General features: G+C 42.4%; 1 pseudogene; it reads left to right on the top strand.

Moving 5' to 3' along the window:
* Positions 1-9,396: 9,396 nt before the first annotated feature.
* Positions 9,397-26,020, top strand: LOC131827876 (rRNA-processing protein FCF1 homolog; annotated as a pseudogene).
* Positions 26,021-72,089: the final 46,069 nt, after the last annotated feature.

Raw genomic sequence — 72,089 nt, forward strand, 5'->3', positions numbered from 1 at the left:
ATGGACAACCCTGTATCTGAGTAAAAGGGGAGACTGATCACCTCCCATTAGCCAGAGATGCCCAGAAGGGGAGGGTATCCAACCTGTTTGAATCTGAAGAGTGCCTGACTGTGTGAATGTGTCTGTATGGCTCCACCACTTCTGCTACGGAGTCTGAGTGGGCTGCACCTTGAGTCTCGCAGGGCGTCATATGGCATAACGGTCATCTACTCCACGGAGTAGCCTGGTCCGGGGTTTATACGGACAGGCCTTAGCTAAGACGCTCCTAAATTCCCATGAGGGATGGGAACAGGACAGCAGGGGAAAGATCCCCCTCCTTTGTCTGCGACATCATTCATGACGGGAGGGAAACCCAGGAAACTCCTATCTTAAGACTGCACACTTAGAAATAAAATAAAAAAGGGAAAGACACTGGTATAAAAAGCTGGTTTTCTTTCTGTTTAAAAGGGGCAAAGTTTTCTTAGCTAATTGATCTGTTAAAGAGTGTAAATGGTTTTCTCTTTGCCTGCCTGGAAAATTCAGTTCCTATGTTTTGTTTTATCAGGTGTTAAACATCCCGAATTATATTTAGGCATGTGTTTTTAAACTTTCTAAGGTTTTAGCAATTGTTGACAAGATTTAAACCAATGATAAACCTTGGGTTACATTTGGGAAAATACTATAACTATTCTAGAGATTCTATGCACTTCCTAAAGTTTTAATGTTTTGAGAGATCATCGCTTGATATTGTAATTATGGGAATGTTATATGTCACAGAAACTGTAACCTGATTTTCTTGCAGCTAAATTGTAAACTCCCATGTCTCTTTAGCTCTAACCATATCCATTCTGAGTTTTTGTCATTTATAATTGTTTTAATTCTCTTGTAAAATGAGTTTTATCTTCAAGGAGATTCCTATAAAGGACTTTCAGGACAAATACAGATATTTAATATACTTGAAAATCCTAAAACTGAAATGGGTAAGAATTTCCAGAACTAACTAAAGCTGCATTCACCAGATTTAGTAATATGGAACTAAATGAACTAAAAGATTATAATGTTGTGTCTCTTAATGTTTTGTCTTACTTTAAACATTGCTGGTTCTCTCTAATGTTTGCTCTTCCAGACCAGGGATACTTCCTCCTAGTTATCTGTAACTTAGAGAGATGTGAAAGTGCTCAAGGCATTCAAATTTTCTCTCTATATGAACCCTCTGAAACCAAAAGGTCTCAGTAAGTATTCTTTCTTCCATGGCAATCAGTCATTTGCATAAGTTCAATAAGAATCTGTTCTCCTTTAACAGGACACCATTAAGAACTGGTTATTTTACCAAGGCTTTGACTGGAATGTCATATTTGAGAAAGACATGCATAGACTCAGATATGACCAGACAGCTTTAAGGAACAAACGTTGACTTTATGAAACCTGGAGCCATAAAGCCCCTTGGGACTTTTGGCCTGATACCTTGCTTACAGAGTTCCCAGCAGCCTCACCAGGTGAGTAAAGAATGTCACTCTTTGGTAGGTGCGAAAACTCAGAAGAGGAACTCGCCCAAATCAACAGGTATTGCAGGCATGCCTGATGGCAAGTACAGGGCTTGGCTTCTGGCCCGGAGAGGCTACTAAAAGTTCAACCCAGAGATTCCTTATAAGAAGTTCCAGCAAAGCAGATTCTAAAAGATCTATATGATCACACTCAACTGTTCTTGCTGAGCTTATGTAAATAATGGGCCAAGTTTGTTAAAACTGCACTTGTTTCACAAGTGAATTAGTCCTGATTTGGCTATCTTTGTAAATGAGGGTTATTTTAGAGAGAAAAATTATATTTTAGTAACACATCTTTATGGATGTTAAATTCTAGATTTGATTGTCTTTAAATGATTACCTAAGCTAAACAATTTGAGGTAAACTTCAGAGAAGTTACACATTAGCTCATTTAGATGATCTTCTTGCTTTTTTTTTTATTTTGTGGGGATATTAGTAGAACCCCCTCACACATGATTAAACAACTGGAAAATGGGATTAATTCTCGTACAATTGTATAACTTAACTAACACCTTATGTGTGGCTGGGATAATGAAATTGCCTAAAAGCCAGCCTATTGCACTCCATAGGATTAACTATGGACTTGTGGAGACAATGGATGACCCCACTTTGTTTATGAGTGGATTGTATGATGCATGGGGGACTCCCCTTATCTCTTGACAAGTTTTCTCCCACTTGACAATGATCCTCTGTAATCAGGATATTGTTAAGGCTGGACCACTCAAAGGTCTTCTTATGGGTTTCATCCCTTAGTAATATTTATCCTAGAGGCCACCTCTGTTGCGGTGCAATTGCAAACAAATACTTTAGCTAAGCATAGAACAGCCCTCATAAAAGGAGCCTCAAAGTTCACTATGGAACAGTCCCTGATTGTAATGACTTCACATCAGGTCCAGATTTGTCTTAGAAGCCAAAGGCCACCAATGGATGATAGAGGCCAACTAATTAAATATTGGACTATACCTATAGATATGCCAGAAATAATACTTACAATTTGTCAAACTTTAAACGTAGTTACCTGTATGCCTGAACCTGACCACTGTACTTCTTTCTCTGTGGAGCGGAGGTGTTCAAAGGTTGTTGATCTTGCTTATTCTTTAATCAATAACCTCTGAACATTTTTGCTCTATAGACAGTCCTACAAAATAGGATGGCCTTAGATGTCCTGACAGCAGCCCAGGATGGCACATGTACAATTATCAAGACAGAATGTTGTGTGTACATCCCAGACTATCACAAAAATGTCACAGGACTAATAAAATATATGAATACGGAGCGCCTGGGTGGCTCAGTGTGTTAAGCCTCCGCCTTCGGCTCAGGTCATGATGCCAGGGGCCTGGGATCGAGTCCCGCATAGGGCTCTCTGCTCACCAGGGAGCCTGCTTCTCCTCATCTCTCTCTCTGTCTGTCTCTCTGCCTATTTGTGATCTCTCTCTCTGTCAAATAAATAAATAAAACAAAAAAAGTATACCATAAAATATATGAATACCCAAATTAAGGCCCTACAAGATCCTTCTCTCTCTCTCAGTGAATGGTTAAGTTCCTGCTTTGAAGGAGGACTATGGCCAAATCTCCTTCTCGGGCTTTTCATTCTTATCACCTTATTAACCTTAACATGTTGCTTTGTTCAGTGTTTCTCTACTTGGTGCCGAGACTCCATTGCTGCAATGACTTCACCACAACAGACGATCCTTGTCGCGTGAGAGGACGCCTCTTCACTGTCAGCGCTGGATTCAGCTGCCTCCACCTTTCGTAACTCCCTTACACATTCCTACCCTGATCAATATTGACCCCAGTAGGTAGTGACAGCTCTACGCCCCTATTCAGCAGGAAGAGGTTACAGAAGATGAGACCTTCCACCTTCAACCACCTTAAAGCTATAAGGGTCAAAATTGTTCAGGGGGAAATAATGAGGGAGCAGGAGGCTGGCTGAAGATGGAAAAGGGGCTGATGCCTTGCAGCCCCTCTCCACCCACATCCCTTGGTAATATGTGTGACATTCCACAGGCACCCCTGACTGCCTTAAAAGAAGAATGTTGCTTTTATGCAGATCAAACTGGAGTAGTCAGAAAAACTATGGATAAACTCAGAGAAAGACTTGCTCAAAGAAAAAGGGATTTTCAGTCCCAGCAGGGATGGTTCGAAAACTGGTTCAACAGATCACCTTGGCTTACTACTTTGTTGTCATCTATAACGGGCCCTCTCATCATTCTGTTATTAATTCTAACTTTTGGTCCTTTGTCTTAAACAGGTTAATACAATTCAATAAAGATCGCCTGTCTGTTGTTCAGACTATGGTCTTGACTCAGCAATACCAACTACTTAAACAAGTAGAGTCCCAAAAGGACTCAATTGAAGAACAAAACAGATGGATATAAGATTATATCCATGATAAAGAAAAAGGGGGGAATGAAGGACCCCAGGTCAGAACTATAGTATAGCCTATAAGTTTTAACATTCTTTTTATAACCAGCTTATGCTAAGAAACTGTGGCCAGCTGACCATAGATAAGGCAGTCAGCAAGCAGCATAATAGGATAACAATTAGCAAAAATCTGTGTTTACCCCAGCTGTTTCTGGCTTCTGTATAATAATGCTTCTAATGCTTTGCTAAGAAATGAAAAATTGCTTAAACCCTCGCTCGCTGTGTAATCAAATAAAGTTATACCCTTCCCCTGTTAAGAATTTCCCCTACTACTAAATAAAATTGATAAGGGTTGTCTCCCGTACCAAGGCCGAGACGAGCGGTTCAGCACGTACGCTAGCTGGAGACGTGCGGTTCAGCACGTATACAGATAAAGGTTAGAAACGTGCAATTCAACATGTACCCTCTACTGTACACTACCTGAACGGTGACAGGCCAGAATGTATGGTTGATTTTAAAGGATTGGCTACCTGTGTGTAGGCCTTACTGTAATGCTTTGAAATTACTGGCTAGAAAAGTGAGAGCTCTGATGTAATGGACTGTAAACAGATCAGGGCTCTCAGACACTGACCCATCCTTCACGGATTTCATGGTCAAGTGTCCCTGGGAGTCCAAGCATGCCCGAATAAAATCCTCTTGCTTATTGCATCCAGAGGTCTCTGAGTGCGTCCTTGGGTGCGGGTCCTCTACGGTCTTTCAGGTAAGGTTGGTCCAGCAACAGGGGTAGAGGGGAAGTACCCATCTCCTGCTAGAAGAGCTAGAGAAGACCCCTTTCGGAGATTACCACCAGGAGAGGAGAGCAGTAGATGCTGATGATGAAGAATATTTTAATCAGCAGAGAAGGTCAAAATGACAAAGTTCCAGGATCAGAGTAAACATATGGGATTAAAAAATAAAAAAATTTAAAAAAAGATTTTTTTGAAAGAACTTTTTTTTAAAGGACTTTAAACAAAAGTCCTTTTAAAGAGACAGTTGGCTATTTAAGCCAAAAGTATAACTCACTGAGAGAATCACCGCATTATTTATTGGGGTAGAAAGGACCTGGAATGTAGAAAGGCCCATTCTGCGAGGAAAAAATAGAATCACTAACAGGACTCATGCCTTGCACAGCCAGTGGCTAGAATCCCTGGCTCATGAGACCCTGTGCTAGAAGGCCGCAAGAACCATCTCAACAATGTTAGTCTTTCTTGGAAGCCAACAAGTGTTTGCCCAGTTAAGAGCAGGGTAATAATCAGTCACGTTATGTTATAATGATTGTCGATATCTTTTTTTTTTTCATTGTATGTTGCTTTTATTATTTTTTTTATTTTTAATTTTTTTAATTTTTTTTAATTTTTTATTTTTTATAAACATATATTTTTATCCCCAGGGGTACAGGTCTGTGAATCACCAGGTTTACACACTTCACAGCACTCACCAAAGCACATACCCTCCCCAATGTCCATAATCCCACCCCCTTCTCCCTAACCCCCTCCCCCCAGCAACCCTCAGTTTGTTTTGTGAGATTAAGAGTCACTTATGGTTTGTCTCCCTCCCAATTCCATCTTCTTTCATTTATTCTTCTCGTACCCACTTAAGCCCCCATTTTGCATCACCACTTCCTCATATCAGGGAGATCATATGATAGTTGTCTTTCTCTGCTTGACTTATTTCGCTAAGCATGATACGCTCTAGTTCCATCCATGTTGTCGCAAATGGCAAGATTTCATTTCTTTTGATGGCTGCATAGTATTCCATTGTGTATATATACCACATCTTCTTGATCCATTCATCTGTTGACGGACATCTAGGTTCTTTCCATAGTTTGGCTATTGTAGACATTGCTGCTATAAACATTCGGGTGCATGTGCCCCTGTGGATCACTACATTTGTATGTTTAGGGTAAATACCCAATAGTGCAATTGCTGGGTCATAGGGCAGTTCTATTTTCAACATTTTGAGGAACCTCCATGCTGTTTTCCAGAGTGGTTGCACCAGCTTGCATTCCCACCAACAGTGTCGGAGGGTTCCCCTTTCTCCGCATCCTCGCCAGCATCTGTCATTTCCTGACTTGTTGATTTTAGCCATTCTGACTGGTGTGAGGTGATATCGCATTGTGGTTTTGATTTGTATTTCCCTGATGCCGAGTGATATGGAGCACTTTTTCATGTGTCTGTTGGCCATCTGGATGTCTTCTTTGCAGAAATGTCTGTTCATGTCCTCTGCCCATTTCTTGATTGGATTATTTGTTCTTTGGGTGTTGAGTTTGCTAAGTTCTTTATAGATTCTGGACACTAGTCCTTTATCTGATATGTCGTTTGCAAATATCTTCTCCCATTCTGTCAGTTGTCTTTTGATTTTGTTAACTGTTTCCTTTGCTGTGCAAAAGATTTTGATCTTGATGAAATCCCAATAGTTCATTTTTTCCTTTGCTTCCCTTGCCTTTTGCGTTGTTCCTAGGAAGATGTTGCTGATTGTCGATATCTTTAAAAGCCTTGTCAAGTTCCTTTTGAGTAACCCTCATCCCACCCTTAGAGAAATTTATCTGTGGTTCACCTCTTTGAAATACCTCATTGTTGTTCCACTTTACCATAGCCAAAAAAAAAAAAAAAAGAAAAAAAAGAAAAAAGAAAAAAAAGTTTTTTATTAACAAAGTGTTCAGAAGGGGACGCCACTGTAAACAATGAGAGCTTTCGCTGCCGGGATAAATTTGTGGCAGAAACAGCTGAAAGCAATCAGGTCAGACAGAGCCAAGGGCTGGAAGGATTTTTAAAATTACAAAAACCGAACCAAATCAAACCAAAACAAAAATCAAAACCAATGGCCAAGATTTCAAGTTTGCTACTAAAGGTATGACATTCTCCTAAGACATGCGTGTGATTTGATCAATATATTTATATATTTATATTTAAAGAAGGAGGAACTATTTGATGCAGCAAATCCACGTTGATTAAAAATTACCAGATATGGGGCTCCTGGGTGGCTCAGTGGTTTAGGCTTCTGCCTTCGGCTCAGTTCATGATTTCAGCGTCCTGCGATGGATCCCCACATTGGGCTCTCTGCTCAGTGGCGAGCCTGCTTACCCCCTCTCTGTCTGTCTGCCTCTCTACCTACTTGTGATCTGTCTGTCAAATGGGTAAATAAGATCTTTAAAAAAAGAATTACTAGGTGTGAAATGCATCGAGGGTATGGGAAGGAAAATGATTTCACCTGATCTGACTAGGAAGTGGTTGAAACCTGAATTAAAGTGCTATAAAAAGAGTAAAGACCTGGGAAATATATGGGGAAAAAATCCCTAGAAAAACAGCAATAATAACTGGCTGCTCTTTATTGATCCAGATCCTGCGGTAGGCAAAGAAGAGCTGGTTTTAGCCAGAGGATGATCTCCGTTTGCCTTCATGATTTGGCATTTCCTGCAAGCCAGGCATGGGGCTCTGCACTAGAGCTGCAAATGCTGGGGGAACCTCACTGTCCCCTTTCTCTTCTCAGGGGGACAACCGGCATGTCCATGGTGCAGTGTTGCAGGCTTTACCACAGAGAGAGAAAAGACTGCCAAGGGTAGGTTGGAGCTGGGAAAAGCCACTTAGGAACAGATTTTCAGGGGAGCTGATAGACAAGGGCAAAGCGAAGAATGAGGATGAGTGTGTCAAGTTTCAAAGTGCCAGGAGGCAGCACAGTGCATTCAGGAAACTACAGCAAGTTCCTGACAACCGACAGCTGATCTGGCAGCATCACCTGAGGATGGAGGCTGAGCCCCGGGGTTAACACTGGGGGTGAGATGGTTTGTACACTATGCCTAGGAGGTGAGGTACTACACTGTGGGGGCACAGGGAGCTATCAGAGGATTTCAAATATCAGAATCGTAACCATAATAGAGTATTTAATTGCATCCTAGCTTTCATCAAGGGTAACATGCACTATAGTTTATGCTCGACTAAGAAAGAGAAATGCTGTCAGTTAAACTAGGATATGTCATCAAGTGCAAGGTGAGTGCCACCTTAAGAGATATTAAAATTGCTGGGGGAGGACAACTCTTAGAACAAGTAAACTGTGGTACTAGAATAATTAAGAAAGGTCGAACACTTGGATCAACAAAAAAAGTGATTATTGCTTACCATGTGCCCCAAACTATATTAAGTCTTAGAACAAGAGACGTTCTCATCTTGATGCCCCGCAGCTGTTAGACCCAAGGTACAGAGGGCAGTAGCCAACGACCAGCAGGCCCCAAGTGCCATGTGCAGACTCTAAGAGCAACTGCCTTTGAGAGAGGAAACGGTTGAGAGTGGGCTTTCTGAGGTAGAGAATTACTAGCTGGGAAAGTAGGAAAACTGACACAGAATCGGAATTGATGCCCCTACATGACAGAGTTGGTGAAACTTCCCTTCTCAGAGATCCTGAGGCTCCTCAGAAATGTATTTTTCATTTTGGATGGAACATTCAGGATAAATATGATCTGTTCGAGTTCCTGGTTCTCTCATCAGGGTGTTTCTTAGGCTTCACTGGCACAAGAAAAGGGTTTTGATAGTCCAGGGTAAATCCTGACAAAAGCAAAGCATGGTATCTATGAAAAACTAACCATTCAGAAGAGAACAACAGATAAAAGAAGGCCAGTCCGACCTGACCCTGCAGGATAGTTAAGGTTGGTCCGGCAACAGGGGTAGAGGGGAAGTGCCCATCTCCTGCTAGAAGACCTAGAGAAGACCCCTTCCCGAGAGACCACCAGGAGAGGAGAGCAGTAGGTGCTGATGTGAAGTGAAGGAGCAGGAGACTGGCTGAGTACAAAGCAAAAGCTGGCGCCTTGCACCGCCCCCTTCACCTGCTCCCCTCCATATTTGTAGCATTCCTCAGGCACCCCTGACTGCCATAAAATGATAAATAGTTAACTTGCAAAAATCACAGTCCTGCAGGGTAGGAATCTTCCTTGGTTTGCAAATGTCCTTGAGATTTACAACAAAGAAGTCACCTTACCTTTGATAGCTGGAATGTAACATTTCACCAGGAGACTCCCAATTGTCTTTATGTTAGTGCCTCATTAGAGGGAAAGTGGCCTTGGCTTGATAGTAACCAGGCCTTCAATATCCTGATAGTGCTTTTTTTTCGCATGCGTGGGCTAACCGGCCAGTTCTGCTTCTGTAAGATTGCTTTGTCTGCTTTCGCACGCGTGTCCCCTGACCCAATCCACGGACGCCAAGTATGCCTGTTCAAACTATCAATCAATCAGCTCAGCCCCACCCGAAACTTGTTTGTATCTGTCTATAAAAATCCTGCAGTGACCCAGCTCCGGACCTCTCGGCGTTATCGGCAACGAGCGGCGCAGAAGTCCAGGTTCGAACCTGCAATAAACGACCCTTGCTGCTTGGCTTTGACTCATGTCTCTGGTGGTCTTTTAAGGTGGGGGTAATATTCAGTTGGCAATACATTTGGAGGTCCCACCGAGATCTCCCCTTCAAGCCCACCAGACAACTGGTCAATGGGTCACTGCAACCGATCGGTAAGAAAGCGGGCTTTGTCTTTTGTCTCTATGTTTTTCGTATGCTTTGTTCTTATGTATGTCTTGTGTGTCTTGTCCTTTCTGTGATTTTTCCTGGGTTAGAGTCCCAGGACCTGGGTTAGAGTCCCAGGACGGTGGCTGGCAAATACACCCTGGCGGATGCGCTATAGGGTTGCCAGTGGGCCAATGGGGAGGCATCCCTCGTGCCCGGCGGGAATGGCTTCTCAGAGATCGTGGGTTCAAGTCCCACCTCAGGGGCCGAGACGGCTTCTCAGAGATCGTGGGTTCGAGTCCCACCTCGGGGGCCAGGAGGGCCTCGCAGAGATCGTGGGTTCGAGCCCCACCTCGGAGGCCAACAATGTATGTCTTCATGTATGTCTCCATGTTATGTCTTTAAATGTGGATATATGTTCCTTGTACTGGTCATGAAGGTTACATTCTGTTTAACGGGAGGGTGTCTAACCCATTTGAATCTGAGGAATGCCTGACTGTATGAATGTGTTTGTGTGGCTCCACCGCCTTCGGCTTCGGAGTCTGAGTGGACAGCACCCTGAGTCTCGTGGAGCGTCATACAGCATAACGGTCATCTACTCCATGGAGTAGCCTGGTCCGGGGTTTATACAGATAGACCTTAGCTAAGACGCTCCTAAGTTCCCGCGAGGGACGCGAGCAGGACAGCACCTGAAAGATCCCTCTCCCCTTGTCTGCAACATCGTACATATCGGGAGGGAATATAAGAGATAGGTATTAAGAGCTAAAACCAGATTCAATGAGTCAGCTAGTAAGTTTCCTCCTGACATATTGGATGATAATTATGTAAATAAGACTTCTTCTAGTAAACCCAGGTTGCTGGGCCATCCCTAGCAAAGGGGACTCTGGATTTATTTCTCTCTGTTACTCCTAATAGATGTGGGGGCTTCTCCCTCACTCACTTCCCATGTTAATGGCTATAACTGGAGCCAACTGGGGTTGGTCTAACTCGAGACAGAGACTATAAGGAATATTCCCAAGCAGCTGCCGAAACTCTCTTTGTTTCGGGGAAGTTTCCCTGTGTTCTCTGGCCTGACTTGGACTGCCTAACCCCTCCCCCCTGGCTGATGGGAAAGCATGGTGTCTTCTCCTCTGTTGGGCCTTATGAGCTCTAAAACCGGGAATCTTTTCTCTGCCTCCTGGCAGCGCTTTGTTTCTTCTGTTTCCCCCTTACGTGTTTCTGTACCAACGTGTGTGCAGCCTGCATGACTGGCCTCTAGATCATGCACCACAGCTCCTTCTCTCTTCACTGTCAAGGAGCAAGAAGAGCACCCCCTGGACCTAACACGCCCCACTCCAGATCTTCCCACGCATGTCTCAGGTAAACATTCAAAGTGGAGTGGGCCCAGGTGGAAAGTAAATCAGTGTTGGAACTAAGTTAAGTTTGTTGGTTTAATTAAGATAAGACCTGTCTTTTAAGTTATCAGCAGTAAATGTGAAACTTCGAGGTTTACTGAAGGTCAAATAAGCTCATGTTATTTATTAAAATTTGTTAGCAAAGAAATAACTAAACTGAAGGTTAATTGTCTGTCTCAAAGTTCTAATGGGTAATTGCTGAAGTAGCTTTCAAAGTCTTTGGTAATCTGAAAGTTTTAAAGTTTTGCTTGGATGACAAATGGAATTAAATTGTGGACATCTAGGTCTTTACCAAACAGGATAAAATGCTAAGTCGTTAATTATTGGAAGTAGGTTTGTGCTTTTGACTTCTTTCTGCAAAGAAACTAAGAGTATTTAAATCTGTTGGTAAACTTGTTTGCCACTTAACTGATTCATAAATTTGCCACCTGAAGAATTCTGTTGTGTAACAGTTCACAATTGGTTAATAACTAAAGGTGTTTCTAAGAATACAAAGTTCTGCTTAGTGTAACTAAGACTGATGGAAATAAGGGAAACTCTGTATGTAAGAAAGTTGCAGATATGTAAGAAAGATTTAAGGAATGGGAATACATTTTGTTGAAGGTAAGGGAAGGTAATTTTGTCCTAAATGAATGGGTTTTAAAGGTACATTACATTAGTACAAGACTGAAATTCTCTGTTCAAAGGATAAAGTTTTATTAGATTAATTGATCTCCTGTTACGAGAATGTAAGTGATTTTCTCTTTGCCTGCCCAGAAAAACCAGTTTCTATGTTTTGTTTTATCAGGTGTTTAACATCCCTAATTATATTTAGGCATTTGCTTCAAAACTTTCTAAGATTTTAGCAAATGTTGACAAGATTTAAATTGTAAATCTCTTTAACTCGGGCTTTTCCTTGGTATGTGAAGTTTATCGTGAAATACTACTGAACCAATGATAAACCTTGGATTACATTTGGGAAAATACTATAACTATTCTAGAGATTCTATGCACTTCCTAAAGTTTTAATGTTTAGAGAGATCATCGCTTGATATTGTAATTATGGAAATGTTATGTATCACAGAAATAACCTGATTTACTTGCAGCTAAATTGTAAACTCCCGTGTCTCTTTAGATCTAACCATATCCATTCTGAGTTTTTGTCATTTATAATTGTTTTAATTCTCTTGTAAAATGAGTTTTATCTTCAAGGAGATTCCTATAAAGGACTTTCAGGACAAATACAGATATTTGATATACTTGAAAATCCTAAAACTGAAATGGGTAAGAATTTCCAAAACTAACTAAAGCCGCATTCACCAGATTTAGTAACATGGGACTAAATGAACTAAAAGATTATAATGTTGTGTCTCTTAATGTTTTGTCTTACTTTAAACATTCCTGGTTCTCTCTAATGTTTGCTCTTCCAGACTAGGGATACTTTTTCTTAAGTTATCTGTAACTTATAGAGTTGTAAAAGTGCTCAAGGCATTCAAATTTTCTCTCTATATGAACCCTCTGAAACCAAAAGGTCTCAGTAAGTATTCTTTCTTCCATGGCAATCAGTCATTTGCATAAGTTCAATAAGAATCTGCTCTCCTTTAACAGGACACCATTGAGAACTGGTTATTTTACCAAGGCTTTGACTGGAATGTCATATTTGAGAAAGACATGCATAGACTCAGATATGACCAGACAGCTTTTAGGAACTAACGTTGACTTTATGAAACCTGGAGCCATAAAGCCCCTTGGGACTGTTGGCCTGATACCTTGCTTACAGAGTTCCCAGCAGCCTCACCAGGTGAGTAAAGAATGTCACTCTTTGGTAGGTGCGGAAACTCAGAAGAGGAACTCGCCCAAATCAACAGGTATTGCAGGCATGCCTGATGGCAAGTACAGGGCTTGGCTTCTGGCCCGGAGAGGCTACTAAAAGTTCAACCCAGAGATTCCTTATAAGAAGTTCCAGCAAAGCAGATTCTAAAAGATCTATATGATCACACTCAACTGTTCTTGCTGAGCTTATGTAAATAATGGGCCAAGTTTGTTAAAACTGGACATGTTTCACAAGTGTATTAGTCCTGATTTGGCTATCTCTGTAAATGAGGGTTATTTTAGAGAGAAAAATTGTTTTAGTAACACATCTTTATGGATGTTAAATTCTAGATTTGATTGTCTTTAAATGTTTGTTTACCTAAGCTAAACAATTTGCGGTAAATTTCAGAGAAGTTACACAATAGCTCATTTAGATGATCTTCTTGCTTTTTTATTTTGTGGGGATATTAGTAGAACCCCCTCACACATGATTAAACAACTGGAAAATGGGATTGATTCCCTTACAATTGTATAACTTAACTAACACCTTATGTGTGGCTGGGATAATGAAATTGCCTAAAAGCCAGCCTATTGCACTCCATAGGATTAATTATGGACTTGTGGAGACAATGGATGACCCCACTTTGTTTATGAGTGGATTGTATGATGCATGGGGGACTCCCCTTATCTCTTGACAAGTATTCTCACTTGCCAGTGATCCTCTGTAATCAGGATATTGTTAAGGCTGGACCACTCAAAGGTCTTCTTATTGGTTTCATCCCTTAGTCATATTTATCCTAGAGGCCACCTCTGTTGAGGTGCGATTGCAAACAGATGCTTTAGCTAAGCATAGAACAGACCTCATAAAAGGCACCTCAAAGCTCACTATGGAACAGTACCTGACTGTAATAACTTCACATCAGGTCCAGATTTGTCTTAGAAGCCAAAGGCCACCAATGGATTATAGAGGCCATCTAATTAAATATTGGACTATGCTTATAGATATGCCAGAAATAATACTTAAAATTTGTCAAACTTTAAACCTAGTTACCTGTATGCCTGAACTTGACCATTGTACTTCTTTCTCTATAGAGCAAAAATGTTCAGAGGTTATTGATCTTACTTACTCTATTTGTCCAGATTTAAGATGCCCCTGTTAAAAATACGAATGACAGTTGGTTTTCTGATGACAGTAGTTTTCATAGAAAGAATAAGAAAAGCTAGGTGTGCCATAGTGCTCACTTGCACTTTGCAATTGCCAAAGCCTAAGAATTAACATTTATACTGATTCCAAATATGCTACATGCCCATGGAGCTCTTTGGAAGAAAGGGGATTGCTATCAAGCCATAAATCCCCAATCAAATATGGGCCTAAGTTTCAAAACCCTCCTTATCGCTATACTAAGGATGGCATATACTAAGGATGGCATATACTAAGGATGGCATCTGAGATACATATCTGTGGCTTACACCCACGATTGGACAGCTCAGTCAGAAGGCAGTTTTATGCTGGGAACAAAGGAATCATACGAGTGGTATTGGGCAAATAACACACGATGTCTAGGATGGCTCACTAGAAATGTGTCCCCAAATAATAGTACTTCAGGCTACTGACTGGTTTGCTACTGACTGGGCAAGGCGACCTGGCATCAGATGGCCAGCTCCAAACGGAACCCACTGGATATGTGGAACCAACTTGTGGCCCTGGCTTCCTCCAGGGTAGATAGGTCGCTGTACTTTAGGATTTCCCTGAATTCATGGGTGCATTACTAAAACCATTACAACCCCAGCTAATCTCCCCAACTTGAAATAAAGATGGACGCGATCTGTTTTTAAATGGTATGATCACTTAGCATCCATTTTTGTTCCATCTGCGGGACTAGAGGATGTCATGTGTCATGTAGAAGCCTTTAATAAATATACTACAAAGGCACTCAATGATTCACTAAATGGCATCTCCCTACTTAATACCGAATTGTCACAGATACGCAAGGCAGTCCTACAAAATAGGATGGCCTTAGATGTCCTGAAAGCAGCCCAGGGTGGCACATGTGCAATTATCAAGACAGAATGTTGTTTGTACATCCCAGACTATCACAAAAGTATCACAGGACTAATTAAGGATATGAATGCCCAGATTAAGGCTCTACAAGGTCCCTCTCTCTCTTTTAGTGATTGGTTAAGTTCCTGGCTTGGAGGAGGGCTATGGCCAAATCTCCTTTTCGGGCTTCTTATTCTTATCGCCTTATTAACCTTAATATGTTGCTTTGTTCCATCTTTCTCTACTTGGTGCCGAGACTCCATTGCTGCAATGACTACACCACGACAGACGATCCTTATTGCACGCGAGGACGCCTCTTCACTGTCAGCGCTGGATTCAGCTGCCTCCACCTTTCGTAACTCCCTTATACATTCCTACCCTGATCAATATTGACCCCAGTAGGTAGGGACAGCTCTACGCCCCCATTCAGCACGAAGAAGTTACAGAAGATGAGACCTTCCACCTTCAACCCCCTTAAAGATGTAAGGGTCAAAATTGTTCAGGGGGGAATGAAGGAGCAGGAGGCTGGCTGAGGACAAAGCAAAAGCTGGCGCCTTGCACCCCCCCCTCACCCGCTCCCCTCCATATGTGTAGCATTCCTCAGGCACCCCTGACTGCCATAAAATGATAAATAGATAACTTGCAGAAATCACAGTCCTGCAGGGTAGGAGTCTCCCTAGGTTTGCAAATGTCCTTGAAATTTACAACAAAGAAGTTACCTTACCTTTGATAGCCGGAATGTAACATTTCACCAGGAGACTCCCAATTGTCATTATGTTAGTGCCTCATTAGAGAGAAAGTGGCCTTGGCTTGATAGTAACCAGGCCTTCAATATCCTGATAGTGCTTTTTTTTCCGCATGCGTGGGCTAACCGGCCGGTTCTGCTTCTGTAAGATTGCTTTGTCTGCTTTCGCGTGCGGGTCCCCTGACCCAATCCACTGACGCCAAGTATGCCTGTTCAAACTATCAATCAATCAGCTCAGCCCCACCCGAAACTTGTTTGTATCTGTCTATAAAAATTCTGCACCGACCCAGCTCCGGACCTCTCGGCGTTATTGGCAACGAGCAGCGCAGAGGTCAGGTTCGAACCTGCAATAAACGACACTTGTTGCTTGGCTTTGACTCACGTCTCTGGTGGTCTTTTAAATGGGGGTAATATTCAGTTGGCATTACACCCCCTCTCAAACATTGTTTATTTCTGTGAATGCTTTTCCTAGTTGGTTTCAGGGCAAGAGCACTCTTCATGGGGAAGGGGGGAAGGGCAGGACCCGAAGAGAGACCTAGTGGACTCTGACCTGAACCGAGAGCTAGCCTCAGGGCTCAATCTCAAGAGCCTGAGATCAACCCCTGAGCCAGAACCCAGAGTTGGGCACTTCACTGAAGGTGCCGCCCAGGTGCTCCTCAGCTGTTGTTGACCCATTTCTGGAGACGGGCACCTGCGTGGCTCGGTTAGTTCATCGACTGCCTTGGGATCAGGTCATGACCCCGGGCAGGCAGGATCTCCTACCACCTCCGGCTCCCAGATCCTTGGGGAGTCGGCTTCTCCCACTGACCATCTCCTCTCTCGTGCTCTCTCTCACTCATTCTCTCTCCATGAAAGAAAGACAAGCTTTCCAAAGTGTCTGGAGCCTTGTTGGATGGGCTTGAATGTGGTGGATCTCAGGGAGTTTTCTCATCGCATGCAGACACCTTGAGGATAGCCATGTCTTTCTAAAAGGATCCCTTGTTGTTCTGCAATGGTTTCTTTCTCTGTTCACGGATCGGGTGTCTTTCCATTGTCTCTTCTCAAGACCTCGGAAAAGCAGCCTTTGAGGATTCCTTTGGGTACATACGGACTAGCCCTTTTCATCCTTTCTCTTTCCACAAAATCTATACTAGCCTCTGCATCCCCCTATGTAGAGTTTATTTTTCACTGACCTATCCAGGTCTTTTCTTTCAATAGAATTTCAGTCGTTCATTCTGAAGGTCATTGTTGAAAAGTTAAAGATGAAGTCTACTAACTCGCTAGGCGTATTTTCTTTTTCCCATCTATTCCTTCCTCCCTTTCTATCTATACACATAGATATATATAGGAATACATATACACACACACACGTGTGTGTGTGTGTGTGTGTGTGTGTGTGTGTTTATGCATATGAAGTATCCCAGTCCTAAACCCCAGCACCTGGGAGCATGACCTTATTTGGAAATAGGGTCCCTGGAGATGTCACTAGCTAGGATGAGGTCATATTTTTGTAGACTGGGCCTCCAATTCGGGAGGACTTGTGCACTTCTAAGAAGGGAGAGTGCGGATACACAGATATGCACTGAGGGAGAAGGCCCGGTGAAGAAGTCCAAAGCCAGAGCAACGCTTCAAGCTGGAAAAGGGGCCTGGAGTAGATCCATCCACAATACCTACAAAAGGAGCATGTTCTACCAACACTGTAGCCTCTAGAAATGTGACACTGTCCACTTCTGTGGTTTCAGCCTCCAGGCTTCTGGTATCTTGAAATAGCAAACCTAGAAAACTTATATATATATGTATATATATACATATATATATACATTTATTTATTCATTCTTTTACCTAATAAAATATTTTTTCAGAATCTCAGTCTTCCTTCCTTTCAATAGAATGTTATTCACATTCTTTTGGTGCCTCCTGAACAATTCGACCACGTCTACCTCTTCAATTTGCATGAAAGTTATTCATACCTAACGTCGTGTGCCATTTCTTTAAAAACAGTTGGCACCTTTTTTCAGTTTCCAGTGTTTTTGGTTTGAGTATCTGTTTATAGGCTGATAAAGGTAACTTTCATCCTACTCTTTCCTTCTGTGTTTATTTCTTTCTACGAAAGTATATTTTCCACTCTTTAAAAAGAAGGACCTAGAAAAGCAAAATGGTTCTTCTTTGTATGTCTACATTCCCTTTCCCCATTTTTTGTTACCTCTCTTTAATGTCTCCCCCTGCTCTGAGGTACTGCATGTTCTAAGCAGCCTCAGGCAGGCATATCTCTTTCTGAACGTCAGACCTACGCTGAGTACACATACGGAATAAGGCATATTTTGAGTCTTTGTATAGAATCGTTCCTCTATTGCTTTGCAATGAATTACCCCCAAACTTAGCAGCCCAACCTATATATTTAAGTACTTATGATCTCACACCGTTTCTGAAGGTCAGGCACCTGGAAGCTGTCGAGCTATGTGTTTCTGCCTTGAGGTATCTCATGAGATTGCCATCAAATAGCCGGCTGCAGCTGTTTGAAGGACATGTGATGATGGACAGACCTCAATTCTGTGCAGGTGGCAGGTGTGGAGGGCTTCAGTTCCTTGCCACCCGGGTATCTACAGGGATACCTGCGTTTCCACAAGAGCTAATGATAAATGAGAAAGAGAGAGAAAGGGTGGGAGTGAGAGGGAAGGAAAGGGGGAATAGAAGAAGAAAGGAGAGAGAGAGAGAGAGAAAAGAAAGAGAGGAAAAGAGAGAGAGAACAAAACAGAAGCCTCAGTGTCTTTCATAACCTAATTCTGTAACTGATTTACCCCCAATTCTGCTATATCCTGTTAGTCACACCAGATGTGGGAGGGTACAACACACATGCAGATACTGGGATGTGGAAATCTTCGTGGTCCTCCCCGAGGCTGGCTAGCACACTGACTTGTGCTTTTCCCCCCACACAATCTAACATCTTTGAAATTGGGATACATCTTACAATCAAAGGTATAGCATGGTTTGAAAGGCAAAATTCCCATTTAACAGCATTTAAATCGTCGTAAGCCTTATCATCATGATTTGAGAATATGCTATCCTGGGATATTCGGGCTTTCAGGAGGCTTCCTGGCTCCTGGCAGCTTGCCTTGACCCCAGTTTCTCACGGCCCCACCGTGACAGTCCACTTGCCACCTGCCAGATGTGCTCGGCTCCTGTCCTGTGCCCTTGCTCACCACACCACCCCTTCTGATGTGCCCTTTTCACGACTAAATGATCACACCAGGTACTGAAGCCTCCAGAAGATTTCCTGGACCATCCGGAAGCATCACAGTCTTCTCTTGCTATAGGATTGTCTATAGTCCTAGCTACTGCTTCCATCCATTCATCAGTACTTATGCTTCTGGTCTTGTAGACTTGCTGCACTTTCTGTGTAATAAATGTGGCTGTATGCATTTAGCCTTAAAAGCAGAATTTCTGGACTCTTCATAAAACATAAAGTCTTCCTTCCTCAGGTGAAACTGTAAAACTAATCCGGCACACATCAGTAATGGACAGCTATCCAAGAATGCACAAGCTCACTGTTATAAACCGAAGCTGCAAAGACCACTGTTTCCAACGTTCATCAAACTGATGAACATTCTGTTCACTACAACTTCAACATTCTAAGATTTGCTTAGACAAGGCTTTGAAGTGCACCATCGCATAGGATGGGGAAGGGGTGCCTGCTCTTTTTTACTCGCAAAAATAGGGGTTCTGTCCAGTCACTGTGTTAAGAATAAAAGGTCAGTACTTCGTGACACTCTTGTAAGTGGCTTAATTTGTTGCCCTTTTTTTTTTTTCAGGTTTATTTCCAACAGGTGAATTGATGTTCTCTATAGAAAGCAGGTTGAAAAGGGGGAGTGGATAAAATGCATGAACTTCCATTGAAACCCAGTAGACAAGATTGTTAAATTTGAGGATTTTCTTTCAGTTATTTGACTGCTCTGAAGGAAAGCTGTGCTGGACCATTGCCAGGAAACAGTAGGAAAGACCCAGGCCCATTCTTTTTGGCGGCAGGCTGGAAAGCATTTCTATCATTGCATGTATGTATGGGAAAACAAATCATCACTCTTGCCTCACATTATATCCAAAAATTAACTGGAAATAGATTGTAGACTTAAATGTAAAGGCTAAAACCATAAAACTTTCAAAAGAAAATGCAGGCGGAAATCTTCATATTCTTGGGGTAAGCATGGCTGGATTGGGCCAGGTACACTATTCCCTGAGCACCATTTTTCAATTCAGGGCACAGGAAGATTCAAGACTCTTTTGGTCTTGAATCTAAGCCATGCTGACTCATCTAGCCCTCAATACCTATCACATTTGATTGAACTCGGTTCTTATCTGTTGTCAGTCTAGGTTAGAACCCAGAAGGATGATTCATTGACACCTTCCCTGATCTCTAAGAGCACAGAGTCTAATATTCTTCAGTTTTCCCAGACTTGGGAATAAGTGCCTTGCGGGGACATTGCAAAAAGGTGGATGAGAGGTTGTCTACAAAACACCCAGGTCTCTAGGAGGAAGACACCTCAGATTCACAAGGGTCCACTAGCATAACTCTTTTTCCCAAGAATATGTTCTGACCTGTTGCCAAGAACCTGTCTTTGATCTGTCTCAGGATGTCTGTGTTTAAACGCCCAGAGTTAATGATTGGGTTGGTGGTTGACATGAGGGGATGGTCACTGAACAAAGGCACCCAACCTATCTTCTGCTCTCTGACCTCCTCCCTCTTCTCCAGGTCCCCTATAGCATGTGACAAGCAGAATTAGCTCACATAAAGCTATCAAAGAACTCTCTCATTAACTTAGCCCCCAGGTGTCAAAAGAAACAGCTTAAGTCCCTGAAACATGAAATGAAGATGTGTCCCCACCTTAACGATGTAACACCCCTTCCCTCACATGATGCACACCGTGGGAAGCTCTAATCACATCCATTAGGGACCAAGTTGCTGAGCATATATCAAAGGAATAGGACAGAAGTGAGGAAAGATAATTATGTTTAACAAATGAATTAAAACAATTATACAACCACCCACTGAGTACAGAGCTTTTTGAGCTCTGCTTCAAATAGGATATGAAAAGAATCAGCTGAGAAATCGTATTGCAATCAAAACTGGTCAGCACTTTCAGAGAACTTTTTTCTGCAGGATCAGAATGCAGATATTATTGGTTAGAGAAATCTAAAAGGTGCTCTCTTATCAGATATCTTGTGAACCTACAGTAAATGATTCCCAGTAACATTAAAACCCAATAATAACTGTTTCAAGACATTAAAACCCCACTTCTGATGGTCAGTGGTATCGTTTGTCCTGTTTGTTGTAATTTGAAACAGCCAGCATCCTTTGGACACTCTTCCTACCTCTGAGGAATTTTCCCATGTTGACTTTCTACCCCAAGAGAAGCCAGAAATTACTTTGCAAATGATACAGGTCTGCCCATCAGATGCACCCACATGAGGCTCTGATGGGAGAAGAAGAAGCAAGCACCAAGTAGGTAGGATCTGTTTCTAAGGATGGATGCAAAAGACTGGAGTTCTCTGAGCAGCCATGCCCACGGTTCCATCCAGGGTCAACTGTTGGGGTATCACTGCACTATCTCCCCTGGGCAGTCCTGCGGTGGTACAGCCCCAGAACATGGCATTGGCCCTCCAGGCATTCTTCAAGGCCCTTGATAATGTTCAATAAAGTTCTTTTCTGTTCAAACTAATTACATCATTGGCTGATACACATTTTGCTTTTCAGAAGTAAAGAATAGGGGAAGAACTCATAAGTGCTTTGAAAACTGTAAAAGACTGTACCGATCTACGGGAGCAACTACAGTGCTTGGCTTTTAAAGGCAAGAAGCAGCAACCTAAGCTTGCAAATAAATAGACCATTCACAAGCTTGTTGAATGTTTTGAATTCTACAAAGTAAAACATGGGTCATGGGATTAATGTTGTAGATGTCCCTTCATAGCCAGATGGATGATGAGTTGGGTTTTCAGAAGTTTCCAAAGCTACTCTTCGTGTAGGAACTAACTGAGGCTATTTCTGTCCCCATGCTCTGACACTGGACATTGTCCTTTGGGGGGCAGATAGCAGGAAACCCCAAGTTGGTGGGACGATGCAGGTTTTCAGTCCGGGCCTGGCTTAGGTCCCAGCCAAGAGCCAGCATGGCCCACCAGGGACATCACCCACACTCCTTCCTTTGTTAAGCTGAATAATCTTCCATTGTAATTTATTTATTTATTGCATTGCAATTTTATTTATTTATTTATTGCATTTCATTTATTGATATAATAATATAGCATTATAATAATATTTCATATATTATATGTAATATATCATATCATTGGCTCTCTCCCGTCTCTTCTCATAAGGGCACTAATCCCATTGTTAGGGCCCCACCACCATGACCTAATAATCTCTTAAAGGCCTTATCTGTAAATGTCATTACACTTGGCACTTGGATTAGGGTTCCAACATATGACTTTTTTTTTTAAGATTTTATTTATTTATTTGACAGATAGAGATCACAAGTAGGGAGAGAGGCAGGCAGAGAGAGGGAGGGAAGCGGGCTCCCTGCTGAGCAAAAAGCTCGATGCAGGGCTCGATCCCAGGACCCTGGGATCATGACCTGAGCCAAAGGCAGAGGCTTAGCCCACTGAGCCACCCAGGCGTCCCTCCAATATATGACTTTTGAGAGGGGACACAAACATTTGGACTACAGAAGAGCTATATTTTTTTAAATTATTATTTTTTTTTAATTTTTTATTTTTTATAAACATATATTTTTATCCCCAGGGGTACAGGTCTGTGAATCACCAGGTTTACACACTTCACAGCACTCACCAAATCACATACCCTCCCCAATTTCCATAATCCCACCCCCTTCTCCCAAACCCCCTCCCCCCGGCTACCCTCAGTTTGTTTTGTGAGATTAAGAGTCACTTATGGTTTGTCTCCCTCCCAATCCCATCTTGTTTCATTTTTAAATTATTTTTTAAGAAACAGGAATAATTAACCAAAAACCATTAATGTAAAAAAAAATGATAAAAGTACATTGTATTACTGTAGACTTATTTTGTAACTGCTAATATTCACTTAATATAATCAATCACCTGGGATGATTAAAAAATGTGGACTCAACAGCCCTGGCTGACAATTTGAGTCGGCATCTAAACTGTATCTGTGTTTTATTTTGTGTGTACGTGTATTTTGTGTCTTGAGAAAAATCTGATTACAGAGATAAGTAACTGTAGATAAAGGCTGACTCGTGACAATTTGCCTTAAAATCTCAGAGCACCCCTTAATTTAACCCAAAGTCTTGAAGAAAAGATATCTTCTCTTTGTACTCAGGGGTATTTCCTATCTGAACCCAGTTCAAGTACAAATCCCCCAAAAGGCCAGAAGTTGGGAGATCACAAGAGATGTTGGAACACAGGAAAATAAATGAGCTAACCAGACAAGCTGCAGGTAATTAAGAACCATTAACCATGAGAGAAGCAGTGACATCACTCAAAATTAAAACCAAGTAGAGTTTAAAAGTTTAGCTACTTTACTAACTAGCTGCAATCAGGGATGGCAAACAAAGACTAATTCAAAGTAACCTGGGAATTAATCATTTAAAACTTACCAATAATCTGAAATTAGTAGCTTTAATGCTATGAAAATTACATGGAATTTGGAAAGATTGAAGTTCTCTAAGCTGCCAAGAAGTAAAACACTCCTTCCCAGATACATGGACTTATAAAATCACTATATACTATCTCCACGAGAAGCAGAATCCCCCAGAACCATCACTCTGTAATGATGAGAAGTACTAAGAGGGCATATGAAATTTATGAGCTCTGCCCTGAAACATGTCCCATTTCATCGAGACAAAAAACCAAAATAGTTAAGCACTAATCTGCACACTACATAGGGGTTGAAAGACATAGAAAGTTTGTGCGAGCTCACGTATGTGTGTGTTTCCAACCATTCTTGAAAAACAATGGACAACAGAGATGAATAAATGTCCCTGTATATCCCATAAATATTCCTCAAATATTTATCATGCAACTCCAGCTCTGCTCTAAGACCTGGGGACACAGTCATGAAAAGAAAAGACAAGGTCTCTGCTTTTAAGGAGCAGATATTCTAATGCAGAAATGAGAAAATAAATATGTAAACAAACATTATATTAATGAACAGTGATCAAATAGTGATTAATGAATAGTGATCACAGCTAAAAAGAAAACAGGACATAGTAAAGGTCTGAGTGACAAATGGGATGTATTTTAACTTGGATGAACCAGGAAATATAGAACAATGAGTTGAATCCAAATGACACAAAGGAGCTAGCCACAGGAAGTGTGGGAAGAGTGTTCCCGCCCAAGGTATCAGCATGTATACAAAAATGTCCTTGGAGCTCATCCCTCCAGCCCCTGCTCTCAAATCTCTGACCCAGCTAGGTGGGGACATAATCTAGGACTTGTGTCTTCCAAAACTCATTCTAAATCTTTGTTCGGTGACTAAATTATTCAAGCTTGAGAAATTAAAAACATATGCTAACAAGATCTTCCCACCATCTACAGAGAGATCATCTTAAAAGCATCATGAAATAGTAACACTGAAATTCTAAAAAACTTCTGTTCTAACATTTTAATCAATTTTATATCAAACTCCTTTGTTGAATTTATATACCCATTTGACATATTTATGAAGAGACAAAAAAAAAACAAACCCTACATTCCGTAAATGTATTTATCCATCTAACAAATATTTGAGTACCTAATTACACTCTGTTCCAGCTGATGTCTTCTCTTTATCTCTTTTTTCCCCTCAATTTAACACCAATCATAATCTATGTAGGCTTTTAGTTCGCTTTTCAAAATTAATTTCTTGAGCTATTTAAAGGAATTATCCAGTGCTAGAGTTCTCGACACTGGTCACACATTAGAATCACTTAAGGAACTTTTTTTTTTTAAGATATTATTTATTTATTTGACACACAGAGAGATCACAAGTAGGCAGAGAGGGAGGGAATCATGCTCCATGCTGAGCAGAGTGTCCCATGCAGGGCTCGATCCCAGGACCCTGAGACCATGACCTGAGCTGAAGACAGAAGCTTAACCCTCTGAGCCACTAAGGCAGCCCCTCACCTGAGGAACTTAAAAACAAAAAGCCCAAAGGGCACCTGGCTCATTCAGTCACTGGAGCGTGCAGGTCTTGATCTCAGGGTTGTGAGTTCAAGTCCCATGTTGGGTATAGAGATTACTTAAAAAAAAAAGAAAGAAAGAGCGAGCCCAAGCCCCAGTTTGTGATTAATTTGTTTAAATGTTTCAAGAAATTTGATGCTAAATGTTGTAAGACTAGTTAAATAACAAAAAGATGTATTTACATAATACTTGCTCTCAAATTTTGAACAAAGAACTTACTAATAATCAATAACTTAGTAGGCCAACATTTTATTTAAATAAGTTTTATGGTACTACAAAGACTGAATTAGAAAATCAAAAGCAAGGATAAATGGGCATGGTGTGAACACGGGGAAGCAAGAGAAAGCAAGAAAGTATGTGACCGGGAAGCGAATGCTTAGCTCTGAGATCCTTCTCTGAGAGAAAGACAGATTAAAACCTAAAAAGAAAGAAAAGAAGGATCCCATGCACTCAAGGAAAGAGAAGTCCCCCAACATCCCTCCTGCTTTTTCCAATATAAACACACAGCTGGGCCGACTTACCACATCCTGGTTGGTACTGACTTTATCAACTTTTCTATTTAAGCCAAACTTGACCGGTCAATGATGGACGGGCTGTGTGCCAAGTGTACCAGTTGTACAACTGACTGTGTAATGGCTGAAACTGAGAAACCGGGGTGAAAGTATCAAGAGGCTCTAAGGATTGAGAAAGAGCCAATATTCAAATGATTACCACGTACACACAAGACAAACTATGCAGATGACTGCTCAGTATGGAAGAAATTCAGAGTGTTACACTGTGGCATCAGCTGACCGAGACCCAGAAGATTGCTGGAGTTCCCATCATGGACATCTCTAACCATATAGACGACACTGAGCAAATGCCAGATGAGGATGGAGCCCCTCACTCCTATATCTTAATAGAGTTCCTCAGCTCTCCGTTACCAACTTTTCCTGTTGCCAGTTCATACAAGCAATTCTCCTTACCCAGTTCCTCTGTTCTGAGCTATGGCTAAAGACACTCATTTTTTTATGTTTTGAAACTGATTATCTTGTACCATTTTACTTTTTGTTGCATCTTTTTATAAATCAGATGACCGCTCACAAAAAAAAAAAAAAAAAAAAAAAAAAAAAAAAAGGAATGGAAAGGAAAGATCAAACGGGAGGACAACAACAACAAAAAAACAGTTCTTTTTTGCCGGGAACCCTTCTTACAAGTGCCAATCAGATAAACTATATCTGATGTTACATCGTCACAACCCCTCTATCATCAGGGAAAGTAGTTCACATAAGAAAATTTCTCTATAAAATGAGTTCCACGCTTACATTCCATATTTGGCTAATTAGAATTTCATTACGATGTCTGTCTCAAACTGATGCAGGAGAGAATGGAATCTTGTCATCAAGACGTGACATCAAACTAAGAACCCACAGGGTAAGCACTCAGCTCCTGTGATACGAAGACAGCTCCTGGGGATGGGCGGCCCTGGGCAACAGTAGCTGACATGCGGGCCTGCGGCTATCTGCTGTCTGTTACTCTTCCCTCTTCCTCCTCTGTCAGCTGCTAGTCAGCTGCTATCTCCAGCCGCCGTCAACAAAGTCCACCTCAAACAGCCATCACTTCCCTCTGGTCCCATTTACCGTAGCTAAGCTCCAGGCCAGGCATCCAGATCACCAGCCCTGTGGGAACTTCTTCTAAGGTAAGAGGTGGCCCTATTGGTGAAATGCAGGTGCCAAGGCATGCGGACATTGTGCCATCTTCTGCGCTATTCTTAATGTTTTGATTGTCCCACTTCCCTCAGTTCCCACCTGTGGCCTCTGGATAGGAACATATTACAGTAGGATTTCCAAGGACTGATGCGTGGGGGGTCAGGAGATATGGCCTGTGATTGGCCCCAAGTAGCTGTGTGGCTTTAAAGGAAGTCATCACACCTCAGGCCTCAGTTTCCTTATCTGCAAGCCAGGATGGACTGGAGTCTTTTCAGAGGAGCCGGCAAAGATCACATAGATAAGCACCACCTCATTATACTAACAAGCAAACAGAAGGCCGGAGGCGAGTGATTTGCCCCAAGTCAGACATAAGCAGGCAGAGAGCAGAGCCGAGGATGGGACCCACATCTGCAGGTCACAGCTAATCAGCCAGCACAGTACAAACAGATCTGAGCAGCTGCTCATTCTTCCCCTTTTCCGTTTTGTCCATCAGAATGCATGCTCCCTGCAAACAAGGACACACAGGACCTGCTGCCTGTCTCAAAATTCCCAGTTCACCCAATTAGAACACAGAGGAGCCTCAAGGACTTACCCCCCAACCCCCACATACGGTTCTTTTACCTATGGAACATGAGGGTACATACATTCACCGTCCAGAGGGCTCCTGCCTTCACTTCACATGGAAAAGGTCTTCATGTGCCTACCCGGGGTGCCAACGAAGCCACAGGTTCCAGAGAGGAACTGACACAGAGAAGTTCAAAGGAGGCAGACTGGCTCAGCACAGAAACAAACTGTCTACCAAGGAAAACTACCCCATGGGGGACTGATTCTCTTTGAAATACGTTCGAGTGCGTGGGAAAATGGTTTTTCAAGAGCTGGTGGACTGACCAGTCACCTGGTACATACAAGATCACATCCGCATTCTGACAAGAGTGGCTTGCCTGCAGTGTAGACTAGGGGCCAGGAAGACAAGGAAGGTGCATGGAGACTGGGTGAGAAGCTTCTACGGTGTGATGGCAAGGGCGCACTGCAAAGGTACAAGAAGAGATGGAAAGAAGTATATGGACTCAAGAGGTTTAGGAAGCGAAATCCACAGGACTTGGTGTGACAGACTAGATTTTGGAAAGGTGACAGAGTAGGAGTTGACTTCTGGTTTCCCGACTCCAGGCTAAACGGATGAAGTGTTTACTGAGAGAGGCAATAGAATAAGAAAGGTGATTTTCAGTGGAGGAGGTCCTCATGAATTCCTTCTTGAACCTGATGAGTCTGAGGGGCCACAGACACATCCGAGAAGAAAGGTCAGCAAGTCCGATACACAGAACTGGTGCTCAGGAGGCGTGTGGGCCAGAGACAGGAATCTGCCTTACCTGCTGATAGGTGGTCATGAAGCTGCACAAAAGGTCATCTAGGGAAAGAAAGGAACACGGGGCTGAGCCCATAATTAGCATTCAGTGGCTACCAGGAGCATGACTTTGCACAGGAGACACATCAGACAGGTAGAAGAAAGACAGGAAGCAATGCAGAGCATTTGGTCTACTGCGATGTCGAGTAAGGAGACAGAGAAAGGTCGGGTGTGCTGACTTAGAAACAGTTTTGGTAAGAACTCTTTAGTGGAATGACAGGGCCTGAATGGTGGAAGGTGGGAAAGTCAAGTCAACCCCTGAGCACTGGCTGTGATGCACGACAGTGACAGGGCAATACCTAGAGGTGGGGCAGTCAAGTGGGAGAGAAACAAACAGGAGCGCATGATGGGAAGGAGTGCAGGGGAGAGGATCCTCGCAGGCTCCTGGAAGGGCGGGAGGGCATGGACTCCGTGCCAGAGTGGAGACTGAACCCGAGGAGGAAGGAGAGCCCCTCCCCGTACCAGGCGAGGAGGAGAAGGGGACAAATACAAGAATGGGCTCATGATCAGCAGGATGGAGGAGGTCCCATGGGATGGCTGCTAATTTTTCTGTACGACTGGAGATGAAGTCATATGTTGAGATGGAAGAGGAAGGCTACATGTGATGTCAATAGCACACCCATGTAAATGGTCTAATTTATCTGTTATGCCACTTTCTCCCCCTACTACCAATACCTTATGTCCTGCTCATCTATTATTTGGCTGTCAACCCAAAGGATTTTCGTATTTCTAAGCCGACAAAGTATGATGTTGCCAGTGCCTCTGACCCAGGTGACCCTTCCCCATCTGCCATTCCTGCACTTTGATCACCTACCTCTTTTGCATACCTTTCCCCTTCTATTTCTCATTAGATCTCATAAACATGACTTTTTAAGTAGTCTCTTGCCACCAGTCAGCTCAAACTCAACAGATATGAACATGCAACTTCCTGCTGTAAACCTGACTGCAGCTCTACCATGAAGACTGCATCAACGTGGACCCCTCAATGTATGCAGTGTCCAAGGTGCAACCCGCAGCCCCACCCCATCTCCCTTTCTACCATCCCAGTCTCATTCCAAAATGTGCCAAACAAGACACCTATGTAGAAATACAACCCCGACAGCAAGCTCTTCACTCATTTCTGCCTCGGAACTGTAACTTAACATCTCTCTGACGGAAACACAAATTGCATATAACCTTTATCTCCAGCTCCCACATAGAAGATCAATACCACTTTACACAGAACAGCTGTTCCATGTATTTTCCTTCTATGTATGAAGGGGTCACGTTCATTAACACTACAAATTATACATTATATTCTGAAATGTCAGAGCCTTGAAAGAATATGGAATTGCTGGCATTCTAGCCACTTTCCCAGTTTGCTCTCTTCCTACCTCTAAGTCCTACTTTAGAACTGCTATTTTGAGATTTCTATTTTCAAAGCTGCTTTGACCAAAGGCATTCTGTCAGCTCAGAGTGAGAAAGATGGCGGGGCGAGGAAGTGCGAGAAAATGCTAGTGTTAGGCCCAAAGAAAGCCTGACGAAGTCCAAAGACAGACAAGCTAAAGAGACTTCCGTGCTTTGACATTCTTTAAGTCTGTGTGTGTGCCTTTTCTTCTTCCAATGACCTCTCTCCTCATCACGTGTCCTTCATTAACAAGAGGTTTCTGGATCAGAGAATTCACTCTGTGCTCTCCTTCAGACACTCCATTCAATTTACACCTTTTATTACAGTGGCTTAACATCACCATACAAGAACAAGAGTACAATATACCTTCGTCTAGACATCCCTACATATTAAAAATGATATGGCCACACCGCAGAGGATCCAGACATAAGCACTTTTAAAGCCAGAGTTTGGGAGATGTGATCTGAATGCAAATATCAAAAAGGAACTAGCTGGTTAACCCAAAAAAGAAAAAAACATATTGTGACTTGAAGCCATAAAAAAGTAAGAAATTCAAACTCTTTTCATAATTTTAGGTACCTACAAAGCCAAAACTTTTTAACACTGAAACCAGCTACTAAATCCCAATCCTTAGAAATTAAACATATACGTTTTGATAGTTTAAGTACAGACCCAGAGGGATACAGAAAACAGATAAAGCTCCTCCTGGCTCTAATTCAAATCTTGGGACATTTTCAAGGCTATGTCTGATGAACCTTTCCTGTCAGTAAAGTCTTTTCAGTTTAAATTTCTATTCTGTAAGTTTATGTCCTACAGTTATCTGCTGCCAACTTCAGGCTGACCTCACCAAGAGAAGTAGGGCAACTTTAGAAAAGGAGCTTGGTATGCTTTGTAGTACTGGACCAGAACCAGTAAGGACAGTACAGTCTTTCAGATTTCTCATTCCGGGAGCTTAAGACGAAAGTCAGGCATAAACGTTAGGTTAAGTGCATTTTGACCCAATTCCTGGTAAGTACGTGTGTTCAGAGATGCGTTTTGCCCTGAACTTTCAGGCCTTTTCATTCAATGTGCACGATTTCACAGGAGTGCTTTCTCCAGGCTGCACCTAGCCCACCCGAGGCCAAGAGACTCACTGCGAAGTGCAGTGAGGTCCCCGCCGAGGACCCGTCCGGGGCGGGGACAGCCCAGGAAGCCCGCAGGAGAAGCCCGAGGAGAGGCCCCGGAGGGCCAAGGAGGGCAGGCCACCCACGGCCCGGCTCCGGGGAGCAGAGCCCAGGCGTGCACCTTCATGAACTCGTCCTTGTCGAAGCAGAGCGTGTCCGGCCCCTTGGGCAGGTTCATCTTACTTCTCTCCATCCCGCCGGCCGCCGCCTCTCAGTACCAACACTCGAGCGAGGAGGAAAGGTAGGAGGCTGCGCTCCCGGACGGTACTGGTGAAGCCATGGCGTTTCCACCGCACAGAAGGCACCGCTTGCTCCAACATGGCAGCGCCCCCGCCGGGCCAATGAAAGAGGACGCCGCAGCCTCGCCTCTGCCTGCCTCCGCCTGCCTCCTTGGCCCTCTGGCGCCTCTCCTCCGGCTTCTCCTGCGGGCCGCTGCGGTCGAGCCAGCAGGTGGTCCTGCCCCCGAGCGGCGGAGGGCGACACTACAACCTCGCCTACGTTTCTGCAGGGCAGCCCCGCCGCTGTTGATGCCGGGTGAGCGGGAGAAGGGAGGGCGGGGAGGGTCAGGGGCCCTCCTTCCCCACCTCGCCCTTTCCCTCGGAAAATCGGCCTGCGAACCTCTTCCAGGACCTTCTCCCGAGATTGCTTAGCCGTGGCGGGATGCTGGCCTTTTACTTTTGCGGCCGGTTGTCCAGAGAGGGGGGCGCGTCCGGGTGTCAGGCCTATGGTCCCGGGCGCCGCCGCTGCAGCCACCTGGGCGCGGAGGCCTCTGTGGGAACCCGGCTTCCGCCCTTAGCCCCGGGACCCACCCGCGAGTGTGGCTTCTCCCCCGCTGAGTTTGGCTCCAGCAATCTCTAGGGAGGAAGGTGGTCAGCTGGCAGCCTCGGGTCGTCTGGGCAGCTCCCAGCTCCACTTCAGCTCAGCTGCGGGGCGGCCACAAGTTTGGGTTCTCAGAGCTCTTAAAGAATCACTTCGCTACCGGGCCGGCCGACAAAACGCAGCCGACAAGTAGATGTGCGAGCATGTTTATGTCCAGTCCGCTCTAGACTAATGGGCGGAATCCTGTGTTTGTGGCTAGCGTTGGTTCGATCGCCACTCCGCCCCCAATTTCCGAGACCCTCTCCTCCTCCTGCCATCCACCCCACTTTTATTTTGAGATTTTTCTTTCCTCTTCCCTTGCTCTTTCTCCCACAGTCCTCCTTTTTAGTGGGAATGTCATGGTCAAATGATGATTAATTTCTCTTTTTTTTTCTCCGTGAGACTCGGACAGCTCAAACCACAGATCTGACCCGTGCCCTTCAGGCTGCAGCTTTGCTGTAATGGCCCAGGACTGGGCTGCCCCTCCGAATGCTGTGATCTCCCAGAGATAGCAGGAGCAGTCCTTAGAAAGGGATGGGACACAGCAAGACAATGGCTTACTGTGAGTCTTGCATTCGAGTCACTCCAAACGGGAAACTGGTCACTTTTTTTTTTTAAACGAAAGTACAGGGACGCCTGGGTGGCTCACTTGGTTAAGCAGCTGCCTTCGGCTCAGGTCATGATAACAGGGTCCTCAGATCGAGTCCCACATCAGGCTCCTTGCTCAGCAGGGAGCCTGTTTCTCCCTCTGCCTTTGCCTGCCATTCTGTCTGCCTGTGCTCGCTCTCTCCCCCCTCTCTCTCTGATAAATAAATAAATAAAAATCTTTAAAACCTGAGTACAGAATCTGAAACAATACATTCCCTAGCAGTGGGCCTGGCAAGGCCTTGTTGAGGAAAACGTGCCCAGTCAATATCCAGAGACTATGACAGGTAGGATGAGAGCTGGAATCTTATTTGGAGAATCAGAAAAAATTGCCAGGGGAGCAACTATGAAAGTGCATTCTATGCCCTGTTGTGGTCATTTGGATGTAGAGAATGAAAGCCTCATTATTTGGTCTTTGTTTGTTTACTCTTATTATGAAAATTCTCAAGCATACACCAAAGTGTGTAGAGCAGAAGGATCCCGGCCCTTCCGCGTACTTATCACTCTGCTTCCCCAACTGTTTCATAGGCCCTCCTCCTTCTACTGCCCCCAAAGTGCCTGTATTTTTGTTTTTTGGGGAGAGGGGAGGTCTGGAATATATTTTAAAGTAAATCCCAAACATCACATCATTCCCTGCTCCCCAAATACCTTGGATTACACATCAAAGAAGAAGGAGGAAGAGGTGGAGGAGGGGAAGACTGAGAAGGAGGAGGGATGAAGAAGAGAGATTTCCACACAGGCCCACTATGCCAGAATCAATAGGTCTAATAAGCTATTCCGATTGGCTCTGAGAGGCATGACTTTTAGCCTCTCAGACTTTTAGGGCCACAGTGCTAATAAGCGACAAGGGCAAATTCAGGCAGCACAAACAGCAAGGTCCACACTCATCACCAAGGCACCGAGAGGGGGGGCAAGGGTGCCAGACCGATGGAACAAAGTTGTCTGGGAACCCCACCTGCTCTAGAAGTCCAGATGAGCGAGTAGTTGAACTGTTTTTTACCTTCATTGTCATTCCTTTCTGAAATTATTGCTGGCCTTTGGTAAAGACATGAACCTGAGCTTGTGCAGCCTGGGGTACTGATATTGGGGTTGCTGAAGAGAGTAGATGCCAACAAAGAATGAAAACCCCTGCTGCCTGTTCTCCTTCCGAGAGTCAGGAGGGAACAGTCAAGAGCCCATACAGTGCACTGCCCCTTGGAGCCCTGGCTGTGGCAGTGGCGTGGCCCACAAAAGCCAGGAGCAACAGGCAAGAACCCAGACCCCAAATGCTAATGGAACACCCTGGGGAGGATGAAGGAAAGGCAGAGAGTCAGCGGAAACCTTCCCAAAGGACATTTCTCTCAGTTTCATCTGGGAGCTGACATTCAGCTGGTACACACCCCTTCAGCCACACAAAGTTTGGTGACTAGCCTCTGGCCAGAACCTGCTGTGTGTCTCCCTACCCTGGACCCTACCATGGCCTCGCGATCCAGGCACTGGGCATGTAACATTTGACTCTGCAGGGGTCCCCGGGCTAGCTTTTGGTTAGTTAGTTGTCCGCGCTGTTAAAGATTTGACTACTGTTACATGTTTGACTCTCGTCTTTGGTGATGGTACCTATTTCATAGGAAATAGAAGCTGGAATCCAGGAAACAGGCTGGAAGATGAAATTAAAAAGTGGATACAAAGCTTCTAATCAGAGCCAGACACAATCGGCGATCAACTATATCCCAGTCTCTCCCCTCTTCTCTGATCTGTACATTCCTTAATGAGGAATGAGACTTTAAGTTGACTTTTTTTTTATCTTGAAGTCTCTCTCTCTCTCTCGATTCCCTAACTTGCCTCTCTTGCCTTCATTTCATCCTAGAGCTTGTGCCCACGACTTCTTTTCTAAGTAAATATTAACCCCCTTTGACTCTGAATCTCTGGAAAATTCTCAGTTCCCTATTTTTGCTGGCACTGTGACAGGTCCTCATTTCTTCTTCCCACTCCTCTCTATTTATAGTTTTCACATTTTTTTTTTTGGCAGGTTGGCTACAGAACACTCAAAAATTGCAAAGAGAAATATTGTGTTCTGGAAATTCTTCCGAGCATTTTTTTCCAATATCGTCCTTATGCTCTTCTGATCCTCTCTTGAACTGTTGGACTAAAGCAGCTGACGCTTCCACCAGCAACCAGAGTCATCCTGTCCACTACTGTGGGAACAGAGGGTTTCCATTTGGAACTGCAGACCGAGCCTAAAGTCTGGTGGCCCTTTGGTGCCAGGATAGCAGGTATGGGATGGGTGGGACATGGAGGACAAGCATCATGGTAGAGGTCTCCATTTGACCAGGAAAGCTCACAATGAGCCAACAGGTCCATTTCAACATATTCTGTATTTTCCTTATAACCTGTTTCATTCCAGAGTGGATTTGAGATCATTTAGTTTGATTCTTAAATGTTTCCCATTCCAACTGGAAACAGACTCATTCTAGGGGCTCCCAAATTCTGCCTCATCTTCCTAATCAATTAGTACCCCAAATTGGGTATGATAGTGCCAGAACATTCTTCCATGTGTATTTTATAACAGACTAGTATTTTATTAGTTTTTTTTCAAACTAATAAGAATGATAAGGGTAACTTTTTTTTCTTTTAAAGCATAGGCAAAATCACGAAAGACATTGAAATGAACCTAAAAGATTATAGTGTCTTCCAAGGGAAAACAGGTGTTGTCTCATGTACCCTTCTGGGCTGACCAATTCTATGGGATATTCTGTGCCTTTCTTGTCTTTGAGCTATTTTGCAACTCTATAGATTGTACATAATTGATGTGGATGCAGATGATCTTGTCTAGCTATATGTAAATGAATTTTGTCCACTGGAAGTACAGTTGACCCCCTTTCCTTTGGTAGAAGGCAGTTTTGCATCCATTTGCATTCTATTTGCATATCTATTTGCATCTATCAAAGCAAATTCGTTTAAGTATTACTGATTGTATATGTGTCTGCCTTGAGATTCTTGCTTGAAGTGGTGGTAACATCTTAGTGGTTCCCGAGCTAATGAATGAATTAAACAAAATCCCTTCAGGCATCCATCTCATATTTGTAAAATGGTCCTTATTTAATCTTTTCGAGAAAATGATACACTAGCAAACCATGACAAGATTCTGGTAAATGAAAAGTGCAATGAAATCAAATCGGAATGAATTTTAGAATTACCTTCAATGTGGCCCACGCTATGCCAGAGGCAGAGAATGAATGAATCTCAAAGACATGGCTTCTGGCCCCCAGGAGTTACAGTAATCTGTGTCAACATTGGCATGCCTGAGAAATGCATGTGACATTCCCATCAGGGTCTCCCCGGGGGTTCAGTTAACCTTTCTCTTCCAAGCTACCCTCTCTTGTAGTGATATCAACTGTGCCCTTGGTTTCAGCTCCCATTCCCTAGCCAACATCTCTCCCACTGATATATGACCATCTGTTTCTTTCCTACCCACCAGGCCCATGTAACTGACTACCTACTCATGCTATTTCACTGATGTCCCACCTGTGCCTCAAAACCCAGCATGTTCAAAACTTGATTCATCATCGTTTGTGAAAGAAAGGCTTATCCTCTTTTGCTTTGTTTCTTTTGAAATGATTCTACCAATGCCAGCGGCATGCACCAGAAACCAGGAAGGAATCATACAGCTGAGCCAACCTGCTGTACTTTAAAACACTTGACCACAATTCTCCAGTGGATACTCAACCCTGGCTTCAAATTCCCTTGTCTCTCTGGTGAGTTTGCTTTCCCTCTAATGGATGACCGTTTCACACCTTCAAGACTTGCCTCAACAATTCCTACCCCCACTTCTTCTGAACTATGTCACCTCACTCCCAGCTCCTGTCCTAGGGATGAGGGAGCAGAAGGCAAGCTTAGGACAAAGCAGAAACTGGCACCCTACACCCTCTCCCCATGCCATATGTGTAACATTCCTCATGCACTCCTGGCTGCCCTAAAGGAAAAACGATGCTTAACTGATAGAGATCCCAGTCCTGCAGGACAGGAGTCTCCCTCCATATACGAATGTCCTAGCGACTTACAAGGAAGGAAGAAGCTTTCTCATCAATACCCTGACTTCCAGAGACCCATACCTCAGTTTCTGGAAGCCCTAACATCACCATCACCCTCCCCTCCATAAAATTCTGGGAGGCTAAGGGGGAGGGAAGTGTAATAAAACTGAATTTCTTCTAAGCCCAAAGCCCACTGACAAGGATGTGTGATAGGAGGAATGGAACATATCTCCAGGAAACTCCCGACTGTCTTCATGCTTTCCCTCATTAGAGGCAAAAACAGCCTTGACTTTACAATAACCAGGTCTCCCTTATCCTGAAATTCTTCTTTAGCATATGACAGTCCTTCTGGACACCCCCTCTGTCCTCACCTTCCTCATCTCCCAGGCAACCATGCCTCTGTCTGAGCAGCTCTTTCTGCCCTTGGGTCCTGTCCCTGTGTTTTAATAAAACCACCATTTGCACCTAAGACATCTCAAGAATCCTTTCTTGGTCATCGGCTCTGGACCTCACCCCACCAAACCTCACCTGTGTTCCAAAACTTCATGACTAGTGTCACACTTCAAGAAAATAAAAGCCCTTTGTGTAGGAATTCCCTTATCTTACCACCACCCAATCAAATCTATACCTACATTTGTATCCATTTTTAATTTGTTTTTAGACATTTACTCAACAAATATTTAGTCAGTGCTACACACTGCCCTGAGTGTTTGTAAATCTGTGGCGAACGACACAGAAAAGTCCCTGGCATCATGGAATTTACATGGTAATTGGAGAAATGTACAAGAAACACAGAAAGAGTTGAAGACAGAGCAGGTTTATTGAGAAGAGCAGACATCTCCAGATTGGGTTTGTTCTTCCTTGTGTCTGGGATTTGTTCCCTCCAGCCCTCTCCAGGACTCCACTCCCAGGGTCAATATCAAGTTCTCGTTCCAATGGATCCTTCCAGTCAGAAGACAAATGACCTTTTTCTTAAAAACAAAAGGAAAAAACCCAAAACAAAAACTTCCTTTAACCTTCTATCTTCCTATAACAACCTCCATATTTCTCTCCCCACCTCATTCCCAGCATAGCTTGTAAAATATTTGTCTACACCTGTGGGTGTAGGGTACCATGTCCCCAAGGGTAGTTGAAAAATCTCTATAAAGAATCCTTATGTGCAGATCATTTTAAGGGAGTCCATTTCCAGATCCAAACTCCATGTGTGCTCTGTAGGATCGATGATATGCCCATTCTTGGGTCTGATATCAGGATACTCCTCTCCTTCCTGGAAGATCAAGACACTCCTCTCAGATCTTATTAGAGTGTAGGACTTGGGCTGATACCAAAGTTGAAATACCAGTTTTGTTTCAAATAATGCCCTTCTGTGGGCAGTCCTGGGGCTCTGCTTTTAGGGCTTCCTCTCCTTATTAGGGTAAAGGTTAACATCGGAAAGGGGATTTGGGCAGATGTTGGAAGTGCTCTGACATCAGAATAACAATCAGTTTTGGTTAGTGACACTCATTCCTTCATATTTAAATTAAACTACATATTTTTAGGGACATAATAGGGAAAGGCACAAGTAAGGATTTTAATGGTTTCATTCCATTCCAGTGTCTTTTGGGAAATAAAATAACAAAAAATGAGACTGTTCTGCTTAAAAAAAATCAACTTGTAGCAAGCAAATGTTATTCCAATGAAGTCGATCCTTTCCTATCTCATTTTCTTTTTAAAGATTTATTTATTTATTTGGTAGAGAGAGAGACACACACACACACAAACACACACACACACACACACACACACACACACACACACACACAACACAAGTAGGGAGAGCCAGGGAGGGAGAAGCAGGCTTCCTGTTGATCAGGAATGTGGGCCTTCATCCCAGGCCCCTGGGATCATGACTTGAGCCAAAGGCTGCTGCTTAGTGACTGAGCCACCCAGGTGCCCTCTATCTCATTTTTTAAATGTTTAATATTTTCAACACCTAGTTAATAAAATATACATATATTGTGATGAAAAGTTTATGATTAAAAAGTTTCAGATGCCCACTTAAAAATGTGCAAGGTGTATGAATTCTCATAGGCGGTCCATGCACCATACACGCCTATCACTAGCAAACGTGGATGTACTCGGTGTCTCTAGGTTCCCGCTTCCTTAGTGCCCTCTTAATCACTTGGTTTCTCTTCCTACCATCCTGGACCTGTATTCTCAATTTGCTTCTCTATTTCATCTCCACCCCTTTGAAGAGCTTGATTCTGGGTCTTCTGTAGCTATGCTTTCGCTCTCTCTCTCTCTCTCTCTCCCTCGATCAGGCTTTCGCAACCTAGCACTATTGATACCTGGTGGGTGATTCTCTGCTGTGGGGCTGTCCTGTGCCCTGCAGGACAGTTAGCAGCATCTCTGGTCTCTAGCCACTAGATGCCAGCAGCACCCCCCAAGTGGTGACCACCAAAAATGTTGCCAGATATTGTTCAGTCGGCCCTGGGAGCAAAACTCCTTGCCTCCCAGCCCCAGTTTAAAAACCACTGCTTTAACCGATTCCATTCAGCATCATTGATTTAAGTTCTTTGTAGAAGCTGAAGGCTCTGAAGTGAACGTCTTTAATCCTAACCCGCCCTTGGAGCTGAGATTCACATGGCCAGCTGCCTGCAGCATATTTCTCAATGAATATGTAACAGGAGTCTTATTTTCACCATGATTTCTATCCTGCTCCCTCCTCAACCTTCTCCTGTCCCAGTCTCCCCATCTTAGTAAACAGCATCCCCACCTCCTACTGGCTAAAGCCTCAGCCCCTGGGATAAATTCCCCCTTTTCCCTTTTCTCGTATCTAATCCATCAGCAAAACCAACTGATTTGATCTCCAAAACAGAAGTCAGACTTGCTCACTGCTCTTTATATCCACTGCTCCCATTTGAATCCAAACCCTGAAATTTTTTTTGCACTTCAGACACTGTTAACAGTCATTGGTCCCATGACTACACCTACACAGATATTTTCCAAGATCGCTAATCACCACCAAGTTGCCAAATCCAATGATTAACCCTCAGATCCAAATAACTCAAACTGTCAGTCCTATAGACATAGAAGTCCCTCGACTTCTCTGGAAATATTCTATCTTTTTCATCGTGATGTTGGCTCTCCCTTCCTCTTCCACACTGGTCAGTGATGATGGCTCCTTTCCTGCCTGGGTTTTCTTGAGCTTCCTGACCTTTAGACATCAGTCCTGTGCTCTGGGACTCGGAACTTCTGCTTGAGTTTTCTGTTGTGTTAAAATAAAAAATTCAGCTGAGTACATTTTAAAGAACCTATTGGCTTTATTCAATGATTCACGAAATGGGCAGCATCCTGCTTGCAGAGTGAAAGGAACTCGGAGGAGCAGTACAAAATGAAAGACTTTTATAGGCAGGAGAGAGGAGGAGCAAGGAAGTCACGTCAGGCAAACAAAGCAGGTTGTTTATGGCCAGGTGACTTGGCTTCTGAGGATGGCAGGGGTCCGAGGGAGTGGGGATCAGGTGGTGTCTGCTTGCCTGGGCTCAGATTCCATTTCTGGGACAGCTGAAATCATAATTAAGTCTGATTTGGGGGACATGGGGCTTAGCATAAGCAACTCCATTTTGGGCCTCTTGTTTTGTTTTTAATAGTTACTTCATAACAAATAATAACAAGTTTAGTAACTTTAAATAGCTCAGTTTACTATCCTACCATCTCTAGCTGTCAGGAGGCCAGACACAGCTTAACCAGGGTCCTCGGCTCTGGGTCTCACTCAAAGGAGGAGAGAAGGCGCCCACCAAGCTGTGTTCTCACCTGCAGGTTCCACTATGGAAGGCTCTGCTTCCAAACTCACTCGGGTGTTGGCAGAACTCATTTCCTTGTAGCTGTGTGATTTGGGGGGCAGCCCATGCTGGGGCGGGCCAGGGAGATTCTCCAGGCTGTTAACTGGAAACCATCCTCAGCCCCCAGAGTCTGCTTGCAGTTTCCTGCCATATAACTCTCTCCACAGGTGATTCCGAACTTGGCTCTTTGCTTCTTCAAGTCCAGGATAGCCTCTCACTCCAATCCGTAAAACAGTCTGATTTAATATAATGAGATCATAATAGTGACATCTTCTTACCTTGCCAAATTCTACTGGTTAAAAGCAAGTCCTAAGTCCCATACACACTCCCATCCATACTCACAGGACAAACACCGGGGGACAGATATCACGAAGCTGACTTATCATGTTGCCAAACACACCTCTGTCCATACTCACTGTGTAGGTAAGCCCACTTCTTCTCACAGCTTGAACCCTATGTCCTAACGGTGCTCATATTTGTGCCTCCAGCCTGGACCTCACCCATGAATGCCAGACTCGTGTGTTCAGCTGCTGGTTGGGCATCCCCATGTGGATTCAGCCACCATCTCCAGAAACAAACAACTGTTGCCCATCAAACTTGCTTCTCCCGTCGTGTTTCCCATCTTAGCAAGTGGTAATGTCACTGTTCTAGGGCCTCGGGCCCCCCAAATTGTAAAATCATCCCAACTCTTGTCTTTTCCGCACACTCCACACTTAATATATTTACAAATCCTGCGTGTTTTGTCTTCAATATACACCCAGAATCTCCCCCCTTCTCCCACCCCTGCATCTACTGCTCTGGTCTGGGCCAATACCCCCTCTCACCTAGATCAGTGGTCCTCAACCAGGAGAGTTTTGTGCACCTGCTCTCCCCCAGGGGATTTTGACAGGGCCTGGACACACTTTTCGTTGTCACAACTTGGGATTGGGAAAGGGCGCTCCTGCGATCTAGTGGTCAGTGCACAGGACAGCTCCCCATAGCAAAAATTAATGTGGCCCCAAATGCCAGCAGTATAGAAATCTCAGTCTACATTAATGCAAGTAGCATCCCCACCCCACAACCCCACAAGTCTGTTCTGCATACAGCAGCCTGAGTGATTCTTTTCTTTTCTCTTTATGATTTTATTTATTTATTTGACAGATCGAGAGAGAGATCCATGTAGGCAGAGAGGCAGGCAGTGGGAAAGGGAGAATAAGGCTCCCTGATGAGCAGAGAGCCCAATGCAGGGCTCGATGCCAGGACCCTGAGACCATGACCTGAGCTGATGGCAGAGGCTTAACCCACTGAGCCACCCAGGCACCCCGATCCTTTTCTAATCTAAATCAAGTCAAGCCTCTTCAAAACCATCCAAGCTCTTCTCATCTGGCACAAAGTTAAAGGCAAATCCCTACAATGGCCTTCAAGACTTTATGTGATCTGACCCCACTACCTTCCTTACCTACCTCCTACCACTTGCTGTCTTGCTCATTTTTGCCCAGCATTATTGGTCGCCGTGTCATTCTTTTAACACACCAGATGTGCTCCCACCTTGGGCTTACTGTTTGCTTTGTGTGGGATGCTCTTCAAACAGCACAACTGCTCACTCCTTAATTTCCTCCAGGTCTTTCCTCAAATGAGGGAGACTTCCCTGACACAGTCCCATAGAAAATTCCAACCTGCTCCCCTAAACCCTCACACCCCATGTCCACTCACTCAGCTTAGATTCCTTCCTACCCCACATCAACCCCTGATATGTATGTATATTTATTTGCTTCATTTCTCACTCAACAACTAAAATGAAAACTCCAAGAGGACATCAAATTCATTTTGTTTCTTGTTAACTATTCTGTCTTTAGGGTTTAGAACAGTACCTGACACATAGTAGATGTTCCGTAAATATTGGAGAATGATTTGTTTCTATTTTTGCCTTTTCTCTATCCATTTTTTACACAGCGGCCAAAAATGACATTTTAAGAATGCAAAAGGAATCCCACGACCACGCTCCACCCACTAGTGTAAAACCCTTCAACGGCTTTTCGTTGTGCTCAAGCCGCAGCTGACATTCTACAGCCCAGGCCAGATTAAGATTTCAGAGTTCTTAATCACTGGAAGGATGATGGTGTTGTCACCACCAGAGATATTTAAATATTTTTGAAGATTAGATCCCAAAGTAAGTGTGCTAAAAGCCTAGCAATCTCCTATTTCACAAACTCAGATTTCATAAAGTCTCATTAGTCTTCTCACCTTGTATACTTTCCTCAGCCCCCTTTTCTCTTCTGTTTCAGGCACTCACCATACTTTGACAGAATGACCATAACGGCCTTCCAACCTGTCATCTCATCTTCAGGAATATGCCCCTTTCCCTCCCATCCTCACACCAATTCATCCTCTAAACTTATTCAAAGATGATCACTCTAAAATGTGCATCTCATTGTGTCCTTCCCCTACAGGAACTTACTCAATAGCTCCTAAGGACGTGTGAATTTCCTTGGTGTGGTATTTTTACAAGACCCTTTGCTTGCAAGTGGCAGCAATCCAAAGAAAACTGGAGGAACCAAAAGGGAAAAGCAAGCAAACAAACAAAAAACAAAGGAATGTCCAGGTTCCTGTAGGGGTGGATACCACAGAAGTTCATAAAAATCCAAAAGAAGACGGGGCACCTGGGTGGCTCAATGGGTTAAGCCTCTGCCTTCGGCTCAGGTCATGATCCCAGGGTCCTGGGATCGAGTCCTACCTGCTCTGCAGGTAGCCTGCTTCCTCCTCTCTCTCTGCCTGCCTCTCTGCCTACTTGTGATCTCTGTCAGATAAATAAAGAAAAAATCTTTTTAAAAAAATCAAAAGAAGAGCTACAGAACTAAAATTTCAGAATCAAGAACTAGGGACTGGAAACCGGCAAAACACTTTTCTCTTTGTCCATGTCTCATGTTTACTTGTCTCCATATGGCTGCTTTCTTCTCTGGTCAGACTCTTCAAGTGTCCAGGAAGATGGCCATTGCCATCTCCTGAATCCCATCCAGCAAGGCCAGTCACTCGCCTAAAGAGAGAACCTTGTCTTCCTGTCATTTACATATCAATCCCAGGGAGACTCTGATTCGTCCTATTGGTGTCAGGTGGACCAATCACTATATGGGTTTATATGTGTGCCCATCCTCCCCCAGACTGCATAAAGCACCGGTGTAATTTTTTTTAAATTACCATATAATGTATTATTTGCCCCAAGGGTGCAGGTCTGTGATTCATCTGTGTTAAACATTTCACAGAACTCACCATATCACATACCCTCCCCAATGTTCATAACCCAGCCACCCTCTCCATACCCCCTCCATCCCCGCAAACCTCAGTTTGTTTTGTGAGATTAAGTCTGTTATGGTTTGTCTCTCTCCCCATCCCATCTTGTTTCATTTTTTCCCTCCCTACCTCCCATGACCCCCTACCCTGCCTATCAAATTCCTCATATCAGAGAGATCATATGATAATTGCCTTTCTCTGATTGACTTACTTCACTTAGCATAATACCCTCTAGTTCCATCCAAGTCATTTCAAATGGTAAGATTTCATTTTTGATGGCTGCATAGTATTCCTGTGTGTGTGTGTGTGTGTGTGTGTGTGTGTGTGTGTGTGTGTTTATTACATCTTCTTTGTCCATTCCTCTGTTGATGAACATCTAGGTTCTTTCCATAGTTTGGCTATTGTGGACATTGCTGCTGTAAACATTCAGGTTCACAGGCCCCTTTGGATCACTACATTTGTATCTTTAGGTAAATACCCAGTAGTGGGATTGCTGGGTCCTAGGGTAACTCTATTTTCCTCTTTGAGGAACCTTCATACTGTGAAGCACAGGGGAAATTATCCAGAGTGAACGGCTTGGTGTACCCAGAAAGAGGAAGATGAGGAAGTACAGCGGTCAGGCACAACACATAGCCCACAGTTTCCACCATTTACATGATCTCTTCGATTCCACTTTTCCCTGCTCCTTCCGCAGGTTCTGTGCTTGAACCACAATGAGCCCCTGTGAATTCGTGGATGGCTTTGGCTTTCTCTTACCTGCATCTGGCCACACCTGCTGCTCTCTGTGCCTAAAACCCTATTTTCTGGCTTGTTATACAAAGATAATACTTCCAGATATTCTTCACACATCGTACACCTCATAAATCACCTCCTCCAGGAAGTCTTTGTTTGGACTTAGGGGTTTTATTGTCATTTAGGGATAGTAAGGCCAACAGACCAGGAGATCACTGCCATTGAAAAGACAATTGGTTACTCACAGATCCCAGAAGGAGGGGGCTGGCGCAGCCACCAGGGAGGGGTGGGGGAGGACAAAGGGGAGCACCGGGTTCCGTCAGGATGGGACTGAGGATAAGAGCCTTTATTGTGGTTTCTGTAGGAAGGAATGGGGGAAGTAGGGATGGTAAGTTGTGACTGGCTGATTCGGACACTTTCAGCAGGAGCTGGAGTATAACGGCTGTCCCTGGTTGTCTGGTACTTGGCCCTGGTGTGATTCGGACCCTGAGTAACAGTTCCACAGAGAAGGTGGTCAGGAATTCAGACTCTAGATTCATTGCTTTGCATTTAAAAACCTCACTCCCAGCTGAGGGGTAACTCTCTCTAGGAGCTGACCAACCCTGGAGGGGCAGTCCTTCCAGCTTCAGCAAGCACTCATGATGGTCAAAGTATCAAAATATAGAAAATAAAGGACGGTTACTCATCTTCCCTGATTTTTTTCTTTTTAAACTTATTTTATTTAAATTCATTTAGTTAATGTAAAGTGTATCAATAGTTTCTAATGCGGAGTTCAATTATTCTTCCCTGATATTTTTTTCACCCTCTTCCCCTAAATCAGGTTTCTGTGATTCTTCCTTCTGATCCCATAATAACCAGTGCATATTTCTGTCCTTGCAAGGTGACAGCGCCAACAATGGCATCCCAAGTGATAGCATAGCAATGTTCAACCTTCAGATTCCTTTGAGGGAAGAGGGTGAGAACTTGAAGCCATTTTAATTTCGATGTAATGGATGTGTGACCTCATTTGATGTGGGTAGCCTGTAAGACTGCACTTCTAGTCTTTACTCACGTGTCTTAAAAATGTTTTTATTCATATTTTTTTATTAAAATGATGACAACAAAACTCGAGGTGTGCTATATATCCTGAATTTCCACCATCACATTCACTTATAGAGCCATTGTTCATTCATCCTCATACTGATTATTGAATACGTTTTTTTCTCTGCATTATTGTGCCTATCTTCGACCTTCCAAATACACAATTAACCAGGAAAATTTAAACTCTGACTGCTCTTTTAAGAAATTGAGGCTTGTAAATATCCGTGCATAGAAAATCAAAACAATATGCCTGATTACACAAGGACCCCTCCCACTGATGAATGTATGGTGCCTTATTATCTTTGTATGGTGCCTGGGTGTGGATTAGGAAAAGAAGCACCATCCTTTGCACGGTTGCAGCTGTGTGCTGTGGAGACTGCTTGGGGAGCGAAGCACAGGTTGGTTTTTAGCCCAAAGTGTCTCCTTCTGGTAACCCTTAAAAGGTCAGGCGAAGATGCTGAATGTGCACTATTTTGCCCCAATGGGTGTAGCTTGATTCATGTTCCTCCCTGGGGTTTCCTCCAGGACCTGATAGTGTTATACAATAGCAAGTGAGGGACTAACCCATCACTGTGTAAATTTCTGCTGCCATAATAAAATGTGCATGTTTCTGTTTGGGAATCTGAATACGTATTTGACCTTCTTAGTGATTCAACTTAGAAACAAAGACTTTTTTCATCTTTTCTTCAAGACTTTGGGTTAAATTAAGAGGTGCTCTGAGATTTTAAGGCAAATTGTCACGAGTCAGCCTTTATCTACAGTTACTTATCTCTGTAATCAGATTTTTCTCAAGACACAAAATACACGTACACACAAAATAAAACACAGATACAGTTTAGATGCCGACTCAAATTGTCAGCCAGGGCTGTTGAGTCCACATTTTTTAATCATCCCAGGTGATTGATTATATTAAGTGAAATTAGCAGTTACAAAATAAGTCTACAGTAATACAATGTACTTTTATCATTTTTTTTTACATTAATGGTTTTTGGTTAATTATTCCTGTTTCTTAAAAAATAATTTAAAAAAATATAGCTATTCTGTAGTCCGAATGTTTGTGTCCCCTCTCAAAAGTCATATGTTGGAGGGACGCCTGGGTGGCTCAGTGGGCTAAGACTCTGCCTTTGGCTCAGGTCATGATCCCAGGGTCCTGGGATCGAGCCCTGCATCGAGCTTTTTGCTCAGCAGGGAGCTCGCTTCCCTCCCTCTCTCTGCCTGCCTCTCTCCCTACTTGTGATCTCTATCTGTCAAATAAATAAATAAAATCTTAAAAAAAATGTCATATGTTGGAACCCTAATCCAAGTGCCAAGTGTAATGACATTTACAGATAAAGCCTTTAAGAGATTATTAGGTCATGGTGGTGGGGCCCTAACAATGGGATTAGTGCCCTTATGGGAAGAGACGGGAGAGAGCCAATGATATGATATATTACATATAATATATGAAATATTATTATAATGCTATATTATTATATCAATAAATGAAATGCAATAAATAAATAAATAAATAAAGAAAATTGCAATGCAATAAATAAATAAATTACAATGGAAGATTATTCAGCTTAACAAAGGAAGGAGTGTGGGTGATGTCCCTGGTGGGCCATGCTGGCTCTTGGCTGGGACCTATGCCAGGCCCGGACTGAAAACCTGCATCGTCCCACCAACTTGGGGTTTCCTGCTATCTGCCCCCCAAAGGACAATGTCCAGTGTCAGAGCATGGGGACAGAAATAGCCTCAGTTAGTTCCTACACGAAGAGTAGCTTTGGAAACTTCTGAAAACCCAACTCATCATCCATCTGGCTATGAAGGGACATCTACAACATTAATCCCATGACGCATGTTTTACTTTGTAGAATTCCAAACATTCAACAAGCTTGTGAGTGGTCTATTTATTTGCAAGCTTAGGTTGCTGCTTCTTGCCTTTAAAAGCCAAGCACTGTAGTTGCTCCCGTAGATCGGTACAGTCTTTTACAGTTTTCAAAGCACTTATGAGTTCTTCCCCTATTCTTTACTTCTGAAAAGCAAAATGTGTATCAGCCAATGATGTAATTAGTTTGAACAGAAAAGAACTTTATTGAACATTATCAAGGGCCTTGAAGAATGCCCGGAGGGCCAATGCCAGGTTCTGGGGCTGTACCACCACAGGACTGCCCAGGGGAGATAGTGCAGTGATACCCCAACAGTTGACCCTGGATGGAACCGTGGGCATGGCTGCTCAGAGAACTCCAGTCTTTTGCATCCATCCTTAGAAACAGATCCTACCTACTTGGTGCTTGCTTCTTCTTCTCCCATCAGAGCCTCATGTGGGTGCATCTGATGGGCAGACCTTGTATCATTTGAAAAGTAATTTCTGGCTTCTCTTGGGGTAGAAAGTCAACATGGGAAAATTCCTCAGAGGTAGGAAGAGTGTCCAAGGATGCTGGCTGTTTCAAATTACAACAAACAGGACAAACGATACCACTGACCATCAGAAGTGGGGTTTTAATGTCTTGAAACAGTTATTATTGGGTTTTAATGTTACTGGGAATCATTTACTGTAGGTTCACAAGATATCTGATAAGAGAGCACCTTTTAGATTTCTCTAACCAATAATATCTGCATTCTGATCCTGCAGAAAAATGTTCTCTGAAAGTGCTGACCAGTTTTGATTGCAATACGATTTCTCAGCTGATTCTTTTCATATCCTATTTGAAGCAGAGCTCAAAAAGCTCTGTACTCAGTGGGTGGTTGTATAATTGTTTTAATTCATTTGTTAAACATAATTATCTTTCCTCACTTCTGTCCTATTCCTTTGATATATGCTCAGCAACTTGGTCCCTAATGGATGTGATTAGAGCTTCCCACGGTGTGCATCATGTGAGGGAAGGGGTGTTACATCGTTAAGGTGGGGACACATCTTCATTTCATGTTTCAGGGACTTAAGCTGTTTCTTTTGACACCTGGGGGCTAAGTTAATGAGAGAGTTCTTTGATAGCTTTATGTGAGCTAATTCTGCTTGTCACATGCTATAAGGGACCTGGAGAAGAGGGAGGAAGTCAGAGAGTAGAAGATAGGTGGGGTGCCTTTGTTCAGTGACCATCCCCTCATGTCAACCACCAACCCAATCATTAACTCTGGGCGTTTAAACACAGACAACTAAACACAGACATCCTGAGACAGATCAAAGACAGGTTCTTGGCAACAGGTCAGAACATATTCTTGGGAAAAAGAGTTATGCTAGTGGACCCTTGTGAATCTGAGGTGTCTTCCTCCTAGAGACCTGGATGTTTTGTAGACAACCTCTCATCCACCTTTTTGCAATGTCCCCGCAAGGCACTTATTCCCAAGTCTGGGAAAACTGAAGAATATTAGACTCTGTGCTCTTAGAGATCAGGGAAGGTGTCAATGAATCATCCTTCTGGGTTCTAACCTAGACTGACAACAGATAAGAACCGAGTTCAATCAAATGTGATAGGTATTGAGGGCTAGATGAGTCAGCATGGCTTAGATTCAAGACCAAAAGAGTCTTGAATCTTCCTGTGCCCTGAATTGAAAAATGGTGCTCAGGGAATAGTGTACCTGGCCCGATCCAGCCATGCTTACCCCAAGAATATGAAGATTTCCGCCTGCATTTTCTTTTGAAAGTTTTATGGTTTTAGCCTTTACATTTAAGTCTACAATCTATTTCCAGTTAATTTTTGGATATAATGTGAGGCAAGAGTGATGATTTGTTTTCCCATACATACATGCAATGATAGAAATGCTTTCCAGCCTGCCGCCAAAAAGAATGGGCCTGGGTCTTTCCTACTGTTTCCTGGCAATGGTCCAGCACAGCTTTCCTTCAGAGCAGTCAAATAACTGAAAGAAAATCCTCAAATTTAACAATCTTGTCTACTGGGTTTCAATGGAAGTTCATGCATTTTATCCACTCCCCCTTTTCAACCTGCTTTCTATAGAGAACATCAATTAACCTGTTGGAATTAAACCTGAAAAAAAAAAGGGCAACAAATTAAGCCACTTACAAGAGTGTCACGAAGTACTGACCTTTTATTCTTAACACAGTGACTGGACAGAACCCCTATTTTTGCGAGTAAAAAAGAGCAGGCACCCCTTCCCCATCCTATGCGATGGTGCACTTCAAAGCCTTGTCTAAGCAAATCTTAGAATGTTGAAGTTGTAGGGAACAGAATGTTCATCAGTTTGATGAACGTTGGAAACAGTGATCTTTGCAGCTTCGGTTTATAACAGTGAGCTTGTGCATTCTTGGATAGCTGTCCATTACTGATGTGTGCCGGATTAGTTTTACAGTTTCACCTGAGGAAGGAAGACTTTATGTTTTATGAAGAGTCCAGAAATTCTGCTTTTAAGGCTAAATGCATACAGCCACATTTATTACACAGAAAGTGCAGCAAGTCTACAAGACCAGAAGCATAAGTACTGATGAATGGATGGAAGCAGTAGCTAGGACTATAGACAATCCTATAGCAAGAGAAGACTGTGATGCTTCCGGATGGTCCAGGAAATCTTCTGGAGGCTTCAGTACCTGGTGTGATCATTTAGTCGTGAAAAGGGCACATCAGAAGGGGTGGTGTGCTGAGCAAGGGCACAGGACAGGAGCCGAGCACATCTGGCAGGTGGCAAGTGGACTGTCACGGTGGGGCCGTGAGAAACTGGGGTCAAGGCAAGCTGCCAGGAGCCAGGAAGCCTCCTGAAAGCCCGAATATCCCAGGATAGCATATTCTCAAATCATGATGATAAGGCTTACGACGATTTAAATGCTGTTAAATGGGAATTTTGCCTTTCAAACCATGCTATACCTTTGATTGTAAGATGTATCCCAATTTCAAAGATGTTAGATTGTGTGGGGGGAAAAGCACAAGTCAGTGTGCTAGCCAGCCTCGGGGAGGACCACGAAGATTTCCACATCCCAGTATCTGCATGTGTGTTGTACCCTCCCACATCTGGTGTGACTAACAGGATATAGCAGAATTGGGGGTAAATCAGTTACAGAATTAGGTTATGAAAGACACTGAGGCTTCTGTTTTGTTCTCTCTCTCTTTTCCTCTCTTTCTTTTCTCTCTCTCTCTCTCTCCTTTCTTCTTCTATTCCCCCTTTCCTTCCCTCTCACTCCCTCCCTTTCTCTCTCTTTCTCATTTATCATTAGCTCTTGTGGAAACGCAGGTATCCCTGTAGATACCCGGGTGGCAAGGAACTGAAGCCCTCCACACCTGCCACCTGCACAGAATTGAGGTCTGTCCATCATCACATGTCCTTCAAACAGCTGCAGCCGGCTATTTGATGGCAATCTCATGAGATACCTCAAGGCAGAAACACATAGCTCGACAGCTTCCAGGTGCCTGACCTTCAGAAACGGTGTGAGATCATAAGTACTTAAATATATAGGTTGGGCTGCTAAGTTTGGGGGTAATTCATTGCAAAGCAATAGAGGAACGATTCTATACAAAGACTCAAAATATGCCTTATTCCGTATGTGTACTCAGCGTCAGTCTGACGTTCAGAAAGAGATATGCCTGCCTGAGGCTGCTTAGAACATGCAGTGCCTCAGAGCAGGGGGAGACATTAAAGAGAGGTAACAAAAAATGGGGAAAGGGAATGTAGACATACAAAGAAGAACCATTTTGCTTTTCTAGGTCCTTCTTTTTAAAGAGTAGTAAATATACTTTCCTAGAAAGAAATAAACACAGAAGGAAAGAGTAGGATGAAAGTTACCTTTATCAGCCTATAAACAGATACTCAAACCAAAAACACTGGAAACTGCAAAAAGATGCCAACTGTTTTTAAAGAAATGGCACACGACGTTAGGTATGAATAACTTTCATGCAAATTGAAGAGGTAGACGTGGTCGAATTGTTCAGGAGGCACCAAAAGAATGTGAATAACATTCTATTGAAAGGAAGGAAGACTGAGATTCTGAAAAAATATTTTATTAGGTAAAAGAATGAATAAATAAATGTATATATATATGTATATATATACATATATATATAAGTTTTCTAGGGTTGCTATTTCAAGATACCAGAAGCCTGGAGGCTGAAACCACAGAAGTGGACAGTGTCACATTTCTAGAGGCTACAGTGTTGGTAGAACATGCTCCTTTTGTAGGTATTGTGGATGGATCTACTCCAGGCCCCTTTTCCAGCTTGAAGCATTGCTCTGGCTTTGGACTTCTTCACCGGGCCTTCTCCCTCAGTGCATATCTGTGTATCCGCACTCTCCCTTCTTAGAAGCGCACAAGTCCTCCCGAATTGGGTGCCCAGTCTACTCAAATATGACCTCATCCTAGCTAGTGACATCTCCAGGAACCCTATTTCCAAATAAGGTCATGCTCCCAGGTGCTGGGGTTTAGGACTGGGATACTTCATATGCATAAACACATACACACACACACACACACACACACACGTGTGTGTGCATATGTATTCCTATATATATCTATGTGTATAGATAGAAAGGGAGGAAGGAATAGATGGGAAAAAGAAAATACGCCTAGCGAGTTAGTAGACTTCATCTTTAACTTTTCAACAATGACCTTCAGAATGAACGACTGAAATTCTATTGAAAGAAAAGACCTGGATAGGTCAGTGAAAAATAAACTCTACATAGGGGGATGCAGAGGCTAGTATAGATTTTGTGGAAAGAGAAAGGATGAAAAGGGCTAGTCCGTATGTACCCAAAGGAATCCTCAAAGGCTGCTTTTCCGAGGTCTTGAGAAGAGACAATGGAAAGACACCCGATCCGTGAACAGAGAAAGAAACCATTGCAGAACAAGGGATCCTTTTAGAAAGACATGGCTATCCTCAAGGTGTCTGCATGCGATGAGAAAACTCCCTGAGATCCACCACATTCAAGCCCATCCAACAAGGCTCCAGACACTTTGGAAAGCTTGTCTTTCTTTCATGGAGAGAGAATGAGTGAGAGAGAGCATGAGAGAGGAGATGGTCAGTGGGAGAAGCCGACTCCCCAAGGATCTGGGAGCGGGAGGTGGTAGGAGATCCTGCCTGCCCGGGGTCATGACCTGATCCCAAGGCAGTCGCTGAACTAACCGAGCCACGCAGGCGCCCGTCTCCAGAAATGGGTCAACAAGAGCTGAGGAGCACCTGGGCGGCACCTTCAGTGAAGTGCCCAACTCTGGGTTCTGGCTCAGGGGTTGATCTCAGGCTCTTGAGATTGAGCCCTGAGGCTAGCTCTCGGTTCAGGTCAGAGTCCACTAGGTCTCTCTTCGGGTCCTGCCCTTCCCCCCTTCCCCATGAAGAGTGCTCTTGCCCTGAAACCAACTAGGAAAAGCATTCACAGAAATAAACAATGTTTGAGAGGGGGTGTAATGCCAACTGAATATTACCCCCATTTAAAAGACCACCAGAGACGTGAGTCAAAGCCAAGCAACAAGTGTCGTTTATTGCAGGTTCGAACCAGACCTCTGCGCTGCTCCTTGCCAATAACGCCGAGAGGTCCGGAGCTGGGTCGGTGCAGGATTTTTATAGACAGATACAAACAAGTTTCGGGTGGGGCTGAGCTGATTGATTGATAGTTTGAACAGGCATACTTGGCGTCAGTGGATTGGGTCAGGGGACCCGCACGCGAAAGCAGACAAAGCAATCTTACAGAAGCAGAACCGGCCGGTTAGCCCACGCATGCGAAAAAAAAAGCACTATCAGGATATTGAAGGCCTGGTTACTATCAAGCCAAAGCCACTTTCCCTCTAATGAGGCACTAACATAAAGACAATTGGGAGTCTCCTGGTGAAATGTTACATTCCGGCTATCAAAGGTAAGGTAACTTCTTTGTTGTAAATTTCAAGGACATTTGCAAACCTAGGGAGACTCCTACCCTGCAGGACTGTGATTTCTGCAAGTTAACTATTTATCATTTTATGGCAGTCAGGGGTGCCTGAAGAATGCTACACATATGGAGGGGAGCGGGTGAAGGGGGGGGTGCAAGGCACCAGCTTTTGCTTTGTCCTCAGCCAGCCTCCTGCTCCTTCATTCCCCCCTGAACAATTTTGACCCTTAAATCTTTAAGGGGGTTGAAGGTGGAAGGTCTCATCTTCTGTAACTTCTTCGTGCTGAATGGGGGCGTAGAGCTGTCCCTACCTACTGGGGTCAATATTGATCAGGGTAGGAATGTATAAGGGAGTTACGAAAGGTGGAGGCAGCTGAATCCAGCGCTGACAGTGAAGAGGCGTCCTTGCGTGCAATAAGGATCGTCTGTCGTGGTGTAGTCATTGTAGCAATGGAGTCTCGGCACCAAGTAGAGAAAGATGGAACAAAGCAACATATTAAGGTTAATAAGGCGATAAGAATAAGAAGCCCGAAAAGGAGATTTGGCCATAGCCCTCCTCCAAGCCAGGAACTTAACCAATCACTAAAAGAGAGAGAGGGACCTTGTAGAGCCTTAATCTGGGCATTCATATCCTTAATTAGTCCTGTGATACTTTTGTGATAGTCTGGGATGTACAAACAACATTCTGTCTTGATAATTGCACATGTGCCACCCTGGATTGCTTTCAGGACATCTAAGGCCATCCTATTTTGTAGGACTGCCTTGCGTATCTGTGACAATTCGGTATTAAGTAGGGAGATGCCATTTAGTGAATCATTGAGTGCCTTTGTAGTATATTTATTAAAGGCTTCTACATGCCACATGACATCCTCTAGTCCCGCAGATGGAACAAAAATGGATGCTAAGTGATCATACCATTTAAAAACAGATCGCGTCCATCTTTATTTCAAGTTGGGGAGATTAGCTGGGGTTGTAATGGTTTTAGTAATGCACCCATGAATTCAGGGAAATCCTAAAGTACAGCGACCTATCTACCCTGGAGGAAGCCAGGGCCACAAGTTGGTTCCACATATCCAGTGGGTTCCGTTTGGAGCTGGCCATCTGATGCCAGGTCGCCTTGCCCAGTCAGTAGCAAACCAGTCAGTAGCCTGAAGTACTATTATTTGGGGACACATTTCTAGTGAGCCATCCTAGACATCGTGTGTTATTTGCCCAATACCACTCGTATGATTCCTTTGTTCCCAGCATAAAACTGCCTTCTGACTGAGCTGTCCAATCGTGGGTGTAAGCCACAGATATGTATCTCAGATGCCATCCTTAGTATATGCCATCCTTAGTATATGCCATCCTTAGTATAGCGATAAGGAGGGTTTTGAAACTTAGGCCCATATTTGATTGGGGATTTATGGCTTGATAGCAATCCCCTTTCTTCCAAATAGCTCCATGGGCATGTAGCATATTTGGAGTCAGTATAAATGTTAATTCTTAGGCTTTGGCAATTGCAAAGTGCAAGTGAGCACTATGGCACACCTAGCTTTTCTTATTCTTTCTATGAAAACTACTGTCATCAGAAAACCAACTGTCATTCGTATTTTTAACAGGGGCATCTTAAATCTGGACAAATAGAGAAAGTAAGATCAATAACCTCTGAACATTTTTGCTCTATAGAGAAAGAAGTACAATGGTCAAGTTCAGGCATACAGGTAACTAGGTTTAAAGTTTGACAAATTTTAAGTATTATTTCTGGCATATCTATAAGCATAGTCCAATATTTAATTAGATGGCCTCTATAATCCATTGGTGGCCTTTGGCTTCTAAGACAAATCTGGACCTGATGTGAAGTTATTACAGTCAGGGACTGTTCCATCGTGAGCTTTGAGGTGCCTTTTATGAGGGCTGTTCTATGCTTAGCTAAAGCATCTGTTTGCAATCGCACCTCAACAGAGGTGGCCTCTAGGATAAATATGACTAAGGGATGAAACCAATAAGAAGACCTTTGAGTGGTCCAGCCTTAACAATATCCTGATTACAGAGGATCACTGGCAAGTGAGAATACTTGTCAAGAGATAAGGGGAGTCCCCAATGCATCATACAATCCACTCATAAACAAAGTGGGGTCATCCATTGTCTCCACAAGTCCATAATTAATTCTATGGAGTGCAATAGGCTGGCTTTTAGACAATTTCATTATCCCAGCCACACATAAGGTGTTAGTTAAGTTATACAATTGTAAGGGAATCAATCCCATTTTCCAGTTGTTTAATCATGTGTGAAGGGGTTCTACTAATATCCCCACAAAATAAAAAAGCAAGAAGATCATCTAAATGAGCTATTGTGTAACTTCTCTGAAGTTTACCTCAAATTGTTTAGCTTAGGTAAACAAACATTTAAAGACAATCAAATCTAGAATTTAACATCCATAAAGATGTGTTACTAAAACAATTTTTCTCTCTAAAATAACCCTCATTTACAGAGATAGCCAAATCAGGACTAATTCACTTGTGAAACAAGTCCAGTTTTAACAAACTTGGCCCATTATTTACATAAGCTCCGCAAGAACAGTTGAGTGTGATCATATAGATCTTTTAGAATCTGCTTTGCTGGAACTTCTTATAAGGAATCTCTGGGTTGAACTTTTAGTAGCCTCTCCGGGCCAGAAGCCAAGCCCTGTACTTGCCATCAGGCATGCCTGCAATACCTGTTGATTTGGGCGAGTTCCTCTTCTGAGTTTCCGCACCTACCAAAGAGTGACATTCTTTACTCACCTGGTGAGCCTGCTGGGAACTCTGTAAGCAAGGTATCAGGCCAACAGTCCCAAGGGGCTTTATGGCTCCAGGTTTCATAAAGTCAACGTTAGTTCCTTAAAGCTGTCTGGTCATATCTGAGTCTATGCATGTCTTTCTCAAATATGACATTCCAGTCACAGCCTTGGTAAAATAACCAGTTCTCAATGGTGTCCTGTTAAAGGAGAAGAGATTCTTATTGAACTTATGCAAATGACTGATTGCCATGGAAGAAAGAATACTTACTGAGACCTTTTGGTTTCAGAGGGTTCATATAGAGAGTAAATTTGAATGCCTTGAGCACTTTTACATCTCTATAAGTTACAGATAACTTAAGGAAAAGTATCCCTAGTCTGGAAGAGCAAACATTAGAGAGAACCAGCAATGTTTAAAGTAAGACAAAACATTAAGAGACACAACATTATAATCTTTTAGTTCATTTAGTCCCATGTTACTAAATCTGGTGATGCGGCTTTAGTTAGTTTTGGAAATTCTTACCCATTTCAGTTTTAGGATTTTCAAGTATATTAAATATCTGTATTTGTCCTGAAAGTCCTTTATAGGAATCTCCTTGAAGATAAAACTCATTTTACAAGAGAATTAAAACAATTATAAATGACAAAAACTCAGAATGGATATGGTTAGAGCTAAAGAGACACAGGAGTTTACAATTTAGCTGCAAGTAAATCAGGTTATTTCTGTGATACATAACATTTCCATAATTACAATATCAAGCGATGATCTCTCTAAACATTAAAACTTTAGGAATTGCATAGAATCTCTAGAATAGTTATAATATTTTCCCAAATGTAATCCAAGCTTTATCATTAGTTCAGTAGTATTTCACGATAAACTTCACATACCAAGGAAAAGCCCGAGTTAAAGAGATTTACAATTTAAATCTTGTCAACATTTGCTAAAATCTTAGAAAGTTTTGAAGCAAATGCCTAAATATAATTAGGGATGTTAAACACCTGATAAAACAAAACATAGAAACTGGTTTTTCTGGGCAGGCAAAGAGAAAATCACTTACATTCTCGTAACAGGAGATCAATTAATCTAATAAAACTTTATCCTTTGAACAGAGAATTTCAGTCTTGTACTAATGTAATGTACCTTTAAAACCCATTCATTTAGGACAAAATTACCTTCCCTTACCTTCAACAAAATGTATTCCCATTCCTTAAATCTTTCTTACATATCTGCAACTTTCTTACATACAGAGTTTCCCTTATTTCCATCAGTCTTAGTTACACTAAGCAGAACTTTGTATTCTTAGAAACACCTTTAGTTATTAACCAATTGTGAACTATTACACAACAGAATTCTTCAGGTGGCAAATTTATGAATCAGTTAAGTGGCAAACAAGTTTACCAACAGATTTAAATACTCTTAGTTTCTTTGCAGAAAGAAGTCAAAAGCACAAACCTACTTCCAATAATTAACGACTTAGCATTTTATCCTGTTTGGTAAAGACCTAGATGTCCACAATTTAATTCCATTTGTCATCCAAGCAAAACTTTAAAACTTTCAGATTACCAAAGACTTTGAAAGCTACTTCAGCAATTACCCATTAGAACTTTGAGACAGACAATTAACCTTCAGTTTAGTTATTTCTTTGCTAACAAATTTTAATAAATAACATGAGCTTATTTGACCTTCAGTAAACCTCGAAGTTTCACATTTACTGCTGATAACTTAAAAGACAGGTCTTATCTTAATTAAACCAACAAACTTAACTTAGTTCCAACACTGATTTACTTTCCACCTGGGCCCACTCCACTTTGAATGTTTACCTGAGACATGCGTGGGAAGATCTGGAGTGGGGTGTGTTAGGTCCAGGGGGTGCTCTTCTTGCTCCTTGACAGTGAAGAGAGAAGGAGCTGTGGTGCATGGTCTAGAGGCCAGTCATGCAGGCTGCACACACGTTGGTACAGAAACACGTAAGGGGGAAACAGAAGAAACAAAGCGCTGCCAGGAGGCAGAGAAATGATTCCCGGTTTTAGAGCTCATAAGGCCCAACAGAGGAGAAGACACCATGCTTTCCCATCAGCCAGGGGGTAGGGGTTAGGCAGTCCAAGTCAGGCCAGAGAACACAGGGAAACTTCCCCGAAACAAAGAGAGTTTCGGCAGCTGCTTGGGAATATTCCTTATAGTCTCTGTCTCGAGTTAGACCAACCCCAGTTGGCTCCAGTTATAGCCATTAACATGGGAAGTGAGTGAGGGAGAAGCCCCCACATCTATTAGGAGTAACAGAGAGAAATAAATCCAGAGTCCCCTTTGCTAGGGATGGCCCAGCAACCTGGGTTTACTAGAAGAAGGCTTATTTACATAATTATCATCCAATATGTCAGGAGGAAATTTACTAGCTGACTCATTGAATCTGGTTTTAGCTCTTAATACCGATCTCTTATATTCCCTCCCGATATGTACGATGTTGCAGACAAGGGGAGAGGGATCTTTCAGGTGCTGTCCTGCTCGCGTCCCTCGCGGGAACTTAGGAGCGTCTTAGCTAAGGTCTATCTGTATAAACCCAGGACCAGGCTACTCCATGGAGTAGATGACCGTTATGCTGTATGACGCTCCACGAGACTCAGGGTGCTGTCCACTCAGACTCCGAAGCCGAAGGCGGTGGAGCCACACAAACACATTCATACAGTCAGGCATTCCTCAGATTCAAATGGGTTAGACACCCTCCCGTTAAACAGAATGTAACCTTCATTACCAGTACAAGGAACATATATCCACATTTAAAGACATAACATGGAGACATACATGAAGACATACATTGTTGGCCTCCGAGGTGGGGCTCGAACCCACGATATCTGCGAGGCCCTCCTGGCCCCCGAGGTGGGACACGAACCCACGATCTCTGAGAAGCCGTCTCGGCCCCTGAGGTGGGACTTGAACCCACGATCTCTGAGAAGCCATTCCCGCCGGGCACGAGGGACGCCTCCCCATTGGCCCACTGGCAACCCTATAGCGCATCCGCCAGGGTGTATTTGCCAGCCACCGTCCTGGGACTCTAACCCAGGTCCTGGGACTCTAACCCAGGAAAAATCACAGAAAGGACAAGACACACAAGACACACATAAGAACAAAGCATACGAAAAACATAGAGACAAAAGACAAAGCCCGCTTTCTTACCGATCGGTTGCAGTGACCCATTGACCAGTTGTCTGGTGGGCTTGAAGGGGAGATCTCGGTGGGACCTCCAAATGTATTGCCAACTGAATATTACCCCCACCTTAAAAGACCACCAGAGACATGAGTCAAAGCCAAGCAGCAAGGGTCGTTTATTGCAGGTTCGAACCTGGACTTCTGCGCCGCTCGTTGCCGATAACGCCGAGAGGTCTGGAGCTGGGTCAGTGCAGGATTTTTATAGACAGATACAAACAAGTTTCGGGTGGGGCTGAGCTGATTGATTGATAGTTTGAACAGGCATACTTGGCGTCAGTCGATTGGGTCAGGGGACCCGCACGCGAAAGCAGACAAAGCAATCTTACAGAAGCAGAACCGGCCGGTTAGCCCACGCATGCGAAAAAAAAGCACTATCAGGATATTGAAGGCCTGGTTACTATCAAGCCAAGGCCACTTTACCTCTAATGAGGCACTAACATAAAGACAATTGGGAGTCTCCTGGTGAAATGTTACATTCCGGCTATCAAAGGTAAGGTAACTTCTTTGTTGTAAATCTCAAGGACATTTGCAAACCAAGGAAGATTCCTACCCTGCAGGACTGTGATTTCTGCAAGTTAACTATTTATCATTTTATGGCAGTCAGGGGTGCCTGAGGAATGCTACAAATATGGAGGGGAGCAGGTGAAGGGGGCGGTGCAAGGCGCCAGCTTTTGCTTTGTACTCAGCCAGTCTCCTGCTCCTTCACTTCATCATCAGCACCTACTGCTCTCCTCTCCTGGTGGTCTCTCGGGAAGGGGTCTTCTCTAGGTCTTCTAGCAGGAGATGGGCACTTCCCCTCTACCCCTGTTGCCGGACCAACCTTACCTATCCTGCAGGGTCAGGTCAGCCTGGCCTTCTTTTATCTGTTGTTCTCTTCTGAATGGTTAGTTTTTCATAGATACCATGCTTTGCTTTTGTCAGGATTTACCCTGGACTATCAAAACCCTTTTCTTGTGCCAGTGAAGCCTAAGAAACACCCTGATGAGAGAACCAGGAACTCGAACAGATCATATTTATCCTGAATGTTCCGTCCAAAATGAAAAATACATTTCTGAGGAGCCTAAGGATCTCTGAGAAGGGAAGTTTCACCAACTCTGTCATTAGGGGCATCAATTCCGATTCTGTGTCAGTTTTCCTACTTTCCCAGCTAATACTTCTCTACCTCAGAAAGCCCACTCTCAACCGTTTCCTCTCTCAAAGGCAGTTGCTCTTAGAGTCTGCACATGGCACTTGGGGCCTGCTGGTCGTTGGCTACTGCCCTCTGTACCTTGGGTCTAACAGCTGTAGGGCATCAAGATGAGAACGTCTCTTGTTCTAAGACTTAATATAGTTTGGGGCACATGGTAAGCAATAATCACTTTTTTGTTGATCCAAGTGTTCGACCTTTCTTAATTATTCTAGTACCACAGTTTACTTGTTCTAAGAGTTGTCTTCCCCCAGCAATTTTAATATCTCTTAAGGTGGCACTCACCTTGCACTTGATGACATATCCTAGTTTAACTGACAGCATTTCTCTTTCTTAGTCGAACATAAACTATAGTGCATGTTACCCTTGATGAAAGCTAGGATGCAATTAAATACTCTATTATGGTTACGATTCTGATATTTGAAATCCTCTGGTAGCTCCCTGTGCCCCCACAGTGTAGTACCTCACCTCCTAGGCATAGTATACAAACGATCTCACCCCCAGTGTTAACCCCGGGGCTCAGCCTCCATCCCCAGGTGATGCTGCCAGATCAGCTGTCGGTTGTCAGGAACTTGCTGTAGTTTCCTGAATGCACTGTGCTGCCTCCTGGCACTTTGAAACTTGACACACTCATCCTCATTCTTCGCTTTGCCCTTGTCTATCAGCTCCCCTGAAAATCTGTTCCTAAGTGGCTTTTCCCAGCTCCAACCTACCCTTGGTAGTCTTTTATCTCCCTGTGGTAAAGCCTGTCACACTGCACCATGGACATGCCCGTTGTCCCCCTGAGAAGAGAAAAGGGACAGTGAGGGCCCCCCAGCATTTGCAGCTCTAGTGCAGAGCCCCATGCCTGGCTTGCAGGAAATGCCAGATCATGAAGACAAATGGAGATCATCCTCTGGCTAAAACCAGATCTTCTTTGCCTACCGCAGGATCTGGATCAATAAAGAGCAGCCAGTTATTATTGCTGTTTTTCTACGGATTTTTTCCCCATTATTTCCCAGGTCTTTACTCTTTTTATAGCACTTTAATTCAGGCTTCAACCACTTCCTAGTCAGATCACGTGAAATCATTTTCCTTCCCATACACTCGATGCATTTCACACCTAGTAATTCTTTTTTTAAAGATCTTATTTACCCATTTGACAGACAGATCACAAGTAGGTAGAGAGGCAGACAGACAGAGAGGGGGTAAGCAGGCTCGCCACTGAGCAGAGAGCCCGATGTGGGGATCCATCGCAGGACCCTGAAATCATGACCTGAGCAGAAGGCAGAGGCCTAAACCACTGAGCCACCCAGGAACCCCATATCTGGTAATTTTTAATCAACATGGATTTGCTGCATCAAATAGTTCCTCCTTCTTTAAATATAAATATATAAATATATTGATCAGGTCACACGCATGTCTTAGGAGAATGTCATACCTTTAGTAGCAAACTTGAAATCTTGGCCATTGGTTTTGATTTTTGTATTGGTTTGATTTGGTTCGGTTTTTGTAATTTTAAAAATCCCTCCAGCCCTTGGCTCTGTCTGACCTGATTGCTTTCAGCTGTTTCCGCCACTAAATTGTCCCGGCAGCGAAAGCTCTCATTGTTTATAGTGGCGTCCCCGTCTGAACACTTTGTTAGTAAAAAGCTTTTTTTTCTTTTTTTCTTTTTTTTTTTTTTTTTTTTTTTTTTGGCTATGGTAAAGTGGAACAACAATGAAGTATTTCAAGGAGGTGAACCACAGATAAATTTCTCTAAGGGTGGGATGAGGGTTACTCAAAAAGGAACTTGACAAGGCTTTTAAAGATATCGACAATCATTATAACATAACGTGACTGATTGTTACCGTGCTTTTAACTGGGCAAACACTTGTTGGCTTCCAAGAAAGACTAACATAGTTCTAGATGGTTCTAGCGGCCTTCTAGCACAGGGTCTCATGAGGCAGGGATTCTAGCCAATGGCTGTGCAAGGCATGAGGCCTGTTAGTTATTCTATTTTTTCCTCTGAAGAATGGGCCTTTCTACATTCCAGGTCCTTTCTACCCCAATAAATAATGCGGCGATTCTCTCAGTGCATTATACTTTTGGCTTAAACAGCCAACTGTCTGTTTAAAAGGACTTTTGTTTAAAGTCCTTTAAAAAAAAGTTCTTTCAAAAAAATCTTTTTTTTTTATTTTTTATTTTTTAATCCCATATGTTTACTCTGATCCTGGAACTTTGTCATTTTGACCTTCTCTGCTGATTAAAATATTCTTCATCATCAGCATCTACTGCTCTCCTCTCATGGTGGTAATCTCCGAAAGGGGTCTTCTCTAGTTCTTCTAGCAGGAGATGGGTACTTCCCCTCTACCCCTGTTGCTGGACCAACCTTACCTGAAAGACCGTAGAGGACCCGCTCCCAAGGACGCACTCAGAGACCTCTGGATGCAATAAGCAAGAGGATTTTATTCGGGCATGCTTGGACTCCCAGGGACACTTGACCATGAAATCCGTGAAGGATGGGTCAGTGTCTGAGAGCCCTGATCTGTTTACAGTCCATTACATCAGAGCTCTCACTTTTCTAGCCAGTAATTTCAAAGCATTACAGTAAGGCCTACACACAGGTAGCCAATCCTTTAAAATCAACCATACATTCTGGCCTGTCACCGTTCAGGTAGTGTACAGTAGAGGGTACATGTTGAATTGCACGTTTCTAACCTTTATCTGTATACGTGCTGAACCGCACGTCTCCAGCTAGCGTACGTGCTGAACCGCTCGTCTCGGCCTTGGTACGGGAGACAACCCTTATCAATTTTATTTAGTAGTAGGGGAAATTCTTAACAGGGGAAGGGTATAACTTTATTTGATTACACAGCGAGCGAGGGTTTAAGCAATTTTTCATTTCTTAGCAAAGCATTAGAAGCATTATTATACAGAAGCCAGAAACAGCTGGGGTAAACACAGATTTTTGCTAATTGTTATCCTATTATGCTGCTTGCTGACTGCCTTATCTATGGTCAGCTGGCCACAGTTTCTTAGCATAAGCTGGTTATAAAAAGAATGTTAAAACTTATAGGCTATACTATAGTTCTGACCTGGGGTCCTTCATTCCCCCCTTTTTCTTTATCATGGATATAATCTTATATCCATCTGTTTTGTTTTTCAATTGAGTCCTTTTGGGACTCTACTTGTTTAAGTAGTTGGTATTGCTGAGTCAAGACCATAGTCTGAACAACAGACAGGCGATCTTTAATGAATTGTATTAACCTGTTTAAGACACAAGGACCAAAAGTTAGAATTAATAACAGAATGATGAGAGGGCCCGTTATAGATGACAACAAAGTAGTAAGCCAAGGTGATCTGTTGAACCAGTTTTCGAACCATCCCTGCTGGGACTGAAAATCCATTTTTCTTTGAGCAAGTCTTTCTCTGAGTTTATCCATAGTTTCTCTGACTACTCCGGTTTGATCTGCATAAAAGCAACATTCTTCTTTTAAGGCAGTCAGGGGTGCCTGTGGAATGTCACACATATTACCAAGGGATGTGGGTGGAGAGGGGGTGCAAGGCATCAGCCCCTTTTCCATCTTCAGCCAGCCTCCTGCTCCCTCATTATTTCCCCCTGAACAATTTTGACCCTTAAAGCTTTAAGGTGGTTGAAGGTGGAAGGTCTCATCTTCTGTAACCTCTTCCTGCTGAATAGGGGCGTAGAACTGTCACTACCTACTGGGGTCAATATTGATCAGGGTAGGAATGTATAAGGGAGTTATGAAAGGTGGAGGCAGCTGAATCCAGCGCTGACAGTGAAGAGGCGTCCTCTCACGGGACAAGGATCATCTGTTGTAGTGAAGTCATTGCAGCAATGGAGTCTCGGCACCAAGTAGAGAAGCACTGAACAAAGCAACATATTAAGGTTAATAAGGCGATAAGAATGAAAAGCCCGAGAAGGAGATTTGGCCATAGTCCTCCTTCAAACCAGGAACTTAACCATTCACTGAGAGAGAGAGAAGGATCTTGTAGGGCCTTAATTTGGGTATTCATATATTTTATGGTATAATTTTTTTTGTTTTATTTAATTATTTGACAGAGAGAGAGATCACAAATAGGCAGAGAGACAGATAGAGAGAGAGATGAGGAGAAGCAGGCTCCCTGCTGAGCAGAGAGCCCTATGCGGGACTCGATCCCAGGCCCCTGGCATCATGACCTGAGCCGAAGGCAGAGGCTTAACACACTGAGCCACCCAGGCGCCCCGTATTCATATATTTTATTAGTCCTGTGACATTTTTGTGATAGTCTGGGATGTACACACAACATTCTGTCTTGATAATTGTACATGTGCCATCCTGGGCTGCTGTCAGGACATCTAAGGCCATCCTATTTTGTAGGACTGTCTATAGAGCAAAAATGTTCAGAGGTTATTGATTATAGAATAAGCAAGATCAACAACCTTTGAACACATCCGCTCCACAGAGAAAGAAGTACAGTGGTCAGGTTCAGGCATACAGGTAACTAGGTTTAAAGTTTGACAAATTGTAAGTATTATTTCTGGCATATCTATAGGTATAGTCCAATATTTAATTAGTTGGCTTCTATCATCCATTAGTGGCCTTTGGCTTCTAAGACAAATCTGGACCTGATGTGAAGTCATTACAGTCAGGGACTGTTCCATAGTGAACTTTGAGGCTCCTATTATGAGGGCTGTACTATGCTTAGCTAAAGCATCTGTTTGCAATTGCACCTCAACAGAGGTGGCCTCTAGGATAAATATGACTAAGGGATGAATCCCTTAAGAAGACCTTTGAGTGGTCCAGCCTTAACAATATCCTGATTACAGAGGATCATTGTCAAGTGGGAGAAAACTTGTCAAGAGATAAGGGGAGTCCCCCATGCATCATACAATCCACTCATAAACAAAGTGGGGTCATCCATTGTCTCCACAAGTCCATAGTTAATCCTATGGAGTGCAATAGGCTGGCTTTTAGGCAATTTCATTATCCCAGCCACACATAAGGTGTTGGTTAAGTTATACAATTGTCGGAGAATTAATCCCATTTTCCAGTTGTTTAATCATGTGTGAGGGGGTTCTACTAATATCCCCACAAAATAAAAAAAAAAGCAAGAAGATCATCTAAATGAGCTAATGTGTAACTTCTCTGAAGTTTACCTCAAATTGTTTAGCTTAGGTAAACATTTAAAGACAATCAAATCTAGAATTTAACATCCATAAAGATGTGTTACTAAAACATAATTTTTCTCTCTAAAATAACCCTCATTTACAGAGATAGCCAAATCAGGACTAATTCACTTGTGAAACAAGTCCAGTTTTAACAAACTTGGCCCATTATTTACATAACCTCAGCAAGAACAGTTGAGTGTGATCATATAGATCTTTTAGAATCTGCTTTGCTGGAACTTCTTATAAGGAATCTCTGGGTTGAACTTTTAGTAGCCTCTCTGGGCCAGAAGCCAAGCCCTGTACTTGCCATCAGGCATGCCTGCAATACCTGTTGATTTGGGCGAGTTCCTCTTCTGAGTTTCCGCACCTACCAAAGAGTGACATTCTTTACTCACCTGGTGAGCCTGCTGGGAACTCTGTAAGCAAGGTATCAGGCCAACAGTCCCAAGGGGCTTTATGGCTCCAGGTTTCATAAAGTCAACGTTAGTTCCTTAAAGCTGTCTGGTCATATCTGAGTCTATGCATGTCTTTCTCAAATATGACATTCCAGTCACAGCCTTGGTAAAATAACCAGTTCTCAATGGTGTCCTGTTAAAGGAGAACAGATTCTTATTGAACTTATGCAAATGATTGATTGCCATGGAAGAAAGAATACTTACTGAGACCTTTTGGTTTCAGAGGGTTCATATAGAGAGAAAATTTGAATGCCTTGAGCACTTTCACATCTCTCTAAGTTACAGATAACTAGGAGGAAGTATCCCTGCTCTGGAAGAGCAAACATTAGAGAGAACCAGCAATGTTTAAAGTAAGACAAAACATTAAGAGACACAACATTATAATCTTTTAGTTCATTTAGTTCCATGTTACTAAATCTGGTGAATGCAGCTTTAGTTAGTTCTGGAAATTCTTACCCATTTCAGTTTTAGGATTTTCAAGTATATTAAATATCTGTATTTGTCCTGAAAGTCCTTTATAGGAATCTCCTTGAAGATAAAACTCATTTTACAAGAGAATTAAAACAATTATAAATGACAAAAACTCAGAATGGATATGGTTAGAGCTAAAGAGACACAGGAGTTTACAATTTAGCTGCACGAAAATCAGGTTACAGTTTCTGTGACATATAACATTCCCATAATTACAATATCAAGCGATGATCTCTCAAAACATTAAAACTTTAGGAAGTGCATAGAATCTCTAGAATAGTTATAGCATTTTCCCAAATGTAACCCAAGGTTTATCATTGGTTTAAATCTTGTCAACAATTGCTAAAACCTTAGAAAGTTTAAAAACACATGCCTAAATATAATTAGGGATGTTAAACACCTGATAAAACAAAACATAGGAACTGAATTTTCCAGGCAGGCAAAGAGAAAACCATTTACACTTTTTAACAGATCAATTAGCTAAGAAAACTTTGCCCCTTTTAAACAGAAAGAAAACCAGCTTTTTATACCAGTGTCTTTCCCTTTTTTATTTTATTTCTAAGTGTGCAGTCTTAAGATAGGAGTTTCCTGGGTTTCCCTCCCATCATGAATGATGTCGCAGACAAAGGAGGGGGATCTTTCCCCTGCTGTGCTGTTCCCATCCCTCATGGGAATTTAGGAGCGTCTTAGCTAAGGCCTGTCCGTATAAACCCCGGACCAGGCTACTCCGTGGAGTAGATGACCGTTATGCCATATGACGCCCTGCGAGACTCAAGGTGCAGCCCACTCAGACTCCGTAGCAGAAGTGGTGGAGCCATACAGACACATTCACACAGTCAGGCACTCTTCAGATTCAAACAGGTTGGATACCCTCCCCTTCTGGGCATCTCTGGCTAATGGGAGGTGATCAGTCTCCCCTTTCACTCAGATATAGGGTTGTCCATAGACTGAAAGGTGAAGCAAAAGGACTAGGTTTGGATAATAGGTAAGGACAGTGAAAAAAATGATCAAATTTTTGGGCAAAATAAATTCTTAGGTGTCCTTTCAATGGAGTCCTGGGCATTATGTTGCAGAAACTCTGGAGATGATCTCAATCCATTGGAGTCACCCCGTTTATTAGCTTGCTATTGACAAAGTTATTTACAAACAGTAGAGCAAGAAGTTATAATGTTATAATGTAGAAAACTGATGGTAATGCACAAGATTCTTGTTAACAATAGTGCAAATTAGTGATATTTCATTAGAAAACATAAATGCTATATCCCAAATTATGGGCCCAGAGCACTTCTGCTGCACAACTCTGCTTATATCCCAAATAACCATGTGAACTAGTTTTAATATCTGCTTCTCTTATTAATTTTTGAATAAAAATTCTTGACACAAGTATTTTATAATTGCGTGATAATCATGCATTTAATTTCTTGGAGAACAAAACACACTTTAGCATAACTATGTTCTTTCACAGAACCAGCCTTGATAACACACTTCTATATGTTAGAAATGATTTAATAAATGTAGAATATTGGGCACTCGTTTGGTATTCTTTGCCATGTTTTGCACTATCTAAAAAGAGATCAGTGAACTTGGACTGGAGTTAGTAGACATGGAAGAAAATAAAATATTACAGAGAAGAATACTCTGTGGTCCACAATCTAAACAGGCTGGGATTCCCATCATTTGGATCCCTATAGCTTTACAAAAGTCAATTAAATTTTTGTGCCTCCTATTAAAGTTGATTCTCCAGTACTTTTTCAAACATCTCTTGTAAAGTATTGTTTCCCAGAAAGAAAGGGATTTTGCACATGTATCTGCCTTTGTCTCTGGTCATGATCTCAGCCAGGACCCTGGGATCGAGCTCCATATCGGGCTTCCTGCTCATTAGGGAATATACTTCACAGTCTCTCTCTGCAGCTACCTCCCCCTGCCCCACTCATGCTCTCTCTCTCAAATAAATAAAAACAATCTTTAATTTTTTAATTAAAAATAAGATAAATGAAATAAAATAAAAAGTCTGGTCTTACTGCCCCACTTAGCTCCTTTTTTTTGAGTTGTATTTAAAGCAGCATGAGAGAAGATGAAGCTTTTTTTTTTTTTTTAAAAAAAGGAAATAATTGAGTTTCGTTAGGATTTAAGATCTTGTCTGCTAGACAAAAACGTTGGCTTTGTTAACATGTGAAAATTAACAAAAGAGAATAAGATAGAATTCTAATAATTTTTGTAGAAATTAAAAATTTCCTCCCACCCAATTACATACAGACCCATTAAGTAAATTCATTCCAATGTCCCAAACCAACCTTTTCTAATAGTAATGCATCTGTGTAAACAGGGTCAACCCAAGGAATAAATAAATATCATTATTTTTTTCCTGTCTCTTCCACAGTCACATCTGGGTATATTGGTAGCAAGCCAATTATCTATCTTATAAGACATGATATCATAAGGAAGCGTATTCTGTCCATTTGGAACAACTGAAAATCATTGTAATTTTATCTTGGTGCAGTAACTTGAGATCGCACAGTGTGGGTTATGAATATATATATATTTTTTTTACTGGGAAGAAGAGATTATAGAGATATTGGTTATCCAAGAGAGACTGACAGGTGTTGATAGTTGCCAGGTCAATATCCATCTACTTTTTCCTTAATATCAGAAAGCACTGAGGGATTGACAACAAGGAAACTTAAAACAACATCAAATATTTTATTGTCTCTTTTCTAGTGATATTGTAACCATATGACAAAGTATCAGTTGTACAAGCTATCATGCTCTTTTACCTCTATCTTTCTGCCAGAAATGTGGGCTTAATAGTGAGAACTCCAACAGCAGTTTTTGCAACTGTGAATAAAAAGCCATGAAAACCTCTAAGATAGTTCACTTGACTTTCTTAGGACTCTGAACCAACACCAGAAAACACTCTCTGTAGTCTTCTTGTTAAATGAAAAAATATGGTTAAACCACTTTTGAAAGTCTACTACATACAGCAAAATGTGAATCTTAATTGAAATATGTCCTCTCAGCTGTGCTTAAGCAATTGAGTCCTGAGCTTTTCAGGTTTTCAGTCTGAAAGAGTACACCTCTGGTGCTCTGAAAGGGAAGAGAAAGGACACCCTGTTCTCCATATAAATTAAAGAAGAGAAATCTGTGCATTTACGTGGGCCATATAAAATTTATCAAGCAATTATCTCCTAACTCCTTCCTATCCAAATTACCTGATATGCTCTCCCTACTCCTTTATTCCACGTTACTGCCTTTTCCAGGATTCTGTCTCACATCACAACATGTCTTCTGTTATTTCCTTCTTGCAAGCTAGTTTTGTTTTTTCCATCTAAACAAAATCAACAATCATTGTGTATTTCAATTCCCCCTTTCCTCAAATGCATTGATTCTTCTTATCTATTACTCTTTTCTCATACTGAGTGTCTTTGTCTTTATGGGGTTTGTACTTTGCTTTTCCCCATCCTTTACTGCCATTATATAATCAAATCTAATAACTTCTTAGAGAAAGTTAAAAATTCCTGCATAGCCACACGTGAACTCAAAGTCACTGAGTTTTAGCAAACCTATAAGATAGTCAGACATCCATTCAATTTCTTTTTTTTTTAAGATTTTATTTATTTATTTGACAGAGAGAGATGACAAGCAGGCAGAGAGGCAGGCAGAGAGAGAGGAGGAAGCAGGCTCCCTGCTGAGCAGAGAGCCCGATTTGGGGCTCGTTCCCAGGACCCTGGGATCATGACCTGAGCCAAAGACAGTGGCTTAACCCACTGAGCCACCCAGGCGTCCCTCCATTCAATTTCTTAACTGAGTCTCCAATGCATCCTGAGTTTTAACCTAAACCTAAGTTCTACTTCTTACACGTTGTTATATGACCAAATTCTTTCAGTTCAGTATTTTGTAACATTTAAATATTAATCAATTGATGCTTTGTCTGTATATTTCTATGAAAATAATTTGAATACTGTAGATTTATTGATATATTTATAGATTTATAATCAAAGTTTCATCAGTTGAAGTTTTTGGAAATTTCAGATATAATGATTAACCTAATGATTCTGCCTCAAATCCCTCTGATATCAAGGCCCAACACCTGATTATAGCCAAACCTGTGGTGGATAGTTCCATGGGAAATTGCAGTTACTTAACACTGATAGCATCTCATGTTCTCTCTCTCATTTTAGAATGTGTCTGTCCAACACAACCCCAAAGTGTAGGAGAGTAAATGTCCTCTGAGGACAGCTCTCAGTGAAGTGGAAATAAGAACCATAGATAAAATTGTCAGTTTTCAATTCTTCATGAGGACAACTTAAAGAAGTTTCTCAAGACCTTTCAGTAAAAGCAAGCCTTCATTTTCTTTCAACAACAATTATATCAACAACGTACCTCTTTGACAAATTTGCTTCTTCACTGTATCACTTTCCCATTCTTTTCTACCTTGGATAATCTCCCAGATAAACTAACAGTACTCAAATCCTTTGTCCTACTCTTTGCCCTCAGGATAAATGGAGCCAAAAGACTTAGATTAATAGCAAGTTCTGAATGGGATCTTAGAGCTATTTCTGTCCAGATTTTCATAAACATAGGGACCTTTGAATTATCAGGCTATAAATAAGTTCTAAATGGAGGGGGCAAAAGCCAAAAGTAGAAATTTTTATGTTTGATTTTTAATCATGATTAATTGACTTTACTGATTATTACAAATACTAACATTATAAAAGTGTGCATCTTTGTAAAACAATGTCATAATGTAAGAAATAAGTTGCATAGTCCTTTGGAGAATATTAAACCAAGTGTTCAGGTGCCATCTAATTTCTTGTTTAATCCAGAACTTTGGTGTGCATTATCTTGAGGAATAGGATTTTGAAGTCCAGACAGACTAACAGAAAACAGATCCAAATGTGTGTGTTTATATTTCTGCTTTTGTTGTAAAAATCAAAGTGTGATTGCTGGTTTAAAATGGTAAAACTAATAATGTTCATGGACTCTATTATAAATTTTCTAATTGTATGGGAAGAATCCAATAAAAATAGAATTAATTGATTTGCAAATCCTCAAAGAGCTACAGGATCAGGTAGTGGTATGTTCTGATTCAACAGCATCATAATGCAGCATTTTATATGTGTGGCTAATGGATATTTTCATGAATGTTTGCTAGCTAGTCAGCCAATACAGAGAAATATTAGGTAGGGTAATTACTCACAGTTGTGTTTAATAAAATGAGAGAAAATTATCAAATGACACTAATAATAATAATCCTATAGCAGGCTAAATAATTCAATGATAATTACAAGTATTAATCTAGCTTTCTTCCCTGATTATGACTCTTCTCTCCTTTATCATAATGGGAGTAGCAGATTGTCTGCAATGAATTGTGAAAACCCAGCAGTGACTTTGGCAGTGAAGGCCTCCCATCAATTTTGATAGGTTAAAATGATTCTGGTTGGTCTTGTGCAAATGTGTCAATTTTTTTTTCTGTGTGTGTCATAAAAGAAAGAAGCAATAGTAAATTCTTGCTGTTATTCCATGGAGCCAATAAAATCATACTGCCAACAATAGGCTGTTGACACCATAAGTGTAGTTAACTGTCTTGAAATACTACGCCTCGAAATAAAATTCCAATATTTCACATAACCTCTTTTTTTTAAAGAAAAAAACAAAACTAAACAAAACAAAACAAGTATACTGCTTACATTTAGGGCCCTGCTGTTGTGTAACTATTTTTGAACATGGCTACTGTAAGTGTATATATATATATTTTTTCTGTGCAATAAAGTCATTTAGAGATAAATTTGGATTGCAAATTATTTTGGGAGAGGTATGGCATTTGTGGCTAGTCTTACAAGTAAAAAGGACTAAAAGAAAGAAGAAAAACATTTTTTATTACAGCATATTTACATCTGTCCAAAGTACTTATTTACTATAGTACTGAGTAATGTATAATACTGTACACAAAGAAAGAAGTTAAATGAGTTATAATTCAGTCGAAGTATAGCTGGCCATTTTAAAACTTACCACTGAATCTTTCTGGTATGAAAAGTGATATCTGGCAATCTGGTCCAGTTCATTACATGAGGTCATTTGTATGTTCTTATTACCATTTTGATAGCATAGCACATTTTATAACCCAGACATTTTACAATGGAACTATGATGCATGTATTTTCAAAAGTATAGACATACATGAAGCTATGAGGTCAAAAAAGATGAATGTCCATAGTAACATATAGACTCAACAAATAAAAGTGTCCAAGGCTCTCAGTGAGAGTTATGAATATTGTGTAAGATTAGGCCAACATGTGGTTTTGATATAAATAATCTGTTCTTAAATTAGAATTACAGTCGTTGAGTACAGTGTTGAAAATGGCAGATAGATTTTAGCTATCTTTGCTCACTAGGGAAAATGGAAAAATGTTTAGTTTGGTCAGATTTTCACTTAACTTCTAAAAATCTTACATTTGAGAGAACCCTTCTGAAATAAGAATCCTTAAAGACATAACCCCTTTGGCACAA

The sequence above is a fragment of the Mustela lutreola genome, chromosome 3 (genome assembly GCF_030435805.1).
Source record: "Mustela lutreola isolate mMusLut2 chromosome 3, mMusLut2.pri, whole genome shotgun sequence".
NCBI lineage: Eukaryota > Metazoa > Chordata > Mammalia > Carnivora > Mustelidae > Mustela > Mustela lutreola.